Below are 72,089 nucleotides of genomic sequence, written 5' to 3'. Positions count from 1 at the left end.
ACGATTAATCGCCGACTAATCGCCACCTAGTCGCGATTTTTACAACACTGATAAAAACAGCCTGGTATTCCTACTGAAAATATTCACCCATTTTCTCTATCGTAATATTACTTGAAAACACAAGAATAAATTAATGTTTCCATAAGGAAAATTTGAAGATGTCAAAATAATATACAAGTTATTTTCAGGGATACTACTTCTTCTCGTTTCATCCAAGCACCTCCACTAACCTCCCTAGATTCTGTTTTAGATCTGAGAATAAAAAACTTCAAAAAGTATTACACCTGCGGTAGTCGAACCCACGACCTCATCAAGCTTAGAAGGCGCATCGAGCATGCATTAACCACTGAGCCATTTTTCAATTTACTTAATGCAATTGGAATGAACAATGTTATGAATATAAATAGATTGAACCTGCTATGATGTAGCAATCACCCTTTTGATAAAGCATTTGATTTCGTCCCATTCTTTCATAAAAACAGCCCGGTAAATATTCCTACTGAAAAATATTCACCTATTTTCTCTACCGTAATATTACTTGAAAACACAAGAATAAATTAATATTTCCATAAGGAAAATTTGAAGAAGCCAAAATAATATACAAGTTATTTTCAGGGATACTACCTCTTCTCGTTTCATCCGAGCACCTCCACTAACCTTCCTAGGTTCTGTTTTAGATCTGAGAATAAAAAACTTCAAAAAGTATTAATGGTGTTTTGTAACAATCAAAAAGCAATTCATATTTCCAAGAATCAATTATTCCATGAGCGAACAAAGCACATTAATGTTCAGTTGCAATTCATCGGGGATATCATTGCTGCAAAGGAAGTTAAAGTTGAATATGTGGATACCGCTGAGAATGCATTAGATGTGTTACCAAAAGTCCTACGTGGTCAAAGTTTATGTTATCTTTGCATATGATGAATGTTGGATTGTTCTATAAGTGTCCGGTCAAAGGTCAAACAGGCTAGCTCAAACCTGTTTATTATAATGCAGAACTCAATAAGGGGCATATAGTCGTTTGCCTAATAGGTGGTTTAGAAGTAGTTAACCTAGTAGGCAATGCTTTGGTTTAGGAATATAAGTAGTGGTTCATGAAGAGTTTTAGCTATCGTTTTTTTTTTTTTTTTTTTTGTTCTTCTCTCTATCTTTCAATTATAATTGTTGAGTTCCTAATAAACCCTAATCATTTGATTGCGAATTTTTTGTTCAATTGTATTTGATTGTTCTTTCGTGTTGGGAAATCTAAATTACTTTAAAACAAATATCTTCATCATCGTAGCACCCAACAAAAATCGGTATCAAAACAAACAAACAAAAATCGGAAATCACACAAATTGGCTAAGCACCCAACTTTTATTAATTCAATAAACTAACACAAAACTTGAACTTACAATCTAATACCCAAAACATGGTATTTATAAGCGAAGGTGTCACATTTAACTTATACTAGGATTGCTAATTAATTAATTAGGACATGCTGATTACAAATCATAATCACATTTAATAATTTGCCAATTAATAACATGATAATTACAACTATTAAATCATAATAATATTTAATAATATAGTTATATAGGGAAAGGTTATTGTGAAAAAAAAAGGTTAAAAGTATGAGAAAGGTGAGAAATATTGTGGAGATAACACGTGTCCTCAATCTAAATGAATTCAAAAGGGTAAACAAGCAATTTTATCATTAATTCAATTAATTCAAAACTTTCCATAACCGCCACCTTAATTATAGGAACATGATTTTTTTTAAAATATCTATAAAAAAACACTACGAATAACACTGCAACCATCATTCAGCACATATATGAAATAAGTATATAACACAATTCAATAAGTATATAACACCATTTTAAAGATCTCTATAAAAACACTACAAATAACACTGCAAACCACCATTCAACACATATGTAACACCATTCAATAATTATATAACACCATTCAATAAGTGTATAACACCATTCAATAAGTATATAACACCATTCAATAAGTATATAATACCATTCAGCACATATATAACACCATTCAATAAGTATATAACATCATTCAGCACATATATAACATTATTCAATAAAGTATATAACACCATTTATCACATATATAACGCCATTCAATAAAGTATATAACACCATTCAGCACATATATAACACCATTCAATAAAGTATATAACACCATTCAATAAGTATATAACACCATTCAATAAAGTATATAACATCATTCAATAATATATAACACCATATTACCCTATTATAACTCTGTATAACACTACACCCCACCGTTTCACTGTCGGCACCACCACTGCCGCCCGCCGTCGTGGGGAGGTGGTCGACGCCGCCTCTCTACAGTCTCTCTTCTCTTTCTCTCACTTGAACCCAACCACCCGACAGTATCGATGATGATGATAATGATGATGATGAAGGAATGATGAATCTGCTGAATTGATGATGATGATGATGATGATGATGATGATTCGAGATGTAAACTGATGATGATGATGATTTGAGATGTAAACTGATGATGATGTTGATTTGAGATGTATCGATGATGATGATATGATGATGATGATGATGATGATGATGATGATGATGATGATGATAATGATGATGATGATGAAGGAGTTATGAAGTTGTTGAATCGAATTAATAGATCTGGATGGAAAAAGGAAAGAGGATTCGAAATTCTAGGAACATGATTTACAGTTTCCTTTTTCAAAATGGATATAAATAGTTTATTACCCCTACATATTTCAAATCAGTCCAAAAAAATAAAACACATTTTACAATTTGATCCCTATTGTTCTCAACCATTAGATCAAAGATCTAATGGTGTAGATTCTTTCTTACCCTTCTCATAAAAACCCTTTTTTTACAGGAACCTCTACCTATTTATATATTCCTTAAAAGTCTCCTTGAGCCTTGCACACCAAGTCGGTCCCCTCCTAAATTCGGAATTCCCAACATCTTTCAATTGTATTCATTAAGTTCTTAATAAACCCTAATCATTTGTTTCTAAATTGTTTGTTTAATTGTATTTGGTGTCGTGAAATCTGAATTACTTTACAACAGATATCTTCATCATCGTACCTCTATTTTAGACGCTTGGTAGCTCATCACAAAGTGCTCATCAATGACATCACAAACTCATTGTTTAATGAACATGTAAGTAATAATTACAAATAATATTTGTGTTCAAAGTAACAAAAAAAACACATCTCCAATAAAATCTGGAACAGCCCACATTAAGCAAGTAGCTATTAAATAATGGCATCACCCTTGAGGTATGTGATTGTTGGAAATCAGATTGTTTTTCAGCGGAAGTAGAATGAACATTCGAATTCGTTGGCAAGTGTATGAAGATTAAGTACAAAAACAAAGTATGAAAGGAACAAACAAGAAGTAACAGTATGTTGGACAATTTGATAGAATGATGAAATTGTCTTGATACCGGAAAAGTTTGCCGGTAACTACATATATATACATATCATATTGGAGGTTGAATAATGGTGGTTGAACAATGGCGGGAATAACTGTTTATGAAACGGTGCCATAGTTACAACAAACCGTTTCAACTAATGTCACATCTAATCAAAATTATATACATTATAATATAAACATAATATTAATAAACTACTTAGATAAGTAAGTTTAATATCTAATACACTCCCCTAAACTTATTTAGGTCTTGGTGGATCTTTGGAGTACACTTTGACTAGCTTCATCCACTGCTTTCACTGCCTGTTTGAAATCGAATCGACGCCTCTTCTGAATTTACTTCATTCCATGCCAATCGTTTCCAGCAAACAAGGCATAGTGTTGGAGTGTCTCTTCTTCTTGAGCACTGCCTTCGCTTTTACTCCTTTCTCGGTCATTAACAGAGGGACCTTCATCACTTTTAATCATCTCCTTTTCCATCACATTTCCCTGAATAGTTTTGAACTTGTAGTAATATACTAGAACATCCAGATACATTGCATACATAATCCTCATTAACTCCCCATCATTATAATCGTATCCCATATCCTTAGCCACCACTGCCCAGAGATTGTTATTTGTCACATTCTTAAACCCTCCATCACGTTTCACAACCATGTATAAATCAAGTAAATCGATCTTCCTATTATCAACCGAATAGGGTGGAAGTGGTCGAGTAGATATTCCCAGTTTGATCTTTATGAACCATTCTAACATCTCTTCGCACTTGATCTCTAATTCATGCTTATACTTAAACATGAATTCCCCATCATCTAACATGTCTAACAGTGATTTGCAGTTATTGAAATCATGAAATTCCATGGCTTGAAGGATCATGACATTCCAATGAGGTTCAAGTGATGATAAGTGTAGGGTTTCGAAATATGAATTTAGATAATCTGCCTTATATTCTTCATTTGTGGAACTATGATTAATTACCTTTTGTTTTTCTTTCATTCCTATTTCTTCTTCCTTCGTTAATCCGGTGACTTCATTCATGGTGTTAGAAACAGGAGCACTAAACATCGGATATATCTTACACCTTTCGCCGGTTATCTTAACCGTATATCCTTGTAATACTAATTGATCCATACTTAAGACATTACGATCTAATACTGGTGTATAAAATACACTTTGAATACGTAACGAATCATTCCCAGACTTTACTTCTACAGCCCCTACACCCCGGATAAATATAAAGTTATCTTCCCCGGTTTTTGTTTCTAACCCAACCATGTGTTTAATTCGTTTAAACACGTTCAGATTTTCGGCAAAGTGATGATTAAATACTTTACTTACATACCATATATCACCCCATAATCCGCCTTCGGTACAGGTGATAATCAGTTCCTGTCGGAAATCATCTTCTGCTTCTTGTCGCTGAATACCGGTGTTTATGGCTTGTCGAATTAATTGAGTCGCTTCATCGCTTTCATTCACTTTGCATGAGATGATCCGGTGTCCGGATTCGTGATAGTAATAACACAGTTTAACGTGTGACTCCTTCCGTTGCTTTTCGATCTTTTCATCAGTGCAGTGATCACATGGCAGTATCGTTGATGTAGATTGCATAAAACCATCTTTCTTAACCATGGCTCTGATACCACTTTGTTGGAAATCAAATTGTTTTTAAGCGGAAGTAGAATGGACATTCGAATTCGTTGGCATAGTGTATGAAGAGTAAGTACAAAAACAGAGTATGAAAGGAACAACAAGAAGTAACACTATGTTGGACAATTTGATAGAATGATGAAATTGTCTTGATACCGGAAAAGTTTGCCGGTAACTACATATATATACATATCATATTGGCGGTTGAATAATGGTGGTTGAACAATGAAGAGAATAACCGTTTATGAAATGGTGCCATGGTTACAACAAACAGTTTCAACTAATGTCACACCTAATGAAATTATATACATTATAATATAAACATAACATTAATAAACTACTTAGATAATTAAGATTAATATCTAATAGTAATGAGTTAACTAATTGAAATAGGATAAAGCTTTTATTGCTGATTGTGGGAGAATTGGGGATGAGAAACGGAGTTACATATGAGGGATGAGACAAGCTACCTTGTTAGGTCATAACTGATGTGGCACTCTTAATGTGCTCAAGACAAGCTACCTTGTGAAAAGACTAAAATATATACAGGATGGAAATATGGAATTGCAGGTAGAATAATGTGAAGAATCTGTGTTTATTTCTTACATATTCATTTGCATGTAAAGAGAAATACACAATTTGTTATAATTCAAGAGGAGCAAGAGGAACTTAACTCAAAAATAATATTGAAGAATCTGTATTTAGGGTTCAAGTCCCACAGACAACAAGGAATAAAAGAAACATGCCATTCAAAAAAAAATGTTAAATTACGATAACACATTTTTTCGGTATGGGACGAGCTGTCTTCCGTGCTCCTTTTTTCAGTTAGCTTGAATTATCCTTCCACACCTGTAATCAAAATCTTGTTAAACAATGTAATATTCAGTGTCCATCAAGAAATACACTGTTGAATCGGGCAGTATCACCGCTAAACAAATGATTATTAGCTACAGAATATTATCTAAGGAAATTCGTCGGTAATTACCATAAAATAAATTAAAAAAAAAACCCTAAAAAAGTATTTTTTTTCTTTTTTTTTAATGTTTCATCGGATAAAGTATTGATCTGTATCCCACAAAATCCAAAAAACAAAAAACTTTTTTTTTTTTAATTTTCATCAACCCTTGTCCATATTTCCACTAACCATCATCCAAGGAATCTCATCGGTAACCAATTTACGGACGGATTTCATGAGTCCTTTGTCTGTCTGTCAGTGATACTCATTTGTTTAGCTCCTATTAAAAAACAAATAAGACTTTACCTCCATAACTGTGGCTGGAAGCTGGAACCCGATCGTCTTAGCCTTATCATACCTTTAGTCGATCCTGATCACCGGTAGATAGAGAGGCTCGGACTGCATTACCACCAGTCCGGGCCGAGGGACGCACCTGGAATGAGTTGGTTTCAGTAAGGCTAGGAACCTGAGTCTGTTTAGCACGAGAAACAGGAACCCGTCTTACACTAGTGGCAGTGTGGCTAGGAACCCGAGTCTCATTACCACTGGAGGCATGACTTGAAGGCGATGAGGCATTAGAACTCGAGCTTAAGAAATGGTCTTGATAGGAAGCAAAAGTAGACTTAAAGGTCTGGTTTAGGTTCATAGAAGCCTTTGAGGCATTTGAGCCAACACTATAGCTTTGTTTAATAGGAGCAATATTTGAACCAATGTTGTTGGTGTTGGTAGAAGGTGTAGGTAATGATTTAGACTTTAAGTTGTGGTTCACATTGTTATCAGCATTTGTAGAGTTCACCTCACAAGATTCTTCATTTTTCAAAAATGAGTTCATATCCTCTCTCATTTTATATCGTCTGGGACTTATCGTTTGTGTGATTACTTTCGAAAGCGCACGCTCATCTTCTCCAGGCTCAAACTTATGCATCAAATATTCTTTCATCGATACGCCTTTATCAATAGTTTTTGACTCGCCCTTCGCGTTCTCTTCCTCTTTAAGGCTTTTGTCAGATTTGTTTTCACTGGTCTCTGAAGTGGAAACACTGAGGCCTGAGAATCTTGAATTTCTTTGTGGAAATTCATGTGCTTTAGGAACATCTATTGTTGTTGATGTCTGGTTTTTGGTATCATCAGTGTCAGCAGCATCAACAGATGGATCTGATGGTGCATCTTCATCTTTGCTTTGCTTGGCGTTGAGTTTCTCTAAATGCTTCCCGGAAGTTGATACAAGGGACTGTTTGTTGTTGCCTGTTAGTTCAGATACATTGGATGGAACAAAAAAGAATCAGTGTTGTTTTTTTGTAAGAAGGACATTATGTACACATCATAGACTTTCCTTTTCAAAAATGGGTGGTTGTCAAAATTCATGACAAATGAGTCTTTCTTTCTTTGTTCTTTATTTTTTTCCATAAGCTTCAATTTGGTGCTATTCAAGACAATGAATTAATGAGAAATTTTCCATAAGCTTCAATTTGGTGCTATTCAAGACAATGAATTAATGATAAAAATTCGAAGTCCTTATTTGAGATGTTACTTCATTTCCTGTGAAAAATTAAAAGTTTGACATTTTTATTTTATATATAATTTTATTTGCTTTCACTATTTACACATCCCTATATCTTATTTTAAAAAACAGATAGAGAGAATGGATATGTGAATATTAATTCCTTTTTTATTTCCCTACTAATACTTATATCATCATCATCATCATCATCATCATCATCATCATCATCATCATCATCATCATCATCAGTAAATCCCACCAATAGCAAAGCTAAGGTAGGGTCTGAGAAGGGTAGATGTAGACAACCTTACCTCTACCCCGTAGGAATAGAGAGGCTGCTTCCAGTGAGACCCCCAGCTCGATTGTAGTTTTGTATCAAGCTTTGGACCTAAGACACATAACCATGGTTGCAAAAGTCGCTAGGCGCTCCCTAGTCGGATTCGGGAGTACTCGGGAGGTACTCGGCCTAGGCGGAGATTACTCGGGGAGTAATGGGCCTAGGTGAGTGGTACTCGGGCCTCGGCAGCCTACCTTGTAGCGAGTACTCGGGGAGTACTCGGAGCCTAGGCGGGACTTTTACAACCATGCACATAACACTCAAACAATCAGGACAGGACAGAGACTGATTGGTGCATGTACCCCGTGTCTTTCAGCAATCAACGTCACCACATGATGCATGATTAACCATCCGCCGCTTTAACGTTATTTTCACGAAATTAGTAAAATAACGTTAAAGTTAGTACCATTTCACTTTTGCCCACCGAGCGCCCACACATATATACATTATATGTGCACACCGCAAACGGGGCAAGACTAATACTTATATATAGTATTTAACAAAAAAAATCCTAATACATAAGTTTGTTTTATTTTATTCATCAATGTTTCAAACTACTTTATTCCAAACCTAGATTTATACAATATATAATAAAAGGTATTTGTGATCTTATATCAAAAAATACTTTGTTTACGAATAACGCGGTTCTGAATAAAATTTATATAATGTGCTAAACAGAAGTAAAGAAATTGTGTATTTAGTTTTTGTTTCCAATATTATATATTGTAAAAAAGATATATTAAAATTGTCATACGGGTTAGGACTTAGGTCTGTATCTCAAATGACGAGGATCCCAGAAATCAAGTTCAATATAAAAAGACTCATGTGTCATCATAATTTTAAAACCAACCACTTTTGTATAAAAACAAATCTAATGACTACATTACTTTGTGCGCAATGATGTTCGGCATCTTCTTCTTCTTCGCCCTTGTCCTTTGGACCAACACCGGATGAAGGAGGGGCTAGATCACACGGTGACTCGTTTTTCTCACTATGCTTCTTCCTTCTTAACGAAATTTTCAACTTCTTGGCAGTCTCTTTTACTTTTGCTAGCACTGACTTCTTGTTATGGCGGTTCCCATCGTCTTCTTGGTCATGATTCTTTTTCTTTATTTGTGAGGCAATGTGCGACCACTTTGACCCATCGCCTGAGATTACCAATTTCTTGTAGTTATTATATATTATTCGTAGAAAATGTGTAGGAAGTTGCGTAGGAAATGCGTTGAAAACGGGTTTCCTACGAGTTGTTTTCCTACATCAGGTGTTTGTCATAAATGCGTAAAAAACCAGTTTTATGACGCATTTCCTAGGAAAACTTGTGTAAGAAGTTTCAGATTTTCTAGTAGTGCAATACGTACACGTGAAATTATAACATGCATGATTAGCTTTTTACCCCATGCGTGATTTCTGATTTTGTACATGCGTGATTATGGTTTCCAATATGTGTGATTACGGTTTTTCAATATCCGTGATTAGGGTTTTTGAGTTTTATAACGTGCGTAATCTCATCTCGTACGCATTGTACGTTAAGGAATATTGTACATATAAAAGCAGGTAGAAAAAACATGAGAAAACGCTAACCCGACACATATATACATTACGCGAATTTATACTTAAATCGGAAAGGAACACAACGTTAACTTACTTTGCAAAAGTTGTTGAAAAGTCGGGGATGTTTGAGCTTTGGGACCTTTAAAATGCGACGAGTTTTGAACATTTCGACCGTTTGGGGTGTCAGAGGTTATCTGAATATCCTCTCCTTGAACCATCGTCACGAACTCACAAATATATCTGCATATAAATCTATCTTGTTCCTATTGACATAAAAAGGAAAGAGAAGTAAGAGATCATATTCATTGCTTTTTCATTGTTCAATATTAATTAAGCTAGCCCTTGATTTCAGGTTCACCGTGTCCTGCAACAACCATTCTACTTTTATGTAGCCATAACTATCTCAAGGATGCAAAAACAACATTGTTTACCGTAGATTTTTTTTTTTTTTTTCAGGCATCCTATACCATCGATTCTGAATTCTCAAAAATAAATTTAATTAATTATAATTGTAATATCATATTCCAATTAGATTAAACAAGTATTTTTAGAGCTCTTCTTATTTTATTTATTGGTAAAAAAAGTGTGTTATGTTACGTACAACTTAGGATGGGTTTTGCTTAATTGAGAAGTCATTTTCAATTAATAAAACTTCAAGGAATTACGTGTTATTACTATTTTATATGATGGGATAATGCTTAATTAATTGTCAATGGGCAAGTATAGTTTTTTAGTCCAATTTGATCTAACTAATTTAGTAGTTTGTTAACCAGGAACCTGACGCGTCATATATCCTAAACACTTTTAGTGACATGCTTCTTATGTAAAAAATTGTTGGATATTATGTCCGGTTCGATAAGTCAACGCTGCCGATCAGGTCTTGACCCGTAAGAGTTACACCTTGAGCAACGAACTAAAAATCCACTTAACATGTTTAACTGGTAATTACGAACGATACGCGGGTATTAACTGAGAGACGAGTACATGCACCGGGTGAGACGGATATACTCACCTACGCCACTTGTCGCGCATGCACCTTTGTTGCGCCATATGTCGCATATGCACCCACCTACCGCCACTTGTCGCGCACCAACACTTTGGCCAATTGCAACACATCCACTATGCTGTGTGCTACTTGGCATGCATGCATAAGGCTCCATATCTTTTAAATCAATTGGGTCTTGCATTTTAAAAAGATGATGAACAAAAGGGTTGTGGCATGAAGATAAAAAATGCTCTCAACAACACCACATACTCACCCGGCCACCGCCGCGGGCGCCGTCGCAGCCCCTGCCTCTGCCGTCCCGCCAGGGCCGGCCCATGGGCTATCTAACTCAAGCTAGGGCTTTAGGCCACATATATTATAGGGCCTCCAGCCAAAAAAATATATATAGCTTATATTGCATTTAGGCTTATAAACAAGGTATGGTTTTAGAAGCCAGCCCACTTCTCACTTGTATTTGGGCCACTAGTCAGGTATGACAATTCAATTGAGAATACAGAACGCTTAAACGACAGAAGGAAAGGGAACTGCGCGTGATTATGGGGATTGGGTAACGATAGAAGATTATTATCTAGGGCAATCAATCGGCAGCAAAGGAAGCGCGTGAAACTGGCAAAGCCAATCGAATCCATGGAAACAATCATAATTGATATGGAAGCTAGGTTTAGGCGCCGCACAAATGGAGATATGAGAAATTGTAGCGTCGATTTTAGGTATCCAATCTTCTAACGTCTTTTTTTTTTAACATCGAGTTTACCCTATATATGCAATAATTTGTTTGATTTATTCTTCTACAGTGGTTTGCAAGTTTGTTCTTGATTCTGAGTTGATTCTGAGTTCTGGCAAATTAACAATCAGATTTTGAAATCTAAAAATTACGAACGGTTGTTGGCGGGCGGCTGTTCTACTGTTCCTGAGTGGCAGATTGCTCACATATCAGCAAAGGCGCAAAATCTAACTTCTAAGGTACACTACTTGCCCTAAATCCTAATTTGAGATTACTATTGATTTTTTTTATAGTTGAATTCTTAGATTAGATTTTGTGTTAATTGTTGATAATTGTTAGATTTTTGAATCTATAATGTCCAATAGATATAGAAAGCATGAATCGGGTTATTCTAAGAGAAAAAAGAAACAAAAATTAGAAGCTGAGATGGAATCATTAAAAGGATCTTTATTAAAATAGAGTTAATTACACAAATGAGTCCTGTGGTTTATACATAATTTCGCCTTTGGGTACTAACTTATTTTTTTAACAAGTTTAAGTTCTATGGTTTCATTTTTGTAACACCTTTGGGTACTAACACCAAAATTAGTTAATTAATGACTAAAATACCCTTGCATTTTTTTAAGTTTATCAATGTAACACATTTGGGTACTAACACCTAGTTTTATTTAAGTTTAAATCAATTTTACAAAATCTATTTATTTTTTTTATTTTCATCTTTTTATTATATCTCTTAATTAACAAAAAGTCTATTTATTTTTTTTATTTTCATATTTTAATTAAATTTCTTATTTAACATAAAATCTACTTGTTACAGAAGTATTTTTTTTAAATAGATTTTTTAAATAAAATCTACTAGTTATATAGTTTTATGTAAATTAAATTTCTTACTAGTTTTAAATAATGTAAACCTTACTCGTTTTGAATTTTGGATATATATGATTGATAATAATAATAATAATAATAATAATAATAATAATAATAATAATAATAATAATAAATATCTTTCATGTAAAAAAAATTAAGTCATTTTTAACTCGTTTTTTGTTCATTTACATTTTACTATTTTAGAAAGATATTTAATTTACATAAAATCTACTAGTTGCACCAGTAAAATCTACTAGCTATATAGTTTTATGTAAATTAAAAATCTATTTTACAAAAAAAAAAAAAACGAGTTAAAAAAAGGCTTAATTTTTTTTAGTTTTATCTAAAATACCTAGCTATATAGTTTTATCTAAAATACCTAGCTATATAGTTTTATGTAAATTAAATAGTAAAATGTAAATGAACAAAACACGAGTTAAAAAAAGGCTTAAATTTTTTTACATGAAAAATATTTATTATTATCAATCATTTCAATCCAAAATTGAAAACAAAAATTTAATTTACATAAAACTATATAGCTAGTAGATTTTATTTAAAAAATCTATTTAAAAAAAATACTGGTGTAACAAGTAGATTTTATGTTAAATAAGAAATTTAATAAAAATATGAAAATAAAAAAATAAATAGAGTTTATGTTAATTAAGAGATATAATAAAATAATGAAAATAAAAAAATAAGTAGATTTTGTAAAATTGATTTAAACTTAAATAAAATTAGGTGTTAGTACCCAAATGTGTTACATTGATAAACTTAAAAAAATGCAAGGGTATTTTAGTCATTAATTAACTAATTTTGGTGTTAGTACCCAAAGGTGTTACAAAATTGAAACCATAGAACCTAAACCTGTTAAAAAAATAAGTTAGTACCCAAAGGCGAAATTATGTATAAACCACGTGACCCATTTGTGTAATTAACTCATTAAAATATGTAAGAACCGTGAAAGATAACAATAGTGATCAATCGTTAAAAGTGGATGACCTTAGTAGCGATGATCCTTTAAATGTTGATGAACATAATAGCGATGAACTTTTAAATGTGGATGAGCAAATAGGGATGAACCTTTGAATGTTGATGAAAATAATAGGGATGAACCTTTGAATGTTGATGAAAATAATAGGGATGAACCTTTGAATGCTAATGAAAATAATAGCGATGAACCTTTGAATGTAGACGAAACTATAAATTTAGATGATCCAACTGAATGGACTGTGATTAATGCTAATTTAAGAGATTGCTTGTAGAAAAGGGACCGGTAAAGATTTATGATTATGATTTTCCAAAAGATGAATATTCTAGAAACTTTAGCTCTTCTTTTTATATGCAAAAAAATGGCAAATGGGGAAAAATAAGAAAGAAAATGGTTGCTTTACTCAATAAAGGTAGATAGGTTATTTTGTTTTTGTTGCAAATTATTTTATGTGAATTCTTGTAAAAGTAAATTAGCAAAAGGAGGTAGTAAGGATTGGAGAAATATGAATGATAAACTAAAAAAACATGAATCAAGTAAAGAACATATTATGAATATGAGCAAATGGTTTGAGTTAGAAACAAGATTAGCAAAAAATAATACAATTGATAAAGAAACTCAAATTCTTATAAATAAAGATAAGGAACATTGGAAAGATGTACTTAAAAGAATTATTGGCGTTGTAAAAACTTTTAGCATGAACAATATACCTGCCACACCCCAACCAATGGCGGAAACATCGGGATGAGACGAAGTGTGAAGATTGCTCGAGACATCATAACGCTAATAATTGTGACAAGTATTTAAATAATCATTTCATTTCATTTCTAAAGAATCAAGTACAAGGTTTTGAAACAAAGTACTACAACATGAATAATAAAATGATACAATACAAATACAATTCTTTCTAAGTGTGTATCTAAGCACCCTACTAGATTCCATGCATCGTCAACATCCACCTGTAACATGTTAAAATAAAGTTCAATGCAAAAGCAAAGGCGAGTATACAAGTTTGATACGTACATAGCAAAAGATAAGTTTTGAACAATTCTTCATAGCAAGCATGTGATTCAAGATAAGCCTTTAAATATGGTATGTGTCTAACATATCAAACCAAGGAAACGCAATATGCTCATGACATAACCGAGATAAAGGGGCGGGTCGTTAATCCTATAGCGCTACATATGTCACGGTTTGGCTCGTACGAAGTTAATGATAAATTCAACACATAAGATAAATCCAAGTTTAAAGCATCAAGCCATCACGAATACAAGCATGTTATAGGAATGTTCATGTGTTTAAGCAAAATGTTCACGTGTAAGTTGATAGATAAACATGTTACACCCCAAAAGTGGTAAAAGTAAAAAGGGGGAAATACGAGTATACTCACAAAGTTTGCATATGTTTTCCGACTATCCAATGTGACAAAGTTGACGAGGTTGGAAGGTTGAATGCGTAAAGGTTTAAGTTCAAGCATGTTTAGAGTCGAGATTCGGAATGAAAGTGACATGAAAATATTATATCAAAATATTCATCTTCACACATAACACTTGTATGACACTTGGTAACCACAAGGGTTATAATGATTTCATGAGTTGAACACCCATAAGAATCATAACAAGGTTTAGGTCCTTAGATGATAACCTACTACTTTGACAAATGAATACGATTTCAACATAAATGATTCGAGTGTACATAGATAGTATTTAGGTTGTATAATATACACATATTATTAAGTCCAAATGTTCAAGTATTCAAGTAAGAGGTAGAAGATTACATCTTCATTTAGGTACCTCAAGTTGAGTCATGGGTGTCATGGATGGGGTAGGAAGACAAGGCTTCCATTTAGGTACCCCTTTGATGTTCACCACTACACTTGATGTAAAAACAACCAAGGAGGGTCATGAACTAAGGTCTTTACATGTATGTAAAGTAAACTAACCAATAGAAATCATCAAATCATGTGAGGATTGTATGTTTGGACAACCCAAGTTGTTCCATAATCACTCATGTATCAAAGACTATGTTTGACATGATTTGTGGGTTGAAACCCTAGACAAAACACCAAGTTTATGAGGTTTAATCCTCTGATTTCAAATGTCTCAACCTTGTTTTTAAGCTTAACCAACCATGGGATAAGTTGTAAGCATTAGGACATAGGCATGAGATGTGTTAGACACAAGTTGCATAGGTTTAAACAAGTTTTGAAGAACATAAAAATCAAACAGAAAGTTTATGGACTATTTCGGGGCATTTCCAGGTCTGATTTCTCCAAGGAGAAGTCTAGGAATCGAACCCCATGATTATCCAAGCAAGTAGGAAAAAGAATCAAGTGAATCGGATAAGAATTGAGTGAGTTATGCTCATTTTCGTGAAGGGGTGTCAATCTGCTCGAACCTTTGCTTTCAGCTACGGTTTGGAGGATGTTTTGAGAGTTTTTAGTGTTGCAAAAGTGGTAGGGAGGCTGGTTATAAGTGGTATTTATAGGGGGAAGGATTAGGGTTTCAATGGGTTGGGCTTTGGAAGTGTTTAGAAGGGGTTACACCTTAAAACTAGCCCACAAAACCCAACTATATGGGGCTGAATTTTGCTGAATTGGGGCTGCCATATTTCTTTATTTTTTTAATTTTTTAAAACATTATAATGAGTAATTTTGTTAATCAAGTTGTGTAATAATATGCAACAATGTTTCCCCTAACTTGTAACAAGGTGAAATATGAAATAAAACATGATTTAACTAGGTAAAAAGTGTAATGTACAAGTATGTAACATGTTTGTAAGTGACAAGTATATGTCACATATTAGATGATTAACCGTTGTATAAATAAGCATATTATTAGGGGTTTTTAGGTATCAACAATATAAGGACAAGCATGGACATGCATCGTGAATAAGTATAAGTATGAATTACAAATAAGGATTCGATGTACAATGAATTCGAACGTATGAACATGTATGAATATGTAGATGGTGAATTTAAAGAAATACGAATTTTATTTATGATCCAAGTCTCGGATTTTACAACGAAAAGAGGACTACAATAATACAAGATTTCCAAAAATAGCATTACAAGGCGAGCTTTCTAATTATGGAAAGTATGAAAAAGCAGGGCGTTACAGTCTCCCCTCCTTTAGGAAATTTCGTCCCGAAATTTATTCAAGAGGAAGACCTTGGAGAAAAAGCATTTTGGCTAAAAGAATCGAGACTTGGGAGTTTTGAAACGTTTAGAAAAGTATGAAATTTTGAAGAACGATAGGATAGGAATTTGTTTGACTAAAATGGGTTGAGGCGTTTAAGCATAGGTAAAACGGGTATGCGTGCGCATAGGTAAAGGAGTTTAAATAAGTTTGAATGTGAACGGGGTTCATATGAAAGAAAGGATAATGGAGAATAATAGGAGTATGGGGTGAACAACTGACACTAAATGAATGCAAGTATATGAATGATATAAGTATTAGATAGACGAAAGTAGCGTGTTAAAGATGAAGTCTCGGCATGGATAATCGGATATGATGCGTTTGTGAGTTGTTTAAAGCTTGTATTAGGTCCAAAAGATCTGTAAAACACTGAATTTCTCATGGCACGTTTTACGAAAGTTTGGTAACATGGTGAAAACACTTATATATAGGAAGTACCAGCGGCGTATCCACCATGTTTTGACCATGTTACGTCCGTTTCGTCTTCGGTGTCATGTTACGTTCCGTGTATTACCATACGCAGTAGCACACTCTATGGTTCTCATACGCCTATCACTATAATCCTGTGTGCACCCGTGATTATTTTGATCGTCGCATGATCCGCATAGCTTGTACTAGTTGTGTATGAATCGGGGTATACATAAAAAAAATTAGAATGTGTACGTACAAGAATGTAGTATATAAGCAAGTCCATGTTTAAGTATGTGTGGGACCCACGCAAGCGAATCCCTCGGGTTGCGCTCGCGTATAGGTACGAATGTATGAATCATGAGTAAGGATGAAAGTATGAGCATAAGTTTAAGTATGAATACGCATGTATGTATGAGCATAAACATAAAACGTGTAATTAGTATGTGTACAAGTAGAAGCGTAAAACGTATAAGTAGTATGCGTATAAGTACAAGCATAAGACGTATGAACATAGGTGTAGGTATGAAAAATAAATATTGCGTAAATAGTGTTTGTTGGGACACCACGGATCTAAGTGTATAAAACATTCAAAAGGTCGAGTATGTAAATACGAATGACATAAATGATGTTATCGCGAGGTATCGACCAAAATGTGTACGATGATATGCATGTATAGTTGTTAAATGAAACATTGAGTTTATCGAATCAAAATTAGGTTGACCTTGGTTGAAAGGGTAGAATATAGTTGTGTATGTAAGAGGATATAAAGTACTAATTGGTTAAGCACAATGTATTTTTGTAGTGATTGAAATGCTACTTTTGTTAAAAAAAATTCATGTAAGTCAAAGATTGTCGGTTCCCATGAAGACTTCTTGCCCGCGTGTTTTGTAAATTGGTGTAGGAAAAAGGTTTTCGTTAAAAAGTAAGTTCGTTTCATCAAATAAGAAATTATGAATTTAGGAGGTCCTTGTGAAAACTAGGATCTTTAGAAGGAAAATTTAGCAAAAGGACTTAGAAATAAAAATAAAATAACAATTGATTTGTTGGTGTTGGAAAGGGTATTTGGTAAAACAATCATATAACTTCTATAAGATCTTATAAGTATTCGGGAAAGGTTGGTTGGATTTTGATTAAAAGTAGAAGGTGGGCGTGTTTTAGTGATTAAGTCGAATATGAAGTTCATGGGCAAGAGTTTCACTGAACCGATTAAATTGATAGGTAGCATTTCGTAAGGTTTTGAAGTTCGAGCAATAAAACGTTTTAAGACATGATTATGAATTTCGCGTATATGAGTTGAGTGAAAATAGATTGTAGAATAAAAAGTACGTTTGATAAAACAATGTATTTCGAAATCTGTATGAGTGGGTATTTTTAAATAACATTAAACAATTTGGGTATAAAGTATGATCGAGTTTGCATAATAAGATATTTCGAAAGAGAAGTTTTGGTAACGGTTACCTAAGTAAGGGAATCACCCCTAACTCGTTGGTGAGGTCGTTTTAAGGAAAAGGGAGTGGAGCTAATCGTCAAGGTAAGGAAGTCACTCCCATCTCGATGATATTTCTCCACTTGTCGTTACAAGGAAAGCGAATTTAAATTAAATGAAATCATGCATACGTATAAATGTATGGAAAAGGTTCAATATGTTGTGTGTGTGAAAAGAGAAATCGAAAGTAAACTCGAGTTTGAAAGATCGTATCGTATAAAATGAATAATAGAAACGCATGTTTAACCAAAGTTTGGAGTGTTCCAAAACGGAACTTTGACTAACCAAAGTGGTCGAAAAGTCTTTTGAATTTGAGGAGCATGCTTTGGCCTAATAGGTAAAATACTCTCGCCGACAAGTCGGTTAACGGTATTTACCCTTCCGGTTACTACATGTTCCAAATCAATCGAAATTTCGAGACTTGGCGGGATTAAAAAATATCAAGGAGTGGAACTAGTCGACAAGGTGCGGGTTTCACCCCTAACTTGGCGATTTCGTATCCTAAGTGTGGTTGGTACTCGTCGGGTCAAAATTTAATTTCAACACTTGACGAGGGTCCACTAGAATTTGAAATTTGAACTTCTCCATCAAGGTGAGGATTTCACTCCTAACTTGATGGTGAATTTCGTGTAAAAAGAAAGGAAAGTGGATGAATTGAGGGTTGTTCACCAAATTATGGGTTTCACGCCTATTTTGGTGAACTCGTCTCGTTTGTGTAATATGTGTGTTGTCGGATTTAGAATAATCGAGTAGAACGCGTGAGGAAAAGTGTATATTAAAGATTAAACAAACAAGTATAACATGTCAAGAATATCACAATAAAAGTGAAATGATGAAACGAATATTAACGCATAAAAAGTATGTCAAGAACACACATAAAGGATAAAATGATGAAACAAGTATTAACACATAATAAAAACAAGTATAGCATGTTAAGTGTTAACACATAAGTGACACATATGCTTACAAGATCAAAAGAGAATAAATAAAAGCAAATAACATAGCATGCTAGTAATTTTCAAGTAAAACATACGAATAAAGCTCTAGAACTATAGACTAGGTTAAAGCATTCCTACTTTTCCTAATTCCCTATAGTTATGGCTCTGATACCAATCTGTCACACCCCAACCAATGGCGGAAACATCGGGATGAGACGAAGTGTGAAGATTGCTCGAGACATCATAACGCTAATAATTGTGACAAGTATTTAAATAATCATTTCATTTCATTTCTAAAGAATCAAGTACAAGGTTTTGAAACAAAGTACTACAACATGAATAATAAAATGATACAATACAAATACAATTCTTTCTAAGTGTGTATCTAAGCACCCTACTAGATTCCATGCATCGTCAACATCCACCTGTAACATGTTAAAATAAAGTTCAATGCAAAAGCAAAGGCGAGTATACAAGTTTGATACGTACATAGCAAAAGATAAGTTTTGAACAATTCCTCATAGCAAGCATGTGATTCAAGATAAGCCTTTAAATATGGTATGTGTCTAACATATCAAACCAAGGAAACGCAATATGCTCATGACATAACCGAGATAAAGGGGCGGGTCGTTAATCCTATAGCGCTACATATGTCACGGTTTGGCTCATACGAAGTTAATGATAAATTCAACACATAAGATAAATCCAAGTTTAAAGCATCAAGCCATCACGTATACAAGCATGTTATAGGAATGTCCATGTGTTTAAGCAAAATGTTCACGTGTAAGTTGATAGATAAACATGTTACACCCCAAAAGTGGTAAAAGTAAAAAGGGGGAAATACGAGTATACTCACAAAGTTTGCATATGTTTTCCGACTATCCAATGTGACAAAGTTGACGAGGTTGGAAGGTTGAATGCGTAAAGGTTTAAGTTCAAGCATGTTTAGAGTCGAGATTCGGAATGAAAGTGACATGAAAATATTATATCAAAATATTCATCTTCACACATAACACTTGTATGACACTTGGTAACCACAAGGGTTATAATGATTTCATGAGTTGAACACCCATAAGAATCATAACAAGGTTTAGGTCCTTAGATGATAACCTACTACTTTGACAAATGAATACGATTTCAACATAAATGATTCGAGTGTACATAGATAGTATTTAGGTTGTATAATATACACATATTATTAAGTCCAAATGTTCAAGTATTCAAGTAAGAGGTAGAAGATTACATCTTCATTTAGGTACCTCAAGTTGAGTCATGGGTGTCATGGATGGGGTAGGAAGACAAGGCTTCCATTTAGGTACCCCTTTGATGTTCACCACTACACTTGATGTAAAAACAACCAAGGAGGGTCATGAACTAAGGTCTTTACATGTATGTAAAGTAAACTAACCAATAGAAATCATCAAATCATGTGAGGATTGTATGTTTGGACAACCCAAGTTGTTCCATAATCACTCATGTATCAAAGACTATGTTTGACATGATTTGTGGGTTGAAACCCTAGACAAAACACCAAGTTTATGAGGTTTAATCCTCTGATTTCAAATGTCTCAACCTTGTTTTTAAGCTTAACCAACCATGGGATAAGTTGTAAGCATTAGGACATAGGCATGAGATGTGTTAGACACAAGTTGCATAGGTTTAAACAAGTTTTGAAGAACATAAAAATCAAACAGAAAGTTTATGGACTATTTCGGGGCATTTCCAGGTCTGATTTCTCCAAGGAGAAGTCTAGGAATCGAACCCCATGATTATCCAAGCAAGTAGGAAAAAGAATCAAGTGAATCGGATAAGAATTGAGTGAGTTATGCTCATTTTCGTGAAGGGGTGTCAATCTGCTCGAACCTTTGCTTTCAGCTACGGTTTGGAGGATGTTTTGAGAGTTTTTAGTGTTGCAAAAGTGGTAGGGAGGCTGGTTATAAGTGGTATTTATAGGGGGAAGGATTAGGGTTTCAATGGGTTGGGCTTTGGAAGTGTTTAGAAGGGGTTACACCTTGAAACTAGCCCACAAAACCCAACTATATGGGGCTGAATTTTGCTGAATTGGGGCTGCCATATTTCTTTATTTTTTTAATTTTTTAAAACATTATAATGAGTAATTTTGTTAATTAAGTTGTGTAATAATATGCAACAATGTTTCCCCTAACTTGTAACAAGGTGAAATATGAAATAAAACATGATTTAACTAGGTAAAAAGTGTAATGTACAAGTATGTAACATGTTTGTAAGTGACAAGTATATGTCACATATTAGAGGATTAACCGTTGTATAAATAAGCATATTATTAGGGGTTTTTAGGTATCAACAATATAAGGACAAGCATGGACATGCATCGTGAATAAGTATAAGTATGAATTACAAATAAGGATTCGATGTACAATGAATTCGAACGTATGAACATGTATGAATATGTAGATGGTGAATTTAAAGAAATACGAACTTTATTTATGATCCAAGTCTCGGATTTTACAACGAAAAGACGACTACAATAATACAAGATTTCCAAAAATAGCATTACAATGCGAGCTTTCTAATTATGGAAAGTAGGAAAAAGTAGTGCGTTACAATACCATTTCGTGGAGATAACGAAAAACTTTATAAAAAAAACAATGGTAATTTTTTAGCTATTGTTCAAATAATTGCAGAATTTGATCTCGTAATGAAAGAACAAGTTAGACGAATAAAGAACAAAGAAATCTACAATCATTATCTTGGTCATAATATGCAAAACGAACTAATTAGTTTATTAGCATGTGAAGTTAAAAATAAAATTGTTAACAAAGTTAAGGAAGCTAAATACTTTTCAGTTATACTTGATTGCACACCCGATACTAGTCATAAAGAACAAATGTCAATTATTTTACAATGCTTAGATATCTCATCAACACCGATTGAAGTTAAAGAATATTTTTTTGAATTTATAATAGTAGATGATACAACTGGTAAAGGTCTATTTGATGCTATGGTTGAAGAAATTAGTAATATAGGACTTGACATAAATAATATTAGAGGACAAGGCTATGACAATGGTTCAAATATGAAAGGAAAGCATCAAGGTGTTCAAAAAAGATTGTTAGATATTAATCCTAGAGCCTTTTATACACCATGTGGTTGTCATAGTTTAAATTTAGTTCTTTGTGATATGGCTAATTCGTGTACAAAAGCTCGTGAGTTTTTTGGAATTATACAACGTACTTATACAATTTTTGCTTCATCAACCAAAAGGTGGAAAATACTACAAGATTGTTTACCAAAATTAACTTTAAAACCTTTATCACAAACACGTTGGGAAAGTAGGGTAGAAAGTGTTAAGGCAATTAGATATCAAGCGCCACAAATAAAAAAGGCACTTATGAAATTATATAGTGATGATGATGCAAAAGTTCTAAGTGAGGCTAAATCGTTGGCAGATTTTGAATTCAATAAGTTTGAATTTTTATTAGGAATGGTTATTTGGTATGAAATTTTGTGTGCTATTAATCGTGTTAGCAAGAGCTTACAGGAAAAAGATATGTGTATTGATAGTGCTATAAAAAAATTAGATGGCCTTTTGTGTTATTTTGAAAATTATAGAGAAAATGGAGTCGAAAATGCTATTATTGATGCAAAAGAAATCGCTTTAGAGATGGATGTAGAACCTATGTTTCGTGAAAAACGTGTCATCCATAGAAATAGACGATTTGATGAAAATGTTGCTAATGAAACTAGTAAAACTCCTATTGAATTATTTAAAACCGATTACTTTTTATATATAGTAGATCAAGCTATTTCTTCAATTAAGACTAGATTTGATCAATTTAAAATGTTTGAAAGTATTTTTGGTTTTCTATTTAGTATATAAAAGCTGAAATTATTGGATGATAATACTTTAAAACAACATTGTATTAATCTTGAAAGTTCTTTAAAACATGATACTAGTATAGATATTGATGGTTTAGATTTATTTGAAGAACTAAAAGTTCTACGACATATAATACATTTAGAATGTGACACTCCTATTAATATACTAAACTATATTAACACTTTTAACTCTTTTTAAAATGCTTATATTGCTTATAGGATTATGTTAACTATTCCCGTGACTGTTGCTTCCGCCGAAAGAAGCTTTTCTAAATTAAAATTGTTAAAAAATTATTTAAGATCTACAATGTCACAAGAAAGATTGAATGGATTAGCTACTTTGTCAATTGAAAACGATTTGTTAGAAGAAACTGATTATGAAAATTTTATTAAAAAGTTTGCATCTGTTAAAGCTAAAAAAGTAAACTTAATCTAAACATATCTTTATACATACAACAAATATATAAGAGTACAAAAAAAATAAAATTTTTAACTCCGCCAACTATAAACTTTTTAGTTTATTTTGCCGATCCCAAGCCCGGATAAAGGAGGAGGGTTTTTATCAAATACAAATAGTCTTTTATCAAGGCATTAGGTTTGTGAATTGGGTACAACAGGTATGTTTTTCATTCTTATCTGTACAACCAGTTTTTTTATTTTTAAGGCCTCAATTTTGTACTTCGCTTAAGGCCACCAAAATGGTTGAGCCGGCCCTGCGTCCCGCCTCTGCCCTGCTGCCGCCGCTGTTTGCTGCGGTTGGCCGCCGCTTGGCGCCACATCATTCGTCGCATTTTGTTGGTTCGTTTACTAGCACTTGTCCGTTGAACCTCGGTGTCTCGACCGGTTAGTCATTAACCGAGGTATATCTTTCTCATCGGTAGTTAAATATATTTCACTGTGCTCGTATTTGCATGTAACCGGATCCTGTCAGGTTCGTTTTGTTGATCATTAGTTTATATTTCTGTTGTGTTTTATTAATTAACTCGTTTAGTTAATTAACTATTATTTATTGAACCGGTTTTGATAAATAAAAATTTTGACCGGTCACCACGGAAACCCAACAATGGTATCAGAGCCTTGGTTACAACATACGAGTCGGTACCGGTCCTTTTAACCGGAATTAGAACACAAACTTTATTTATTTAAAGTTTATGCTCTAAGTTTTTTTTAAGGGCACTCTTATTTTGGTCAATATTTTATTTGTTTTGCTTGACCAAAAATATTGCCCGATTTATTTTGTGATTGTTGTGCGATGTGTAAATCCAGCCCGACCTTAATTTTGTAGTTGTATATTTTATTCGGTTTTGTAATTATTATTTTTGGCCACCCAGATGGTTCAAAGTTATAATAGATTAGTTTATGTTTTGGCCCGTCTTGTGATTCAAAGTTGTAATAGATAGGCTTTTTGTCTTTATTGTATTTACTTGTTAAATATTGTTGATACGAAGACCAGAAGCACAACCGAATGCCAACAGGAGTCTTGGAGTTAGTGGGAGTTGCTCAAGAGAACAAGATGCACTCAAGTCCATTCTTGTGGTTGTTTGTGTGTTGTGACCCCGTGACCCGTTTGATCTTGCTATTAGGCTCTAGCAAGATCGAACAACTTTGGCCATATGGATTTACATATTTATCTTTCTATTGTGGTTGCTTTTATCTTATAAATTGTTATAACGTAACCAACTTAAATACCAACATGTTTTTAAAAGGAGTTTTAAAATATTAAAACAATCACATTAAAACAAGTTCTAAGTTGTTTTTATAACTTGTTAAAGTTTTTGTTATAAAACAAAGGTTGTTTTTGAAACAAATAATAACCATTTAATTTTTGCAAATTAAACTAGTTTTTATTTCCCAAAACTATTAACTTAAGAGTTTTCTATTAACTTAAAATTGGTTATTCCAAATCGCGACAAACTTAGTTTTATAGGTTATTTAAAACTAATTGTCCCGAGAGGTGAAAGGGTTTTTTGGTTATGTCGCAAATTTAATATCTAAATTAAAACCGACTATAACGACCCTATTTGGTAAAAAAATAAAATCAATAGTCTATGTCATCATACTACTAGTAACACTTGGGGCATAATGCGAACCATCAGTGTTGGAGCCACAGCACAACACTTGGTGTCTAGTTTATCCTTCCAAGGTGCAAGGGCTTCGTCGACACATCCGACCCTTCCACGTGTGACCGTTTTAGTACGACTATTACTTTTCTTCTCGTGTTACGTGCCACAGCTGTCTCGAGAACAAAAGTGGCATAGATGAGGCCAAACTGTTGCTCTGTCTCTTAAAATCGGTACTCCGAAAAACTTTCTTTCATCATCTGATTTGTCTGAATCAATTGCAAATTTAGTTAGCAGACCACATTCCTCATCTTCAATAATTCTTTGCCCAAGAAAACCAACTGATCTAAAAATATTAAAGTGGAAGTCATGCTCAAAAACCCAAGTATTGACTTTGATCAGATCAGATGGTAGTGTTGAAAAGATTAAAATTGATAGTGCATATAATCTGAATGCATACGGTCTCCAAGATTTGTTGGACCTTCAACTTGAGAGGGATGATGAAGAAGACATGTTCTCAATGGACTTTTAACTACAATTCAAAGGACAAATCAGGGAGATGTTAATGAGAAATAAAAATCAGTAATAAAGAAGGGTTTTCGTATCATCTGTTGTATAGGGAGATTGTTGGATCAGCAGTTATTACATTGTTTGCAGTAGCATATTTAACCAGATCACAACATGTAGCAAAGGACATGTTGCTGCGTAACAAATTCTTGAGTGAGGTTTGATGTGTGTTGTTTAGGCAGGTGATCGTATGTTCTTAGTTAATGTTTGTTAAAGTTAAGTTGTATTCAAATTTTATTAAGTTTGTTAGACATCTTTTATATGTACTTATGTTTATAACAATTTACATTATCAATTGGTGGATACTCTCTTTTTTGAATAAGAGAATGGAAATAATCATATGTAATTGATGAATATTATTAAGTTTGTTAAATATCTTTTATATTTACTTATAGTTGTCTTTTAGCTATAATAGATAATACAATTTCGTACAATATCTATACATGTATCTATATGTTCTATCAATATGTGTTATGCATGGTTTTCTAAGAAACGACCCGTGTTTGCGCACGGGTCTTACCGCTAGTCTATTATCTATATTAAAACAAAACACTTTGGTGCCACTTGGCATTATTTTAATCCTCTAATTGCCACCTGGCAACTTAATAATCCTCACAGTTGTGCTTTGAGCGGCAATATCATCACACAAAAACCCTAGAGGCGATATCTTCTACCTCCTCCAGATTTCAATCTCCCTCTTCCGGATCAGTGAACAATCGACGGTAATCTCAGTGGTTTATTTATCCTCTGCCTCTCTCTCTCTCTCTCTCTCTCTCTCTCTCTGAAGATCATCGGCGACTAACCTCAATCGAAGCTTAGGGTTTGAAATTTAGTTTCTTCAACGTGAGTTTATCTTACATTTCATTTCCTCATTATAACTTTGGTTGTTCGATTTTGTCTTCAACCTTCGTTTAGGGTTTGATTTCATATGATTTAGAGTTCAATTTCATATGATTTCATCCCAGAGTTGATTTACCCCAATTTTGAGTTTCTATCAAAATTGATTCACTGATTTCATCTATTTCAACAGGACTGGTTCAAATATGAGAATCTAAATCGACTATGGGCAAGCTTCAGTACTCATAGAAGTATTTTGATGATATAATTGATCACAAGTTGTAGGTTTTCATTTTTTTTCTTTATTAATATTAGTTCGATAGTTGTTTTTTGTTTGTAATCCATCTGTTTAGTTATTAATATTTTGAATAATTTGTGATAATTACTTCTGATTTGTGATTTGTAGGCATGTTTTTCTTACTCATGAAGTTGTGAAGCTTTTTCCAAAGAATTGACTTATACCCGAGGTATATTGTTGATTTTGATATGTTATAAGGGTTTGGTATATTTATATCCTTTTAGTTAATCACTTTCTTAGTGCCAAATCTGGTGTCAAAATGAGTGGATTATTGAGTTAATTTCTTTTGTTTGGTATGTGATTCTTTCATGTATGTATTGTATTATGTCCATTTTACTTTGAGGTTTTTTTGATGTTCAAGTATCTAGAATGCAACCATTCTGTAATTTAAATATAAGCATGTGTGTGTTTTAAAGGCTAAATATATATGTGGGTCTTTATTTGAATCTAAGTTGTGGCATAAAACATGGCATATCTAAGTGAAGATAGTTTAAAACCCTTTCTTTCAATTTGTAGGTATAACAGTATAAGCTTAAACGTTACTGATTAATGGATTTTGAAAGCAAGATTTTTGGAAAAGGTAAGTTGTGAAGTTCTGAAATTTTCTTTTGCCTCAGTATTGTGCATTGATTAAAAAAATGTGCTTTGATATAACATTTATGCTACTGTTATTTATGTAGTTTACTCAAAGCATATAATCTTGCATGGGTCTATACATGCTAATAGATGCGGATAAATTTTTCATAGATGATTAATGTGCCAAAACGATTTTACAAAAGTTGTATATTTCGGTAAATTTAATTAAACCCTTTGTATAAATTGATTTAAGAGGTTTCATGCACTAAACATACATCTGAGCGTAAATGCCATATATATAGGCAGAAAATTACAAACAGAAATCTTACTGGGATTTACCTTCTTTCTCCTATCACCATGTGAGTTCAAGGTGTGTACACTTAAATCTTTTAAACTGTTTATTCTCATATTTTGTTATTAAAATAGTATTATGATGTTATTAACAATAAATTTTAGTCAAATTATACAGTGGATTCAATGTGCTTTATTGAGTCTTTTCAACTATGTTTACTCATTTGACAAGCCCTATGACCAGGCTTTTGGGGGTGGGGTAATGTTCTTTCTAAACTTTTTTTGCTGATGTTTTGGTGATAAACGCGTGGGTTAGGTAACACCGTGACCCTATGTTTTCAAAAGCGCAAAAAGCGCGCGCCTAGGCGCCCGGGCGCAGCGTAACGCACGTACAGCGCCTGGTGGTAGCCTAGGCGTAAAAACGGGTTTAAAAAAAACGGTTCTGAGGCGCAAAAAGCGCGCGCCTAGGCGCAAAAACGTGGTTGAGGCACAGGGAAGAAAGGTGAAACATAACAAATGACCATATTAAAAACGAAACCGAGTGCGTGCAAAAACTGGGTTTCCGGAGCTGCATTTGTGTGTCCGCAGGTCGCGCGGGCACGCACGAGTTCAACTAAATTCAAGCTCAGAACTATAAGCTACATGATCTTAAATGGCATGTATAATAGTTTTTCTTTAATTTTATATGTGAAATCTTATTTATTTTCAAAGCATAACATATTTTTTATATTTTTTTCTCTATGTGCGCTTTTCTTAAAAAAGCCCACGCTTTTTTTGCGCCTTGCGCCTAGGCTCCAGGCAAAACCGATGCGCCTCGCCTGCGCCTTGCGTCTTTGACAACATAGCCGTGACCTTTTTGTCATTTTTTAGATTTTCTATATAATTAATCAATGTGATTAGAGGCTAAAACTGGTGGAGTAAGTAATGGATCAGAATGCAAAAAACAAGAATGGGCATGCTACTATCCCTCCATGTTGCTTGAAAGCCCAGGTTTTGCTGAACTGGAAGCCAATTGTCATGGTACAGTTGTTTCAAGATGGTTCATTGAGCATCGGGATTCATCTGGTCATTATTTTTTTCACCTCTTTGCGTACTTTTGTTATGTTAATATCTTAATTTTGTTTTTAAAGAAAACTAGCGAACTTGAAGTTATTTAAGTTTTTGATTATCAATATATTCATAGATGATTTGCTCTTAAATTGACTTTATGTTTGTCTGGCTTTGCTATTGAGTTCATTAAATTTCATGTTGATCTTAAATAGGTTTCATCAATTTGAATTGAAATGTGTAATATATGGTCAATCTGAAGTGAAATTTGTTTGATTTTTAAGTTCCCAAATACTTATTTCTGTGTTTTCATGGGTTTTCAGTTCTTTGCAATCTATAATAATTTTTTTTTTACTTTTTTGGCAATGTACGGACGATATCCTCGATTACTTGTATATAGTTATGTACCGCTTCCATGTGTTTGACAATTTTTAAATTTTATTTTTTTATCTAAACAAGTTGGGTTGGGTAACGGGTCAAAACGTGTTGGTTTGACATGAATTCGGATGTAAAAGTTTGTAATATTATGGCTTTCTGAGAGATGAAGCCAAAGGTCTAAATTGGTATACACTTTATAAAACACAGATGGGTTGACATGATCGTCTGTTCTTTGATTGCGAGTATCTCATTAGATTTAAACAGCTAGCAAGACTTAGTTATGCCCCTGATACTTGCCAGTTTATTATCATTTTCTTTGAATCTAATAATCTGATTAGAAAGTCCATATGGAGTATCATTCGAACACTTGCTGTCAAGGCTGATGTTTATGTCATATGACAGGAAATAGATATTACAAGTTTTCAAGACAAAGCTAGATCTGTGGATGACAATTTTTTTTGTTAATGGATGCCGCTTGGAGCCGAACTGATGAGGAATGAAAATATAGTAAGGTGTAATACCATCATCTAACAAATGGGTAGTTATATTTTATGATAGATAGTAAGCCGTTTTCTCTTCTTTTTGTGACCTGACTTTTACAAGTGTACTGTATACATTAAGGCGTTAAAAAGAGTTAGTTTGTGTTATTAATGCTCATAATTTTTAAGGAGTTTTACAGGATATATAGATAGTTAAAAAAAGTTTATAACTATTATTAATATTATTCTTGGAATTTTACTAAGTGGGTCATTTTGGATTAAATAAAAGGCAGTAGGTTCCTTAAACAAATCCAGGTTGTGAGGTTGTTTGGTAATTTTTTTTAATATACAATCTAATAGAGATCAGTTTGGGTCTGTACAAAAGGGTCAAATATGTTACTATTATGCACTTAAAAGCTAGAAAATTTATTTATATATAGATTTTTGCCCTGTTTCTAATTTTTTCCCAACTTAGTTTAGAGATTCATGAGTATATTAAATCAAATAATATTCATAGTTACGAGTTGTGGAGTCCTGTCTAATACTACATATTAATAGTCATAAAATATATGTGTTTCTTGATGTGAAATGCATTATGTATTTCATTTCTTTGTGTTTGTAGGCCTTTACCCTGGAACGGGATGCAGAAGTCTTAGAATCGAAGCGGAAGAATGAAGAACTGAAATAGGTGAAAGCATATCTTATTTTATGAATCAGTATTTTTGGCATACGTCTATTGTTTGTTTGCTATAATGAAGTTCTGTTTTTTAACTTCACATGCATTGTTTCTATATTGACATGTAAACGAAGTCCAAAGCTTTCAGTTCACTATTTCCTATAGGAAAGTGATGCTTAAAAAGAACAATCACTGTAGGTGTATGTGACAACCCGTAATTCTCGAGGTGAAAACCTTTAGTTCGCATTATAAATCAATTTATAGACTTATCTTATTCGACGAATTTATTCTATAGTTATTAAGTAAAGAATTTGCAATTACGATATGTATTTATTTTTTACAACTTTCTATTTCAGTTTTTCATGTGAAGTGTAGCCGGAAGGATACCAACAAAAGTGGAGCTGGATAAGAGAGGAGTGCAATGGGAAATGTGTTGTGCCCTTGCTTCGGATACCTACCAGAATTAGTGGACCATGTATTGGTTTCATGCAAACTCGCGAAATCGATTTGGTGGGGAACTGGAGTGTGGCTTGGGTTGAACAATCTTTCAGCATGTTCAACTATCTAAGAAGTGATCAAATCTGTGATGGATGAACATTATCTAAGAGGCAAAGGAAGGCTACACTGTGTGTTGTCTTGGCTGTACTGTGGAAGATTGTCAATGCCTCATTAAGTTCGTCTTATCTGTGGAATACATGTAAGTTGCTGAGACTAACAAAAAACATGAGGTTAACAGTTGGAAGTTCAGCATCAGACGCTGAAGAAATAAAACAATTTGCAAAATGGCTTTTGGATATAGGTGAGGGAAATGTTGGTGGTCCAAATGATGGAGAAGCATCAATTGAAATACCAAGCGATCTTCTGATCACTGATACATCGGACCCCATTTCAACTTTAATTGATTTTATCGAGAGTTAAAACCAGACAAGGAGTTAAACTTCTGATTTTGGACAATGACGGCAAACCTACTAATAAAACGACAAATGTAGTTTACAAAGAAGTATTTCGTGACTTGTGATCTCCATGTACTCATTCATCGTTCGATCATTCATTCCATGTAACTGTTCTCTAAAATGATCAATAACATTTTTTTGAAGTCATTTAATGTTTATTTTTTGTTGTTTTTTAATCAATTTTGTTAATGTAATACAAAACATGTATGCTCATACACACACTTAAATATTAACCTAAAATTCTACATAAATAAACATTACGTTGACTTATAATTCGCTATCCATTATCTTCCATAAACACAATATTACACAAATTTGCATCATCATGTATCTCGAGATATTAAATTATTTGTCTCATTGTAGTTTACTAATTTATTATTACTTGAACGGTATTTAATTCAAACGATTAGTTCAATAAATTAAACTTATTCATTTGTGTTTTAGTCCACCCGCGAACCTCGCGGGTTCTTAAACTAGTATCTCTAATAAAGCAAACCATTGGGGGGACACATGTCACCCAATGGCTTCACCACATATGATTTCTCTCTCTTCTAGAATTTTGACACGTGGATAGCTTAGGAGAGGAGATCTTGAATATGGTGTATTTGGGAAGTTTCATAATCAGTTTCCTAAAATACAGAATCTTACACCACAATCCTCATTCTAACCCTAATACTCCATATCCCTCTCTCTCTTTGGCGAACACGGCGACGAACTGTATCCAAGATTTTCGATCAACATTCATCGGATTTCAAGACTCTATAATTGACGGTATTCTTCACATCTACAAATCGGATACATATAGAACACAGGTACGTGGGTATATTTGATTATAGCTAACTCTTCTTCGCCTCTACACTCGCCGTTGTTGATTCTTCATTTTGGATTCTCACGTCGCCGGTTAGATTTCAGATTACTGATGTTTTTTGTCTATTAGTTATGATTTTTGTCTATTTAGGTCTGATTTTCATCAACTTCGTTTAGGCAGTGTTTCAGAGAGCTCTGCAGTCAACTGGCCTCTATTAGGTACAAGATCTCTGTTTTAAAATTGCTGATGAATTAATCTGATTGATTTGTTTATGTATCAGGTGCAGATATTAATCGTCAAGCTGGTGAAGTTCAGGTATGTTTATTACCAGATTTCGTAATGGATGCATAGTTTTGTTTAATTAGGTTTTGTGTTTAGGACCATTAATTTATTTGTTCAAAGATTTTCTTGGTACAAGTTGATCAGATGTATGGTAGAGTTGTATCTTATTCGACGAATAAGCATTTCGGGACAATTTGTTTTTAAGAAACCAATATATTTTGCAAAAGATTTGAAGAAAATGTTTCAATTTAGAAACGGGTTGTTAAACATGGTGTTTTATTTGCATTAATCAAACATAAAAGTCGGTTTCTTGGAACAGAAATGTCAAGTAGGGTGTTTTAAAATGTTAATTAGTCGTTTGTGTCATACGGTTTCCTCTTTGGAAGCGAGCAAGTGAAATATTGATTACTGTTTATATTACCATATAGATATTTTGATGAATTAATCAAAATTATCAAGAGCATCATGAACCTTTGCTGAGTTTGCATATCTGTGATCATATAAAGAATTTTTGGAGTCATTAGAATAATGCAAAATAATTAAAAAAAAATACTAAATTTGTTCCACTATATAATTAGGAAGAACTCTTGAGTTGCACTTTAGTGTAGTGCAACTTGCTTGAGTGTATATATATCGAATGAATCGTTCCTTTATGAGGGTGGTATATACAGATTCAAACATGTTAAATAATAATTATTGGTTATTCAGCAAATTGTCCTTGGCAAGCATATAGTCGAAGTAAGTTCCATGCCGGTCTCGAGTGTTTCACAAAAATACATGTTCGGCCGAGTGTTGAGTGATCTCCCGTGAGGTATGTGAACTTGTGTATAAATGGAATTTTAAAGAGGCATGTTATGCCCAAATAAGTAATTTTTCTTATAAAATGTTCTAAATAAATCATGACGAATAGGATTGTAAATAAAATAAAAATAAAACCCAATAAAGATCTTGGATTTCCGACACTCAAGATTTTAAAAATATCCAAAAAAAAAACAAATGATTTTAAAAAGAATGTTATAAAATGAATTGTTTAGAAAATACTTTGAAAGACAAACGACTTTAAAAAGAACAATTTAAAAAAAAAAACAAAGGATTTAAAAGGGAACAATTTTAAAAACGATAGATGGTTTAAACAAAATGTTAAAAACAAATTATTTTTTAAAACGACTTTTATAAAAACAAACGGTTAATAAAAATACATACTTATTTGTATATTTAAAACGTATTTTGTTAAATAATAATCGTGAAATTAATGAAATAAAAAAAAAAACTTAAGTAATTGCATTAATAATCTCTTAAATATTAAAAAAAAACTTTGTAATTATCAAAAGCAACCCCTAAGGTATATAATGACTTACTTACCCTTACACTTAACTGCAAAAAAGTAACAAAGTTAGTGTTAGAGGTCAAAACCGTTATAAAATGCAACCTTTGGATCTGATATGTTAGAATATTTCTTTTTGGGCTGAAATGATTAAACTGGCTAAAATACAAAAGCCAAAACTGTAATTTACTCTATAAAATATTGTGCCTAATTAAAACCGAAATAAGTAAATAAAAGGCCGGCTATAAATTAATCGGTGGCTAGATGTGAAGTTGTTTTTATGCTGATTTTAAATTTATATTTATATAAACTAAGAATTCAAAGCACTTTTGTATGACTATATGATTATTGTTTATGTTATCCTAATTGGATGCCATTATCTTTCTTTTATGAGATAAAATACGTTTGTGAGTTTATTCATTATCCAATCTGAAAAGGACCTATATTTTATTAATCCACTTGTCTTGTTATAACCAGTGCATTTTATAATCGCAAGTTGTCCTAAAACAAATATAGGTTAAAAAAAAAAAAAAGAAGATAAGATAAAGTCATACAAATTATATAAAAGAATTATTGTAGCAAAAAAAAAAAAAAAAAAAATTAGGGCTACAAATATAGGTTATAATTAGAGCACTGACGAATCGAGTGTTTAGCGAACAGTTCGTGAATTGTTTGGCCAGAAGTTCGACTATGTTAGTTTTGATTAGCTTAACGAACGAATACGAACAAAAAATTTCGTCCGGTTAGCTTAGCTAACAAACACGAACAAAGGTCTCGTTCATTCGACTGCTTGCGTGAACATTTGGTAATATGTTTGGTTACGTTCGTGTTAGTTTAATTATATTAAAAAAATAATAAATAATAAACATTTTACCTAAACATATTGAAAACTTGAAACCCTATTTTTCTAAGTTAGCTAAAATTTGGAAATTTAAGACATTTTTTTAGGAAAATTATGTCTAAGTTATTAAACTTTGAAGGGTAAATTACTTTTTGAGTCCCTGTGTTTTAGAGGTTTTAACCACTTGAGTCCAAAGTCAAAATGTTTAACGCCATGAGTCTCTACATCCACTTTTCTTTACCATTTGAGTCCAAATATTTAACACTATTAAAATTTTTGGTTAAGTATTGTTAAATAACCAAAATACCCTTATAGTTAAAAAATAAAAAATTATTATTAGATTCTTTTCTCTCTCTCTCTGTTTTATATATATATCTCTCCCCCTTATCTCTTTCTCTCTCTCTCTCTCTCTAAACATTCTGCACCGATGCGAGTGTAGTTTAATATATTTTTAATATATAATTAAACCCTTTTTACACCTTTAGCCAAGTTTTAAATTTATAAAACACGATATTCACTAACACTAAACACACATATGGGCAAGTGCACCCATCGTGGACGTAGTATAGTGTTGGTAAGATACCGAGGTCGTCCAAGGACACAAGAGCTTTTAATACCGATTTATCCTCAACGTCTAATCAAATCAAAAAGTGAGAAAAATGTTTTTGAACTAAGAAAATAAAAACTAACTAAATGCTGAAAAATAAAATAAAAATAAAAACAGATAGACAAGATGAATCACTTGGATCCGACTCGTGTATTAGTATAACCTTTGATTATTTTCGCATTTTTGCACTTGTTTAAGAGATTATCTAAGTTATTGTAGTAGGCCCCTCTTTTGAAGGCGACGTTACCCTCAACCCAGTAGTTTGAGTCAGCAAGGATACAATCCTAAAGGGTTGGATTATTGGAAGATAACGAATTAAGTTATTAATGCAAATTATGGTAGGCCCCGCTTTTGGCGGTGACGTTACCCTCGGCTAAGTAGTCTGAGTCAGCAGGGATACAGTCCTAAATAGCCGGGTTATAGTATTAATAGTAGTTAACTTATGAGGGGGTCAAAGAGTTTGGATCCCCGCCATCCAATACCTATGGGCATTGAAGGAGATCCTACTAAATTTGACCCAGGTCCCTTGCAGGACCTCTAAACGCTGAACAAGGGCAAGACACCGTTCCCTTAACCCCCGACCAGGTAGCCAACATACCTCCATATAGACCGTGGAGATATGAATGGTGAAAATCTTTTATTTTATATAGACAGTAAAATAATGCCAAGACACCATGGACAAACGATAAGAAAAGATCACCTTCAAATAAGCAACTAGTTATTAAAGTCATTAATACAAAACCAAATAAAAAGTGCAAAAGATTAAAAATAAAAAGTATTATACTAAACACTTGTCTTCACCAAGTGATGTAAGAGACTTAGGCAAACATGGCCTTGATTGTCAAGAACTCTTACTATCAATCTTGGGTCCCGAGACGACTCACACACTCTACGATGGACAATGGATGATGGTGGTGGATGATGGTGTTATGATGGTGGTGGGTGGTGAATGAAGTGTGAGAGAGGTGGTGTGCCAAGGGATGAGTTGAAATGGCTTCAAGCACTCCTATTTATAGGCTGAACAGAAGCCTGGGCACGGCCCCGTGTCCGCTGGACACGGCCCCGTGCCCGTCTGACACTCTCTCTCTTCATTAATTGTAATTCGCAATTACAATAAATGCACCTGCAGCACTCTGACCACGCCCCCGTGTCAGCTGGACACGGCCCCGTGGTGGGCAATAGAAGCTTCTACCACTTTGTCTTTTGTGCCAGGGCTGACCATCCTGGACACTGCCCCGTGCTCGCTGAGCACGGCCCTGTGTTGAGCTAGACACGCCCCGTGTCCGCTGGACACAGCCCCGTGCTCAGCTTTCTTCTTGTTTTTTCTTTGGGAGATGCTGTCGAGGAGTCGGGCATGCCACGTTTCTTCCTTTTCTTTGTATTTATGTTGGATTTGGCTGCATTTTTGCTTCTTTTGTTCATTTAAGCTCTTTTAACCCTGAAAATACAAAAGGAAGACAAAAGCACACTTTTTCCAACATTAGTACTTAAAAAGGGTTGGTTTTATGCCTCATTTGATGTAATTTATATGTTGCATTTTACACACATCAAATACCCCCACACTTGAATCTTTGCTTGTCCTCAAGCAAAACTCTTTAATATGTGGCTTACACTCCCAAATGGAATGGGTAGAAGAGAAGGTTTTGGGCTTGTCTTGAGTGTCGGGAATCCAAGATCTTTATTGGGTTTTATTTTTATACTATTTACAATCCTATTCGTTATGATTTATTTAGAACGTTTCATAAGAGAAATTACTTATTTGGGCATAACATGCCTTTTTAAAATTTCATTTATATACAAGTTCACATACCTCACGGGGGATCACTCAACACTCGGCCGAAGGTGTATTTTTAGTGAATCACTCGAGAGCGGCATGGAACTTATTCCTACCATAAGCTTGCCAAGCAATCAATCCTCCTCCTTTTTAACTTTATACCATTGTAAATATCAAAAGGACTTTTTGGGTGAAGGGTTAGGCTTGGGCTAAAGGTGGGTGGTTGGGTTAGTGGTTAGTAAAAGGGCGAAAAGCGTAAAAAGCGTCGGTTTTCGTAAAACACTTTGTTTTTTTCTTTTTTCTTCTTTTTTTTTTCTTCACTTTTTTTTTATTCTAATGAAGCATTTTTCAAACAAGGTTTCTTTTGATGAGCTTGTTTGTTTATTGCTAACTTCATATCTTTTTTTTTCTTTTTTTTTGTGTCATAAGAAAACCGAGCTTTGTTACTAAAATAAAGGGTTTAAAATGAAAAAGGTTTTGTTGGGTAAAGGGTGTTTGTTTTGGGGAAAGAAACGAAAAGGTTTAGGCTAAAAGGGGTTAACTAGGGGGATTTTTGGGTAGGTGGTAAAAAAAAAAGGAAAATTAATGGTGTAGAAATAAAAAGGGGTTAGTCCTAATGCCTCCATCATTTACTTACTCGGGTTTAAGTTGGTAAGGACCGGGAATGTATCGTCGTGGCAAGTTCTAGAGTCGTAAGAACCAAGCGGCTATTCACACAAGAAATGAAAAATGAGCATTTAGTTTAAAGATGTATATTTGTATGCTCAATAAAGGCTCAAAACTCACTTTTGTGGGAATGGGTTTTTATGTGATCAAGTATATATAATCAAATTTTAACTAAGATTGTCATGCCGTTTCATAATCTTCTTATTTGGTTCTTTTTATCACGACGCTATCGGTTGTAAATTTATAAAAATATAACCTTTTTAGAACTTGTTATTCCCAAATTAAACCAAGACAAGTAAAAAAATGCAAAGTTTTTTAAAAAATTTGGGGTGATTAGCGGTTCAAATAGAGTTTTGTGTAAGGCTTGTTATTAGGACATGCAAAATTCAAGGTTTTAGCATCCCCCCCACACTTAAATTACACATTGTCCTCAATGTGTTCCAAAAATAAGTTTTTCGGTTGATTAGAATGTGTAAAAGTGGGTTAAAAACAAGATTTTATATTACTGGGTAGCTGAACACGGGGTGGTGTTGGCTGAGCACGGCCCCATGTCTAGACTGCCAGTACCAAAAGTAAACAGAAGGCTGGGCACGGGGGCGTGTTCAGTGAGCACGGCCCCGTGTCCAGATACCTGAACTGGGCATCTGCAGAGTTTTGGGCACGGGGGCGTGTTGGGTTGAGCACGACCCCGTGCTGAACTTGCTTTAATGAAGAAAAATTGTCGAGAGGCTCTGTTTTTGTGCATGGGGTGTTGGTTCAAGCTTCCCTTAGCATCCTTCACCATCCCAAGTGTGTTTTATTCCTGAAAATTAAAACTAAACTAGAAAGCATAAAAGTTAAACTAATCTAAAACTAAGGATAGTTCCGCGGAATGCCTCCGTGGTGCGCCACGTTTATAAGGGTCCTTGGCTAGACCCTCCTTATCGGGTGGTTCTGGCTCATCTTCAATTAGGGGGTCATTATTGCCAAAGGGATATTTCATTGAGCGTTATGCTCCTTTTGAATGCCCCTAATTGAAGAGGTAGATTGTTGTACTTCCGGTTTTTCAAAGCTTCATGAGTTTTTACAAAAGGTCGTCCCAACACTAGAGGAGCGTCATCAAGGATGACAAAGTCGGTTGGGATTACCATTTGATTTGTTTGAACCAAGATATCCTCAACTACACCGATTGATTTTATTATTTTCCGATCGGATAGAAAAATGGGTATTTGAAGTGGAGCAAAATCACTAATACTTAGCTTTTCAAAAATGTAGTTAGGCATTATGTTAACACAAAGATCTTTATCAATGGTGATATTACTAATAAATGAATTTTGAAAGAAACATGGAACCGGTGTAATGTTAATTTCAAAAGGATCTTCTTTTATTAGCGAAGTTTGATCATTAGTTAACTTAACACTTACTATTTCTTTGATTTTAGCACTAGTGTTTAACTCTTTTAAAAACTTGGCATGAGGGGTTATTAAACAATGATTTTCGAAAGTAGGTGACAAGAGATTAATTTCTTCACAATTAGACTCTTCTTGAATTTTAACATTATCGGACTCACTTTTTTCATTGTTTAACTCATGTGTCGGTTTTTCACTTTCTTGTTCTTCCATTTTTACATTTTCAACTATCTCTACGTTATTATTACAATTTAATTCTTCTCTTGCGCGGGACTCATCTTCCCTTGCGCGAGATTCTCTCATGTAACGTTCGATAGTTTTAATGTGTTCTAATATCCTATTGGTCACTTCGGTGAGAGAAAAAGAATTTGGATCCTCAAAGCTTGAATCCGGTTGTTCGACCCTTGGCTCCTCATAGTACTCATATGAAGTAGATGGTTCACACCATTGTTCTTCATTGTAAGTATATGATGGATAAGGGTCGAAACTTTTTTCTTCATAGTACTCATATGAGGTGGGTTGTTCACGCCATGGTTCCTCATAATAAGAGTATGAAGGTGGTGGCTCATATCTTGAATCTTCAAAGTATGAGTATGAAGGCTCATACCTTGGTTCATCAAAATATGAGTATGAGGGAGGAGGTTCATACCTTGGGTCTTCATAGGATGTATATGAAGTTGATGGCTCGTACCTGGGCTCCTCATAGTAGGTGTATGAATTGGATGGTTGATATGAGTTATTATATTGAACCGAGCGTGTGTTACGAGAATTAGTGCAATAATTACCCCTATAATCATCCTCATCATAGGTGTAGTTGTAACCTCCTGAGTATTGATCCATAAGAATCACTCAGCAGACCACAACTGAGTCTCGGGACCAGAAAACAAAAATAAAGACGGAAACAGAGGCTGGACACGGCCCCGTGTCCGGTGAACACGGCCCCGTGGTCAGGGTCTGTATCTGGGCGTTTTAATTAAAGTTACTGGTCACGTTGAGCACGGGGGCGTGTTCAGTGAGCACGACCCCGTGGTCAGACTCTGTATCTGGGTATCTAACTAAAAATATGCAGCACAGGGGCGTGTTCAGCGAGCACGGCCCCGTGTTCAGGCTACTGTAAATGCAAACTAAACTAAAATGCTGAAAAATGTGCGCGCGTTTTGAAAAGCTTTTGAAAAACTGATTAGGCCGTCGATTTTAAGCTTTCTTAAAATCCTTGTGTCCCCGGCAACGGCGCCAAAAACTTGATGCGTGTGTAGTGTAATATATTTTTAATATATAATTAAGCCCTTTTTACACCTTTAGCCAAGTTTTAAATTTATAAAACACGATATTCACTAACACTAAACACACATATGGGCAAGTGCACCCATCGTGGACGTAGTATAGTGTTGGTAAGATACCGAGGTCGTCCAAGGACACAAGAGCTTTTAATACCGGTTTATCCTCAACGTCTAATCAAATCAAAAAGTGAGAAAAATGTTTTTAAACTAAGAAAATAAAAACTAACTAAATGCTGAAAAATAAAATAAAAATAAAAACAGATAGACAAGATGAAACACTTGGATCCGACTCGTGTATTAGTATAACCTTTGATTATTTTCGCACTTTTGCACTTGTTTAAGAGATTATCTTAGTTATTGTAGTAGGCCCCTCTTTTGAAGGCGACGTTACCCTCAACCCAGTAGTTTGAGTCAGCAAGGATACAATCCTAAAGGGTTGGATTATTGGAAGATAATGAATTAAGTTATTAATGCAAATTATGGTAGGCCCCGCTTTTGGCGGTGACGTTACCCTCGGCTAAGTAGTCTGAGTCAGCAGGGATACAGTCCTAAATAGCCGGGTTATAGTATTAATAGTAGTTAACTTATGAGGGGGTCAAAGAGTTTGGATCCCCGCCATCCAATACCTATGGGCATTGAAGGAGATCCTACTAAATTTGACCCAGGTCCCTTGCAGGACCTCTAAACGCTGAACAAGGGCAAGACCCTTACCAAACCGTTCCCTTAACCCCCGACCAGGTAGCCAACATACCTCCATATAGACCGTGGAGATATGAATGGTGAAAATCTTTTATTTTATATAGACAGTAAAATAATGCCAAGACACCACGGACAAACGATAAGGAAAGATCACCTTCAACATAAGCAACTAGTTATTAAAGTCATTAATACAAAACCAAATAAAAAGTGCAAAAGATTAAAAATAAAAAGTATTATACTAAACACTTGTCTTCACCAAGTGATGTAAGAGACTTAGGCAAACATGGCCTTGATTGTCAAGAACTCTTACTATCAATCTTGGATCCCGAGACGACTCACACACTCTACGATGGACAACGGATGATGGTGGTGGATGATGGTGTTATGGTGGTGGTGGGTGGTGAATGAAGTGTGAGAGAGGTGGTGTGCCAAGGGATGAGTTGAAATGGCTCCAAGCACTCCTATTTATAGGCTGAACAGAAGCCTGGGCACGGCCCCGTGTCCGCTGGACACGGCCCCGTGCCCGTCTGACACTCTCTCTCTTCATTAATTGTAATTCGCAATTACAATAAATGCACCTGCAGCACTCTGACCACGCCCCTGTGTCAGCTGGGCACGGCCCCGTGGTGGGCAATAGAAGCTTCTACCACTTTGTCTTTTGTGCCAGGGCTGACCATCCTGGACACTGCCCCGTGCTCGCTGAGCACGGCCCCGTGTTGAGCTGGACACGCCCCGTGTCCGCTGGACACAGCCCCATGCTCAGCTGGGCACAGCCCCATGCTCAGCTTTCTTCTTGTTTTTTCTTTGGGAGATGCTGTCGAGGAGTCGGGCATGCCACGTTTCTTCCTTTTCTTTGTATTTATGTTGGGTTTGGCTGCATTTTTGCTTCTTTTGTTCATTTAAGCTCTTTTAACCCTGAAAATACAAAAGGAAGACAAAAGCACACTTTTTCCAACATTAGTACTTAAAAAGGGTTGGTTTTATGCCTCATTTGATGTAATTTATATGTTGCATTTTACACACATCAGCACCCTTCATCTCTCTCTCATCTTTTTTTTCTCTCTCTATACCACCTGCATCCCCTCACCACCATCAACAGCCACCACCACACTACCATCATCACCACCACCACATCACCCACCACCGTCTTACCACCGCTATTGAAAACCCTCCACCATTGTCTCACCTCCACCATCAACACCACACCACCCACCACTGTCTCACCTCCACCATTGTCGCACCCCCAAAATCCACACGCGGAGTATCACCGCTTGGAGGTGTGACATGACCAGGATCGAGCCACCAATCATATTGAACATCTCAATTGAGTAAATAAAACCAACTACAATATAATTGGTGACTAAAAGCTAGTTAACCAAGTTCAAAATAAACAGCGGAAGCTTAATACGTGATACCAAAATATAAGTTCATAGTCCATAAGTTTAAAATCCAAAACGTAGATTTACTAAGTTCATAAGGATTAAGTGTTTATTACGGAACATGACAGTCCGTATCCCAGAACAACCTCCTCCTCGTGCAAGCTTCATAAGCATCTAGCGACCTGTAAGGCATGTAACAACGAGTCAACAACAAAGTTGAGTGAGTTCACGATTGGTTGATTAGTTTTAAGTTGTTTCTGAAAACGTGGTTTGTCTTTCGTTGGCGTAATTGTCGTGGGGGTTACCCCGTAGTTGAAAGTATGTTTAACCAGTTCATTCCTTATTACCCAAACCATATTCATGATTAGTGGGGGCTTCCCCATGTGAACCACTAGACTGTACCATATCGACTACTACGCAAATAAGTTGTGCCCTACATCAGTGTCTATCATCACTGACGGTTTGCCATAGTCCATTAGTACACGCCCGTCCGACTGGCACGGTGTGAGGTTTGTTAAACCTAATAGCGCTATTAACTAATGACCCGCTCGCCATTGGCCTCGGCGATTAAGTCGATATAAAATGAGGGACTTATGATAGAGATTTGTCTAGTAAGTTTTAAGGTTGTTGTCCTACCCAAGGAGGACGAACGTACGTAGTTCTATCCAAGGAGAATACGCAGGATTAATATTGGCATCCTACCTATGGAGGATGGCCGTACATATCCTACCCAAGGAGGATATGTAGATTCCGTTTTTAATTTCTTTAACCCATTCCCAACCACCGGGAATCCCATGACTTAGAAAGTGTGTGAACTCACCTCGGTTTGCTCGGTTAGATTCTCAAATATAGCTAGCAGTCAAAGTCAGTCAATCACGTCCTAGTAGGATTACCACTTAGTTTATTAGTGACTTCAAATAAGCACAAAGTTCCTACACGCGTCTATCACATAACATGCATCACTTTAACGGTTTATGCCCATATAAGCCTCCCATCTATTCCCGTTCATAAGCAAGCATACGATATTGCACATAACACTTTTATTGACAAATAACATGTTAGATTATTCTCAGATAACCTACCCGACATTTAGACACGCAAATCACCACTTATGTCGTTTCAGCTTTTATATTCAAAACTGGGCTGTTTTCGGGGACTTTAATAAAATAGTTACTTGTTCCAACAATTCCCAACTTTTTATAGAGGGTCTTAAACGATACAAATATTATTGTGTAAAAATATTGGGGTCCAGTTCATTACCAATATTTTATAGAAATTCATTTACCGGACTGCAATCAGATTTGTCACTTTCTGATTGCAGTTTACGGAATAATTCACTAAAAATTTATCGTAAGTCCGATTGACGAAATTCCAGTTGGAGGATCACGGCGACAAATGTGACCATCTACAGTAAAAATCCCGTGAGCTAATTCTACTCAGGTTTCAAGTTATGACTCCGAATACAACACACTTTTTCTGCAGTAAAAACACAGCTTGAGCTGCTGCCGAAAAACAGTCCTTTAAAAATAGTAAACGACCTCGAAAAATTACGATTCCAGTGCCATTTGTTCGGTTTTTCAAAAATACATAATTTAGGCTTCAGAAAATCCGTTTTTTGATTTATAAAGATCCAGTTACAGCCTATTGAAGTTGGCTGAAAATACCAATCAGCATGCTTTTTAGAGTGTATATGTTACTAAAACGCGTCAACGATTGTTCTAACAACGGTTTTATTGAGAAATCAATGATCAAACAACATGCATGCTTATACCAACTCAATCCAACCAGATTTTATGTAAGTTTATGCCCATTTTCTAGTTCATTCTCTTTTATGTCCTTGTGTTACATATTAACTAAAACCTTTCGAATAATCAACGTAGAAGTGATTCATGAGTTAAATCGAAGACTTACAACTAGCACAAGGGCTAGGGATGAACTTATGAACAAAGGATGATGATGAAGATGAGATGTAAAGCAAAGTATGAAGTTCATTCAAGACCTCCAAGCTTCAACCTTCAAGGATAACCTTCTAGCACTTAGAGCAAGCTTGAAAGTGGAGCAATGGTGGTGACAAGGTGGTGGTGGTGGCAGATGTAGGGAGAGCCGAGAGAGAGAGAGAGAGGGAGAGCGAGAGAGAGATTGTGAGGGTGGTGGTGGAGTGAACTTGTGGAGTGAGAAGATATGTAATGATATAAGGATTTCTTGGAAATCAATTATGTCATAATAGTAATCATCACACCATGTTTTGGCCAATCCAACAAGCAAGTAATCTTATAAAATATTGAAATAAAATCTTGAGTGGGATATGGTGATGATGATGGCCGAAAATAGGCTAGGGGGAAGGGATCTAGATGTAACTTGTGGGATATGGAATGATCTTGGGAATCTATGGCCATAATTACAATCATTTCACAATATCTTGGCAAGTGCAACAAATAAAGAGGCCCAATCAAAATTAGAGATAATATTCCATGGGATATGGTGATGATGAGGGTGGGTCCCCTATGGGGCTGTAAATATTGAGAGAGGGGTTTAATTGTAACATTTTGATGGTAAGTGGTAAATACTAATTCAAATCCAAGTATATGGTTACATATGTTAGTTAGTGGATATTTTAGTGGGTGTTATGGTGAACGGGGATCATAACTAGCCAAGAAATAATTAACAATGTTTCTTGCAATATTTTGGTGTCCCGGGCAATGTCCGGTTGTTAGGTTAAGTACTGTTCCGTTAAGGTGTTAAATTTCACCGTATAGTGTCTTTTATGTATCTTTTTGTAACACATTTAATTCTCAACACATAGAAAAGCATACAGGATCATTTAGTCAATTTTCTGCACAATCAATAAGCACAATTTAATATTAATCAATCGTACGGATACACGTAATTATGAGGGTTGTCACAACCATCAACACCACACTACCCACCACCACTACACTTCCACCGTCACTACCTGCAATACAGCAGCGATCTGGCACACCACCAGAAGACCTAATCAACCGTCTAGATCTCGCATGGAGCCACAATCCTCTAAAAACACTCAAACTCGTCTGCAACCTCAGATCCTTTCGTGGCACTAAGTAATTCCATTACAAGAAGGGATGAAGGGATTCGACCTGTTGAATTGTAGGTGTTTGCAGAGAGATGAACGGATTCGATCTGTTGAAATATTAAATTCTGGTAAAATCTGTTGGATTTGTGTTTATAGTTTTAGGTTTGTTTTATATAGGTAAACGTTGGTCCGGTTATAATTATGAACAAGTTATTTTCTTCAACTCTAACTCAAATGCACTTGCCAAAACCCTAACAGCCTCAATTTCCCCAAATTACAATAAAACGTTTCATATTATTCCTCTAATTAACAATACAAATGAAGAACAAACCCTAGATGATCACTCATTAGCTCCCGTTCAAGTTCCACAACCGCATTCGCTTACGCTGTCGCCTCCACCATCGCCTCCGCCTCCGGCGGTGCAGCGGATGGGGCTGGTGGATGAGAATGGGGTGATGAGGAATGATTTTGAGGTAGGGGAGTTTGATCTGGATGTGTTGGAGAAGTGGAACAACGAGACGGATGCGATGGATGTTGACGATGGAGTTAGGGTTAGGGTTGGGGTGAGACGGTGGTGGTAGGTGTGTATTTTATTATATATTATATTAAGAGTTTATACCTTAAAGACTTGTTTTCTTGTACACATGTTCATATCCTTGTACTTTGTGTGTAAATGACCAAATTACCCTCATAGTTAACAGACTTGGTGGATAGTGTTAGAAATTTGGACTCAAATGGTTAAGAAAAGTGGCTGTAGGGACTCAGGGCATTAAACGTTTTGATTTTGAACTCAAATGCTTAAAATCTCTAAAACATAGGGACTCAAAAAGTAATTTACCCAACTTTGAATAATTATGTCTAAGTAATTCTGGATAATTATGTCAAAGTTAGTAAAAGATTTATCGTTTGGTGATTGTAGTAAAATCCCTGTGTTTTGATTTGTCATTTGATGGTTGTATTTAACTACTTATGTCAAATGTTTAAGGTTAATAATGTTTTTTGTTTTATATTTTCAAGTTAAATGTTCGTTTACGTTCATTTTTATTTGTTTGCGTTCGTTTGTGTTCGAGACCACTATTCACGAACTGTTCGTGAACAACTGAATTTCCTTAACGAACGAACACGAACAAAAACTTATGTTCAGTATGCGTTTGCGAACATGTTATTTTCCTTAACGAACGAACACGAACATGGTTATATTGTTCGTTCGGTTCGATCATAGCCCTAAGAAAGATAGTGTAGCACATGATCCACCATCATAGGTGGCAATCCATAACCCATCTCATATCCATTGTACCCATTAGGGGAGTGGGGGTGCCCTGTGATGAAGCGTGGTTCGTGGGTGACCACGTGTGGAACTTCCCCGTCGATCCTTGTGGCCACGCGAGCTGGTGTCCACGCGTGAAATTTTGAATGTTATCGTTGAGGAGGGGACCGTTGGGGGGTGTTTAAAAATAAAAAAAAATGTAAACACTATATATATATACCATCCACCTTAACCTTTAAACCCACAAAAAATACCTTAACCTTTCAACCCACAAAAATACCGTCTCTACACTCTACATTCTAAACCGAAAAATGAAAAGTTCAAGCAAATGCGGTTCGGCTTCGAAGAAAAAACCCACACGGACAAAGATTCGAGCTAGTCTTGGCAAGTCGGCTAGATTTCACTTGCATGACGAAGCCGACCCAATCCCACCATTTCAAACCTAACCCTTTCCCCACCAACCCTTTCAAAACAAACTGTTTCACAACTAACTGTATCAAAACCAATCGTATCAAAATAAACCTTTTATTCCATCATTTCAAACCCAATCGTTTCAACACCAACCGTTTAATCAAATGTTTAGTTTTTTTTTTTTTACTTTGCAATGTTTAGGGGTTTTTTTTTACTTTGTAATTTAGGGTTTTTTAATGTAATATTTATTTAAATGAAATTGTTATTGTTAATTTATTATTTAAAAAAAAATCCATCACTAGTGATGGTCACCACCACTAAAATCAATCACTTTTAATAGAATAAAATTCGATAAAGTAACGAAAGCTGGAAGTGTGATGAATGATGAAAAGTGAAGCACCCAACCCCCCGTATTTCTTACATATACAAAAGGAACTTAGGGGAATAGTGCCACACAACTATGTGACACTTCCCTATTTGACCACACATTTTATTATTTTATATTTGTTTTAAAATTACGGTTTCGTCCTTAATTTAAAATAGATTTACGTTTTCGCCCCCACTTCAAAATAAAATTACGTTTTTTTGTCCCTCGCTCAAAATTACGATTTTGCCCTCGGTTCAAAATTATGATTTTATCCCCGTATTACAATTTTGGCCCCAGTTCAAAATAAATTTTTGCTTTTGCCCCAAACTAAAAATGACGATTTCGCATTTTCACCCCTTTCAAAAATTATGATTTCGTCTTAAGTTTAAAATTATGTTTTTGTCCGGTTCAAAATAAAAGTATGCTTTTGCCCCCAATTCAAATTACGATTTTGCCCTCATTTCAAAATTTTGATTTTGCCCGATTTCAAATAAAAAATATAGTTTTGTTCCCAGCTTAAAATTACTATTTTATCCTTAGTGCATAGTTATATTACGATTTTGTCTCTGGTTCAAATTTATAGTATTGCCATCACTTTAACTTTTGGCAAATTACGATTTTACCCAAGTCAACAAATACAACTTTGCCCTCAGTTCAAATTACAGTATTGCTATCGTTTTACTTTTTTTAGCAAAACTATAACAGTGTATTTTTATTGGTTGACTGGATTTAATTTTTTTCCATGTCAAGGAGCTGCCTAACACTCGCTCATTAATCCTGACAAACTACAGTTTTGCCCTGAGCTCAGAACTACGGTCTTGTCATCGTTTTAGTTTTTTTTTTCTAACAAAACTATAATAGTATTTTTTTAATTGATTAAAAATTATTCGGCTATCGCCCCACAGCGCGAGCGGAGCATCAACTTATTCTTACAACAAAATCAAATAGATGACGAAAAAATCTAAGATACACAGCTGGCATCTAGATGTACTTTCCCTTCTTCCACTATGCTCTTTTTACCAAATCCTGCACAACATCTACGTCACCTGATCTTTACCCATCACAATCTTTCTCAAATTCCTTCACCTTAAACCAAACAATTATTATCAAGCCAAGCTGTTTCGTACTTTCATTCATCCAAACCAGTTAACTTTATGGCAGAAGAAGTTAGAATCAACACCTACCACGTCATCGCCGGAGACGACTACGGCCGAGCCACGGAGTGGGAGGCCGGGTTACCAAACGCCGACGATTTACCGCCGCTGTCACAGTTCCTAATATCCCCGGAGCTGGCGTCGGCGTTCAATATCACGCCGGAGCCTCACCGGAGTATGACTGACGTCACTCGCGCTTCTCACAAAACACTCTCAACCTTAATAAAACATCCGAAACAACACCATATGTTGGAAAAACTTAATGATTTTATATCTTCTAGTGATGAAAGAGGTGAAGAGATGGTTGTTGAAGGTGATCATACTGATGAAACTGTTGATCTGATTCTAGAGAGTTCGGATTCGAGGAAATTAAGGAGGGTGTGTAGCGGTGGTGGTGGTGGTGGAGAGGAAGCTGACTCGGGTTTACGAGGTGAACAATCATCAGACAGAGGATCAAAACGAATTCGGTTGGTGTGGACACCGCAGTTGCATAAGCGGTTTGTTGAGGTTGTTAGGCATTTAGGGGTGAAGAACGCGGTACCTAAAACGATTATGCAGTTGATGAATGTTGAAGGGTTGACTAGAGAGAATGTTGCTAGTCATCTTCAGAAGTATAGGATTTATTTAAAAAGGATGCCGGGGTTATCGATTGTTAGTCCGGATCCGGATCCTGTTCCTATGACATACGCACCACCACAGATGGTGCGTATGCCTTACGCACCACCAGGGATGATGCCTAATTCGGCAGCTGGTGGTGTTGATGGTGGTGTCCGTGGGTATTGTCACGGATTCGGGTATCATTCACATCCGTATAATATGATGATGCAACCAAAAGACTGGTCTGGAAACGGTTTCAGTTCGGTTTCAAGTTATCGAAAGCGTATGGCTGCTAATGATAAATAGGTATTTAGTGTCTAGGTTTAAGTATCATAATAGCTACAGATCAAACCTGGCCTTGATTTGTTTTCTTTTGAACAGTTGTACATATTGTGTTGAGTATTTAATTTATTTTTAATCACTATAGATGTTATAGATTGTTTGAGTTTGTGTTGAATTGTGGAATTTCTAATGGTAAGTTTTGAGAAAATTGATGTGTTAGGTGGAAGACTTGCATTCAAGTTATTGAAGAGAAGGGAGGTGTTGTTCAAGTGAAAAGTCTCTTGTTGCATTGAAGGAGAAGATAGTGACTTGTTGCCCCATGATTGCCAAGGCTTCTTGTTCTTAGGTATAGTCCTTACCCTATATATGTACATCAATGTTGCTTTCTATGGTTTTACTTCTATTCAATTTGAAACTTTATGTATCTTAAAAGAGTCTTATTGTCATTTTCAATATCTTTAATGAATCCTTTGTTGATGAAGCTTATATTATTAAGTTTTGAGTAGAAGTAGCTATATGGTGGGGTTGGATAGTGTAGGTTAAGTAACTTGCATGATGTTTCTGAACTTGGCATCATAACCCCCCCCCCCCCCCCCTAAGGCACAACTCGAGTGGGGAGCATCATTAGACGGCAACGGAGGGTATAAGAAAGAAAATCTCCTGAAACAGAGAAAAAGATGTTCTTTATACTTCTTCAAGAAAGTATGAATCTTTGTACTTCAAGGGGGGGGGGGGGGGGTCCTTACTTTCTCGAGCGCAACCATTCACTAGCCTTAACTAAGCAATAAAAATGTTAGAACAAATTTACGCTACGCAAACTGTTGAATGCTCAGCATGTAGCCTAAAAACGTGAACCTTTACACGGAACAAGGGAAGACACTAGAGAAGCAAACTTTGATGATTGTCGTTAAGTGATGTAAAAACTTTAAATAACCCAGGTAGCTAAGGTAGCTAAGATAATTAAGGTATCCTATCCTTAGAAACATGTTGTTTGTGTTACAGGTATTGTTTGAGCATACAAGCAAATGCAAAAAAAAAAAGAAAAAAGAAATTGATTTCAGATTTGTTGAATTTAACTAATCTAAACTAAATTGCAGTTGGAATCGATTACGAAGACAAGAAACAAGCAATCACTTATGGTCCATGTATGTTTACTAAGTCGCAAAACTTAATTGGAGAAAACAATGTATTATTGGCTACATAGACATACATAACTTATCTTGATCATACGATTGATCTAGAGCATGATCCATGTATTTACACACCATCTGATCCATAACTAAACTAACTAACTAAAGTGTACCGGGCACGATCGGATGGCGTAGTATAAACAATTTGAATCAATTGCACTAAGGCCATGTGTAGTCATAAAGCCCTTTTAGGGGCGTTATGCGACATGTGGCATGCCACGTCACCCCGGGGCTTTATGGGGCGTTATGCAATTTGAGGCAGTAGTCATAAAGCCCCTGTGTAATCATTACTCATTTTTTAATTTTTATTTTTTTAATTCATTTGTAACTTTTTTAAAAATAAAATTCATTTCATTAAATAAAAAAAAGTACAATAAAATTAAAAAAAACCATGAAACTAGAAAAAAAACATTAAACTAGCATAAAAAAAATTACACAATCAAAGATTATATTTTTTTTCAATCCGCTCCTTTTGTGCCAACGCCATTTTCAAAGCTTTTCCCGTTAAGTGGTCATGCGGTTTGGAGTAGAACTCAAAGTCGTGAGCCCATTGTCGATCCCGCATAATCTCCGTAACTTCGCGGTTCTCCTCCAAACGTTTGTTACCGAGTTCGTGTATGTCTTGAAGCCGCTTGTTTATCTCCGAAAATGCGTTACTCATATCCGTTCCCATAGACATCGACGACGACTCGGGTTTTTTCGCCCGGCTTTTTCTTCCGGGCGGTCTTGGTAGCTCCTCCACCGGCTCGTCATCCGGAATGTCCTCGTTCAAGCCGATGTTTCGAGCGTCGGAGGTTGGCGTTTCGGGTTCACCCGACTCGTTTGTTTTGGACCTCTTTGATGGCCGTGTATTTCCCGAACGACCACTTGGAGTAGATACGACGGCCCATTTGGGGCTATGGCGAAGGATTTGCCAACACTTCATGTACGGGAAATGGCCATTAGCCTGCGTATACTCGACCAATGCCTCTTGCGTAATGTCTTCATTGCTACTTCCACTTTTCCATCCGGAATACAAGCGTTGGTACACGGTTTGAAAGTTTGTGCACTTCTTGTTTATATCGGTCCACTTCCCCGATATAGAGTCCGGTAGGCGGTATTCCTCTCCTCTACCCATGAGCTCGAAAAAGAGTTCTCGTATTCGGTTCCAAAATACGGTTTTACTTTGATTGTTTGCTACAAACAAAACAATATAAAATGTTAGTTCAAAATTTAAAAAATAAAAACTGAAAATAATAAAAAACAGAAAATAATAAAAAACAGAAAAAAAACACAAAACAGAAAATAAAAAAACAAAACAGAAAATAAAAAACAAAAAACTGAAAATAAAAAAAAACACAAAATAAATAAAAAACAGAAAATAAAAAACAGAAAAAAAATTTAAAAACAGAAAAAAAATTTAAAAACAGAAAAAAAATAAACATACATATGACCGGGTCCTCCGAAACATCGATGAAAGCGCGGGTTAACGCATACTCCTCTTCGGGCTCCCACGTTATCACATTTTTTTTTCGCTCGGGTGTTGGTTTCCACTTTCTTTTTATGTGCCCGTTTTGCTTTTCCTTTTCCTTTTTGCGTCTCCGGTTGCGTATCCGGTACCTCGGGTTGCGTCTCCGGAACAACATCGGGTTCGTGTAGTGGGGAGCCGAAAGCTTGAGCCCACCCAAACGCTTGAGACGACCCCATCCCATCCGTGTTTTGATTTGGGTTCCACCCGTAGAGATTAGGGTCCCATGATAGCGGTTGGTTCAAAAGATTCATGAACCCGGGACTTTGTTGATTGTAATCGAGAAAACCGGAGCCGAAAGGGTTGGGTCTAGTGGGAACCGGCGCCACGGGGCGAGTAGGATTACCACTTTGGTTTGGGTCCGCACTAGATCGGGGAGGAATGAAGCCCCGGTTGAATGGATTCATTGTATAAAATATCAAGAATTCTAAAAAAATATGGAAGATATGAGAATGTTTGAGTGTGTGTGGTAAAAAAATAAGAGAGGAGAATGATTTAAAGGAAAGGTTTAAAAATAAAATGAATTTTTTTTTTAATTAAAATGACCGTTGGTAAACGGTCAAAAATTCAAATTCCATCTTCTTCAAGCCGCGATGATTATAGCGCTTCAAAAAAATTTTGGGTCATAGCGCCCAGGGGGTGGTGTTTCCGGCGCCATAATGGCGCTATAAGGGGCTATACCGCCCCACTACGTTCAACCTAAGGTGAATACAATCACATGCATATGATTAATACCGCTTTAAATTTTTATACATAATTATCATTCACGTAAGTATGATTGCAATTTATTAACATTTTTAAATTTTTGATATAGATATCTTTTTTTTTTTTTTTTGAAAATTTTTTGATATAGATATCTGATTGGTTAATAGGCATAACCTAAATTTATTTGATTGACTAAATTAGGGTGTGGATGTGGATGGATTATGTATATTTCTACGAATGTTTTTTTCCCTAATTACACCAACTCTATTGGAATTAACAATTACATACAACCCATCTATCAGTTAACACAATTAAACAACAAACACAAAAATAAGAGTTAACTGCTATTTTCGTCCATGTGGTTTGTCCAATTATGCCAGTTCAGGGCAAATTTCAAATTTGTACCATTTTCGTCCCCCGCATTCTTGAAACATGACAGTTCCATCGAAAAAACTAAGGTTGAATCGAATAATTGAACAAACCACAGGTAGGAAAATGACAGTTAACTCATGCTTTTTTGGACGGGACTGCCATGTTTCAAGAACGTCAAGGACGGAAATGGTACAAATTTGAAATTTGGTCTGAACTGTCATAATTAAACAAAACAAAGGGACGAAAATAACAGTTAACTCATATGAATTCAACGGCCAAAAATAATTCCAAGTGACAAATACAAATACGTGACGAAAAAGGTAACATCCAAAATGGTCTGAATCCTAGTGGAATCTTTTATATCAATTCGAACAACTGGCTTCCCAAAAAGTTAACATCCAAAAATGGTTAGCTTATAATGGTTCAAATGGTGCATATTTTCATTCTCATTTACCCTTGTATCTTTGGAGTTTTGTGTCTATTTCCAGCGTCTTGCTAGTTTTAGCTATTTTAATGAAATTTCCTACCTTTCAAAAAAGTTTGATATTTATTTTTTGAATGGCGGCTATTTTATTAAAAACACATTACATAATAATGTCCCTAACATTAAAGTCTCTCCATCTCACCCAATCAAACCTGTCAAACAGAGCTCAATACATCAGCCACGTATACGACTCTTCCTTGATCTCCTCCACAACGCTAGGAACTCTAAATGGGACACCATCAAGAAAAGTTTGATATTTAACTTTCTTGTTGTCTTTCCTTTTTTTTGTTGGACCGATTGCAACCCACCAAAAGAGCCCAATTGGTTCTTACTTCTAGTAATAATTTAATTTAACTATAGTTGAGTTGATTTTTTCCGTTCTAAAGAAAATTAAATACTTTGGGACCAATAGGTGTATAGGTATTATGCCTAATGGAAATGCATATGATCAGATGATTCTGATGATTCTGCTGGTGGCACGATTATACTACAGTAATTTGTCAGTAATCCAAATTTTTCGTTAAAAAAAAGGTTAGAAAAACTTTGTTTGATTGATGACGCCTTTATATTTTTCTTTCGTTCCTGCAACAATTAAATTTATGTATGTATATCAACCATTTCAATTTTAATTTTAATTCACACAGAAGATTAATCAACCTACTCACATTGCCAAAAAAATATTAACGTTCTATATTTTTCTATTTCCATAATCATTTAATTTTACTCATTAGGGATGATGAAACACTGGTTAACACCGAAGGTTAACTAGCTGGGTCGTTTATTATGTGGGTTCAGTCTCCTTCTCTACTCGCTTAAGACTGAGGTCCTGCAAAACAGCAACACCGTTAGCTCGTTAAGAGGGGAGTATGGGGGGTTTCCCTCTTAACCAGGCTCCGACGTGAGAATACGTACTGCTCCGAGGAAGAAATAGTGTGTGTTATAGGTGAAAAGTGAGGAGAACATAACGGATAACCTGAATGATGAAGGGTCCTATTTATAGCCGGAGGGTGAAGGAGGGAGGAGCAACCTTGCCAGCTGCTACCGGGTGCCAGCTGTCCGACCAAGTGGAATATCCTCTTGGTCTCCTCTGTTGTGGTCAGGATAGTGGTACACGTGGCGTGCCGTCGTTGGTCCATGTAGAAAGACTGGTACTGCAGCTGTCGGTCTGCCCCCTAGGTAGTATTGCAGGTTCACATGGCGTCCGGACATTGGTGACACGTATTGTCCTTCTTGTCTGGAGGAGCATCTTTGGTGCCACCTTGACGTCTTCTAGAAGCTTCTGGATTTAATTGCTGATGTAGGCACCATGTTGGACGGAAAAAGTGGTGCGGTCCCTGCCATGTGTGCATGGAATTGGGACCATACCTCTTCAAGTTCCCCCAGACCAGTGTGCCTTCTAGTTGAGTTGATCGTCTAGGAGGGATTCTGGACTTATAAGGGTAGTGGTTTTTTTATGTTTGCCTTTACACAACGATGGCCTTACGAAGTTGAGCCAAGATGTTGCATGGCGCATGGTGGCTGCTTATGCAAAGTTGAGCCAAAAGGGTATACGGCGCATGTTGGCTGCCTTGCAAAGTTGAGCCAAAATGGTGCACGGCGCATGGTGGTAACCCTGCAAAGTTGAGCCAAAAGGGTGTACGGCGCATGGTGGCCGCCTTGCAAAGTTGAGCCAAAAGGGTGCACGGCGCATGGTGGTAACCCTGCAAAGTTGAGCCAAAAGGACGCACGACGCATGGTGGCGATCTTGCAAAGTTGATCCAAAAGTACGCACGGCGCATGATGGCAACCTTGCAAAGTTGAGCCAAAAGGACGCACGGCGCATGATGGCAACCTTGCAAAGTTAAGCCAAAATGGCGCATGGCGCATGATGGCAACCTTCCAAAGTTGAGCCAAAAGGACGCACGGCGCATGGTGGTGGCCTTTCTTTTTGGCGGTTCCTTCTGAAGGAAGTTTCTTTTCTTGGGGTGAAGACAACTGACATGACTGACGTGCCGTCTGATGTTTCTATCTTTTCGGAGATGAACAGTCGCCTTTTCAGAGCCGTCAGTTGCTTTTTCGCCTCGTGTCAGACGTGCGCCGCCCACGCTCCCGAAAAACAAGGCGACGGTTTATCTCTCTTCTGACGTGTCCTCTCCCCATTGGTTGTCCGTCTGTCTTCCTGATGATCCACTACCCATCGCATTTAATGCGATGGGTATAAATAGTTGGCGGTTTCCACTCTTTCTTCACTTTTTCAAAATTCAAAGTCTCTTTTCCTCTCATCTTCTTCTCCATATCTCTCCTTTTTTATCTCCAAGTTCTTCCTTCTGTAATCATGTCTACTGGAGTGAATCTTTCCACTAAGAAGAGAAAGTACAAACCTAGGAATCCTCCTGGTCCTGATCGGGCAGCGATAAACTGGAAGGAAGAGGAGTTTCAGAATCTTGTTAGGGATATGGGTTTTCGATCGGAGTGGGGTGCCCAGTTTCCCACCCCTAATTCTACCGCTTTGGATGCTCCACCGGGGTATGTAGCGTTGTATGTTGCTTACTTCCGGGAGGGTAACTTTCGTCTCCCTATGACGAAGTTCACCGGAGAGGTTTTGACAAACTATGTCTTACATATTTCGCAGATAAACGCCCTAGGGTTACCCCGGATTACTCACTTTGAGTTCATATGTAGGGCCAATCGTATTGAACCAACTTTCGAAATGTTTAACGTGTTTTATTTCGTGAGTTATACTGGTGGTTTCTACTCCTTCAATTCTCGAACCAGTGGAGTTAATCCTTGCAGTGCTAACCCACCAAAGAGTCTGCATGACGGGAAACAGAAATTCTTCTACATTCACCGTGGGGTCATTCCCATTGAAATGCATTACCGTGAAGAGAGTGAAGGGGTCCCTTGTGTGGATGTGTCCATAGATTTTGCTGAGCAAGAGTGGTACAAAGTATTGACTCGGAAGGTTACTTCTATCACTGAATTTGAAGAGAGGGTACTGGTGGCGGCCGGGATGAGTATGTTGTGGGCGCCTCAGAACTAGGGGTGTCCCTGTCTATGGCTACCAAGTGAAAGGTATTGTTGTTGCTAATTTAGTGTTATGTTCTTTTCTGATTTGTCATGTGTTTCCTCATGTTGTTGTATTTTACAGTGGGATATAGTCTGATGAACGTTCTTGACCCTAAAGCCGGTAGTGCTATGGTTGTTGCATATTTGCCTGAAGGGAAGCCTGTGTGGTTAAATCAGATAAGAGATCGTTTCTTGCACCCGACCAGTGAGAGCCTTGCCACTTATGCTAACACCATTTTAGGTGAAGATGGTGGGGACGATCTTGACGATGTACTTAGTCCTACTCGAGAGGAGGTTATCGTCCTTTCGAGTGAGGGTTCTGATAGATCACGTTAAGGTCGAATCCCTCGTTCCCCGCGTGCAGGTCCATCACAAGGGGCTGTAAACGAGCCTGTCAATGAGCCTGCTGGCGACGATGTTGATGTTCCTGCTGATACTGCTAAGCAGCTTGAAACCAGGAAGAAGAAAAAGGTGGAGAAGTCTGAGAGGAAGAAGAAGGTCGAGGAACCTGTAACTGGAGCACCTCGTAAGCAACCTTCTAACTTCTCCTTCCTGGACTATGTTGTCGTTTCTGACACGCTCTCTGGTTTAGACGCAGGAGATAAGCGTGCTGAACGTGATCCAGATGATGATTCTACGTTGACATAAATAGTGAAAAGGAAGAAAGCTTTGGAAGACAAGAAGAAAGAACTTGACAAGCAGGATACTGATGCACTTGCGGAGAAAAAATCTAGGTCTCAGAAGGAGACTACTGCTGCACCTTCTGATTCCGAGGTTGACCTGGGTGTCTTTAGTGCGAAACCTCGTAACCTCCTTGAGAAGATATATAAGTCAGCTTCTGGTTCCCGAGGTACAGTTTTTCTGTTTGTATACATCTTTTCCTTTGCCTTTCTTTCTTGCTTTTGACTATCGTGTTTGCCTTGTAACAGGTGTTAAACCAGGTAAGAGTGCTCCTAAGGTCGATATTTCCAATACTACTCCTCCTACCTCTCCACCTTCTAGAATCTTTGGTCTATCTCCTCCGCATGCTGATCCAGGAAAAAGGAAAGAAGATGATGTAGAGGTTGAGCAAGTTGGGGAGGGAGGTGCTGGTGCTGGTGATGGTGGCGATGGTGGTCGTGGTGGAGGTGTTGATGTTGAGGTGGAATCAAGCGAGACTACTCCCCACCACACCATTTACACCAAAGTTGTCCGAGGCTCTGGAGAGGGTGGTGCTTCTGGGAACTCCCCATAGTCCAGAATTTGAACATGTTCAGGGTGGGTCCTGGGATACCCACAATCCTGCCTGCGTTGATCTCCCACATGCCCCCCGATGGAACTTGACTCAGGGCTCTCGGATGACCGATCTTGGTAACTGTCGTGAGTTCTTTTCCTTGTCCCTCCCCCTGCTGAAAGATTGTTTCAGAAGAGACGCAATCGGATGGATCTCTTGGATGATCATATCCATGCTGGGGTCAACCTTTTTGCTACCTCCCAAGAGATTGCCCGGGAATGGCAGTTGATGGGGGAGGATACGTTGTAATTTGAGGACACGAAGAAGGCGTTTGCTGAAGAGAGAGAAAAAATCAATGCTGAGAAAAAAGGTTTGGCGTGGAGGGTTGCTGACGCGAACGAGAAACTTGCTAAGGAAAAATAGTTTAACACTAACAAGCAGAAGGAATGGGAGGTTGCTTGTGAACGAACCAACAAGGAGATGCAGACTCAGCGCGATACTATTGTTAGATTGTCAGGAGAGAAAACTAAGATCAGTGATGAGGCTGAGAAAGAACGTGATGCGCACCAAAAGAGAGAAGGTGAATATCTCCAAAGGATTGCTCAGTTGCAACAGCTTGTTACCGAAAAATCTGCGGAAGTGCGAGCTTCAGAGATTATAGCGGTGGAAGCTAATGCCGACAGCAAGTGGTTGCTTGCTCGCAGCGTTCCGTTGGTATGTTCCTTTGCGTCCCTTGTATACCTTGCTTTAGTTTTTGCTTTGTATGCTCATTCTATTTCTTCCAGATGGTTGATCGCATCGTGAGGTCTGAGGAGTTAGCTACGTATATGTATGAACTTGGTGAAGCTACGTATAATCATGGTCGTAAAGACGGTTATGCCGAAGGAAGAGATGGTTGTTGAAGGGGATCATACTGATGAAACTGTTGATCTGATTCTAGAGAGTTTGGATTCCAGGAAATTAAGGAGGGTGTTTAGCCATGGTGGTTGTGGAGAGGAAGCCGACTCGGGTTTACGAGGTGAACAATCATCAGACAGAGCATCGAAACGAATTCGGTTGGTGTGGACACCGCAGTTGCATAAGCGGTTTGTTGAGGTTGTTAGGCATTTAGGCGTAAAGAACGCGGTACCTAAAACAATTATGCAGTTGATGAATGTTGAAGGGTTGACTAGAGAGAATGTTGCTAGTCATCTTCAGAAGTATAGGATTTATTTAAAAAGGATGCTGGGGTTATCGATTGTTAGTCCAGTTCCGGATCCTATTCCTTTGACATACGGACTAGAGATGGTGCGTATGCCGTACGCACCACCAGGGATGTTGCCTAATTCGGCTGTTGTGGTGGTGGTGTCTGTGGGTATTGTAACGAATTCGGGTATCATTCACATCCGTATAATATGATGATGCAACCAAAAGACTGGTCTGGAAACGGTTTCGGTTCGGTTTCAAGTTATCAAAAGCTAATGACTGCTAATGATAAATAGGTATTTAGTGTCTGTTGTACAAGTGAAAAGTCTCTTGTTTACCCCATATATATCCATCAATGTTGCTTTCTATGGTTTTACTTCTATTCAATTTGAAACTTTATGTATCTTAAAAGAATCTTATTGTCATTTTCAATATCTTTAATGAATCCTTTGGTGATGAAGCTTTAATTATTAAGTTTTGAGTAGAAGTAGCTATATGGTGGGGTTGGATAGTGTAGGTTATGTAACTTGCATGATGTTTCTGAACTTGGCATCATAACCAACCCCCCCCCCCATTTGTCTAAGGCACAACTCGAGTGGGGAGCATCATTAGACGGCAATGGAGGGTATAAGAAAGAAAATCTCCTGAAATATTCAAGAAAGTATGAATCTTTCTACTTCAAAACAGGGGGGCTTACTTTCTCGAGCGTAAACCATTCACTAGCCTTAACTAACAATAAAAATGTTAGAACAAATTTATGCTACGCAAACTGTTGAATGCTCAGCAAGCAGCCTAAAAACGTAAACCTTTACATGGAACAAGGGAAGACACTAGAGAAAAGCAAACTTGATGATTGTCGTTAAGTGATGTAAAAAACTTTAAATAAACCAGATAGCTAAGATAATTAAGGTATCCAATCCTTAGAAACATGTTGTTTGTGTTACAGGTATTGTTTGAGCATAAAAGCAAATGCAAAAAAAATTGATTTCAGATTTATTGAATTTAACTAATCTAAACAAAATTGCAGTTGGAATCGGTTACGAAGACAAGAAACAAGCAATCACTTATGGTCCCATGTATGTTTACTTAGTCGCAATACTTAATTGGAAATAACAATGTATTATTGGCTACATAGACATACATAACTTATCTTGATCATAGCACTGATCTAGAGCATAATCCATGTATTTACCCATCATCTGATTCATAACTAAACTAGCTAGGGTGTAGTGGGTATGATCAGATGGCGTACTATAAATAACCTGAATCAATTGCACTAAGGTGAATACAATCACATACGTATGATTAATACCGTTTTAAATTTTTAAACATAATTATCATTCACGTAACTATGATTGCAACTTATTAACATTTGATTGGTTAATAGGCATAACCAAAATTTATTGATTGACTAACTTAGGGTATGGATGGATTATGTAAATCGCTACATGTTTTTTCCCTAATTACACCAACTCTATTGGAATTAACAATTGCATACTATACTACAACCCATCTATCAGTTAACACAATTAAACAACAAACACAAAAATAAATATGAATTCAACGGCCAAAAATCAATGCAAATTCAAGTGGCAAATACAAATACGTGAATCAAAGTAAAACAAAAGGTAACATCCAAAATAGTATGATTCCTAGTGGAATCTTTTATTTCAATTCGAACAACTGACTTCCTAAAAAGTTAACATCCAAAAATGACTAGCTTATAATGGTTCAAATGGTGTGTATTTTCATTCTAATTTCCCCTTCTATCTTTGGAGTTTTGTGTCTATTTCTAGCGCCTTGCTAGTTTTAGCCATTCTAATGAAATTTCCTGCCTTTCAAAAAAGTTTGATATTTATTTTTTGAATGTCGGCTATTTTATTCAAAACGCATAAAATAAAATATAGGTGTTGATGCAACAAATAGTAGACCGATGGTAGTAGCTAGGCTGGTTAGGCAAAAGGGTTGGAGGGTTCCGGTTTGCCTAACGTAGGTCGTGGGGTCTCCCCAAATTTACAAGACGTGGAGAGAGGTTCACTAGTTAGATTTTGTTGTTTGCTCAAGGTCCTCAACTGAAGTGTGTTCAGCTTCGGATGTGAGAGCAGTAGAAATGTGTATGTTGAATGTGAAGAATGGAGACTTGCATGGAACAAGTACTCGAGAAGAAGGACCAGAGATCCCAATGGAATCAGAGCTGATCGGAATGTCCTTCAGCACTAAATGAAGTGTCATTTTATAGGAGAAGATATCGCCCAAAGAGGAAACCATGGACTAGTGAACCATGCTTGCAGTGGAGGACTTACCCTTTTAGGGGTTGAAGCGTTTGGACCTGCGGATAAAAGACTACACTCTGTGCATTCGTTCTACTTTTACGACTGGGAGAGTTGTTCAAGTAATCAGTGATATGACTGATTACTGTGCACGTGATGCCTTAGCTAAGTTCCCAGGTTTTGAATCTTTGAACATTTTTACCCTTCAAGCTATTATGTATTTTTGGTCATTTTATTTGGATTTGGGCTACCCCCGTCATCAGCCCCCCAAGTCAGAGGTTTTTGGGTGTAAGCACAAATGCTTCTGACTTTTTGTACATGTGTTTTATTTTGCTTGAAGGCTTCAAGGCTTCGAAGCTTGAAAGGTTGAAAACGGTTGAGTTTTTTGATTTTTGAATTTTGACAAGACAGTTGATATGACTTGTGGCAGTTTTCTTTGTGTCAGGCGGCGGTTTTAATACCCTTGTGCAATTATAACATTTCCTTTTCATTAATTTACATTAATATTTTAAAAGAGAACCATCATTTGCACCTTTCCTCTCAAGTTTTCTTTCCTTTTCTCCATTCCAGGTTAGTTCCGATTTCTTATTTTCTGGTTATTTTCTTATAGCATGGGTGCTCGTAAGGATTTAGCGAAATCGTTTTCTCGATTAACTCAAGAGTAGGTAGAAAATTTCTATATGGAATGGGGGATTGGGATGAAGTTAAAAACGGTTGCACCGGCTTGTGATGTTTCAATCGATAAGTGTCCCCCTGGTTCCATTGCTCTCTATTGTCGTTATTTTGAGTTTTCGAACATTCGTCATCCCTTTTTGAACTTTGTTTTGAACGTTTTAGAGTATTATCGCGTATCCTTTGGCCAGATTCACCCTCAGGGTCTGGCTAGGGTTTTGCAGTTTGAAGTTTTATGTCGGGCTTCCGGGTATGATCCCACTCTTTTATCTTTTCGTCGCTTTTTCCGGTTGGCCAAGAACGGTGACTGGTTTACATTCGAAACATCTCAGGTTGATACTTGTTTAATTTCATCTATGGTTCTAGTCTTGGTGTTTGGAAAGACCGATTTTTCTGGGTTTCCGATGAAATTGTCCCTTTTAAGCTTGTTTGGAGGCATCCGGATGCCGTTTTAAATGAACCTGAACCCTCTGCTTCTGAGATAGATACTTGTTTCCTTGATACCCTTAGGGAATGCCCTTCAAGGCTTTCTCCCTTTCCCGAGCACTTATTGGTGTTGTTGGGTCTCAGTATGTTATGTGACAAACGTGATCGAGATCCGGTGCTTATGAGAGATGGGCAGGGTATGCATTTGTCTTGTTGTGCTATTATGTTCTTATTTTTTGTTTGCTTATATATTTTATTTTTGTTTATTTTGTAGTGATGTCTGCACTTGATTTTATCAAAAGTGATGATACTTCCGATGTTGCTTTTGGGGATGTTGCGGCTACCCCGGGTGAAGATGCAGTTGTTAGGGGATCCGAGCATAGGTTCGAAGGTTCTGGCTATGTGAATGTTCCTAATGTTAGAGGTTTCACTAAGGCTCCGGGTTCCAAGGTCTCTGTTCGTCGTTCGAACCGTCGCTTGAAAGGTGCTGATCAACCTTCTGGCTCGGAGGCTATTGATGTTAGTGATGATATTGAGGTATCTGCAGAACAGGTTCTTGAGGTTGATGTGGGAAAGGGTAAGGAAAAAGAGTTGGTTGTTTCTGGGAAAAAGAAGAAATTGGTTAAGAAAGGTTCCACTCCTACCATCCAGGGTTCATCGGGCAAGAGCGTTGAAAGCTTCGAGGGTCCTGAAGCTGAAGGGGTTTATGTTCCCAACTGAGATGTGAAGGCTGGGGATAGCTTCAAGGATTCGGCTGTTTGTGCTGAGGTATTAGCCCACTTTGCTCCTCATGGTGTTCGGAGTGCCATTTCTGAAATGGAAGCTGATCACTTTATTTCAAGATTGATGCTAAGCTCCTGCAACCTTTCAGCCCTGTTAGCTGAAGGTGTTACCCGTTTTACAAAGGGTATGCAGGAGTATGAGGAAGCTTCCAAGAAGAAAGATAAGATGAAAGCCTCTATAGCTGCCATGAAGAAGGAGGTTGAAGGGTTCTCCAAGATAGAGGAAGCTTGGGTGAAGAAGGTGGAGAGTTGACAAGGAGACACAAGATTGAGATGAACGATCTCAAGAAAAGTTTTGAAGCTGAACGATTGAAGATGAAGGCTGACAGGGAAGCCTTGGATGTTCAGAAGAAGGCCATCGAAGAAGAGAAGGAACGTTTGAAGGCTTTGGTTGCTCAAGCCACTGGTGATAACCAGTGGCTGATTGATCAAGGTTTTCATCAAGTTGTTACCTACCTCCTTCACTCCAAGGAATTCAATTCTGCTCTTGGAGAAGTCTACACCAAACTGCTAAACTTGGGGAAGCATCAAGGCCTGATTGCTGGTTACAAACTTCATGAATCTGGTCAGCCTTTGGAGAAGTCTCCTTTGTATCGCCCTGAAGCTTCTGAGGTTTTTAAAGGTTCTGTTCACCAAATGGAAAGATTGACTTACCCGTATGTGAGTCAGGTGGCAGCTTGTTTTGGCAAGCCCCTTTCTGTTTTACAGGAGCTGAAGCCGGATAGTCTTAATGAAAAAGTTTGTGCTGAAGTGCTTGATTCCCTTTCGAGGAAGCGTTCTCGTTCGGGGGATAATGAGGAGACCCTTTCGGGAGAACCTGATGCTTCCTCGAAGGTTCAGCAGTTGGTGACGATGGTGGTTCGAAAGCTAAGAAGTCGAAGAAGGCCAAGAAGGCTAAAGGTAATTGTTCTGGGGCTTCTAAGCCTCCTTCTGATGTTTGAACAATATTCGTAGCTTTCTTAGCACCCTTAAACAATTTGATGGTTTGTATGTTACTTTGAACAATTTTAGGTTTTGCAGAAACCCTTAAGGTTTCTGCTTTGTGGTTGTGGTTGGCCTTAGTGGCCGTTTGAACAATATCTATGTTTTCAAACCGTTATGGTTTGTTTTAACTTATTTGAATATTTGGGAGCTTTTAAAGCTTCTAATGCTTTTAACTTTGACAACCTGCCTTGTGTTGTGGTTTTTTAGACGTAGTTGTATTTTTGTAAAGCAGCTTTGTGGTATGTTTGTAGCTTGAAGCCTTCGAGGCTTCTGGTTGCTACTTTATTTTTTGTTACTTGAAGCCTTGGTTTATATTTCTGAGTTTGGGTTGTATGCAATCTTTTACTATTGCATTGTTGTGTTGCCCCTTCAATTATTCTTTATGTTTAGGACATTGTCTTTGTTTGGTTTGTGTTGTCTTTATGTTTTTTATACCTTAAAGGGTTCAGTGTTGCAGTCACTTAGCCTTTGTATTTTTAACAAGAAGACATAGCACCTATCCTATTTATTACTTTCCTAAGTTTGATTTCAGTTCGTAAGCCTGTTTTTGATAAGTTTTCTAAGGATTAAGGAACATTTGGTGTAGGCTGTTTAGACCCGTCTATGAGACAACTTTGTTTTTGATAATTTTATAAGTCTCATGGAGTTGTATTAATTTAGGAACTCACCCCTTATATAGGTTCATTCAACCCCTAAACCTATTGAGCGATATGGCCTGGGAGCTCATCCCCTTACATGGCCCTTGCCATGGAGTTTTTTGCTAGGTTCTCAACCTGATTTTAGGATAGAAAGACAAATTTGATAAAACATAATCATTCATTCAAGTGATATTGTTTTACATAAAGTGAGCATGAGACAACTCTTGAAATACAACTTTTGAAATACAAACCAAACTTTCTTGATCAGACATGGAACCATTTAAGGGTCTTACCATTCCAATGCCTGGGAAGCTTTTTACCTTCTGCGTCGGCTAGTTTATATGATCCACCCTTATGTGCTTCAAGCATTGTATATGGCCCTTCCCACTTTGGGCCGAGTTTTCCTTGGTTCTCTTTTTTATGAGCCTCATTGTTTCTAAGAACAAGGTCTCCTGGCTTAAAGTGTTCATGCTTGACTCTTTTGTTGTAATAAGCTTCCATCTTTTGTTTGTACTTGGCTTCTTGAATTGCAGCTTGGTCTCGTGTTTCCTCTAGGAGTTGTAAGTTCAACATGGTCTCTTTGTTGTTTGCTTCGGGATCCATGTTGAGTGTTCTTTGAGTTACAACTCCTACTTCAGCTGGAATCACGACTTCGGATTCAAACACCAAGCTATAAGGTGTTCTTTTGTGGCTTGTTTTTTCCGTTGTTCTTATAGCCCATAGAACGTTTGGCAATTCTTCAAGCTAATTGCTTTCATGCCTTCCCAATCGGGTTTTGATTCCTTCAACTATGCTTTGATTCATCCTTTCAACTTGGCCGTTAGATTGTGGGTACACAACTGAGCTGAAAACCTGAGCTATTCTGAATTCTTTGCACCAAGTGCTACAAGGCTTCTCAGCGAATTGCTTTCCATTATCGGTGACCAGCACTCCCGGCAACCCATAATGACAAATGATGTTTTCCCAAACGAAGTCGATGACCTGTTTGCCCGTGATTTTTTTGAGTGGTTTGACTACAGGCCACTTGGTGAAGTAGTCTATGGCCACCAATAAAAACTTCACTCCACCTTTAGCTGGTGGGAATGGGCCGACAATGTCCATTCCCCATTTATAAAATGGCCAGGCTGAAGATATCGGGACAAGGTCATGCTTGGGGCTCTTTGGGACCGGTGCATGAATTTGACAAGAATCACATTTTCTCTGTTGTTCGGTGGTGTCTCGGTGCATGGAAGGCCAAAAATACCCAAGATTCATAAGCTTAGCAACCACCGTTCTTGCTCCAAAATGAGCTCCGCGTATCCCTTCATGAACCTCTTTGACCAAGTACTGGCTTTGTTCATGACCGACACATCTCACTAAGGGTGCAAGGTAACCTTTTTTGTAGAGGATTTCACCTTGCAACACATACTGCCTAGATTTGATTTTAACCCTTTCAGCCTCTGTTTGATCAGCAGGTAACTCACCGTTTTTAAGGAAATTTTTAATAGGAGTCATCCAATTGGGGCTTTCTTCGGTGATTACATCTTGAACCTCCAATTCTTCAATCGAAGGAGTTTTCAACACCTCCACTAATACCTTTTTGGTAAGGTGGGCAAAGGTGAGAGAAGCAAGTTTACTCAAAGCATCTGCTTTCTTGTTTTGAGACCTTGGGATTTGCTTGATGGTACATGTTTGGAATGTGTTCATCAGCTCTTTAGATTTTTCTTTATATCTCTTCATGTTGGGCTCCTTTGCAACATAACTGTCATTCACTTGACTTGACACCAGCAACGAGTCTGTGAAGACTTGAAGCTTTTGAACCTTCATTTCCTTGGCTAATCTCAAGCCAGCTATCAACACTTCGTATTCAGCTTCATTATTGGTGGTCTGAAATTCAAATCGAAGAGCATATGTAAATTCTAACCCTTCAGGGTTGATCAGAATGAGCCCAGCCCCTAACCCTTCAACGCTTGAAGCCCCATCGGTAAAAAGCTTCCAGGCTTCAAGGTCAGAGGGTTCAGAGGTAGTTGTGTTAACTTCCGTGATGGCTTGCTTTGGGACTTCCACAATGAAATCAGCCAAGACTTAGGCTTTGATGGCTTTTCTTGGAACATAGGTGATTTTGTGTTCACCTAGTTCCACAACCCATTTGGCTAATCGCCCTGAATTTTCCGGTTTTTCAAGAACACTCTTAATGGGCTGGTCGGTGACCACTTGTATAGGGTGTGCTTGGAAATACCTTTGAAGCCTTCTAGCCGTTTGTACTAGGGCTAGAGCAAGTTTTTCCAAAGGAGGATACTTGATCTCTGCCAGTTTTAGAGTTTTGCTGAAGAAATAAACGGGTACCTAAACTTTGTCTTGTTCGATGGTTAGAACCGCACTTATAGCTTCTTCATCAACCGAAAGGTATACAGAGATCAGCTTTCCTATTTCTGGGGCTGCGATATCTGGAAGTGAAGCTAAGTATTGGTTCATCTGGTTGAAGGCTTCCTCAGCCTATTCAGTCCACTTGAAATCTTTTTTGTCAGAGCACCCATTGAGCGTTTTAAAGAAAGGCAAAGATTTTTCAGCCAATTTTGAGGTAAAACGCTTCAGGGCTGCAAGCTTCCCATTCAGGCTTTCTAGCTCCTTTTTGCTTCATGGTGGTTTGGTTTCAAGAACGGCCTTGACCTTGTTTGGGTTGGTCTTTATGCTTTGTTTTCCCACAATATGCCCCAGGAATTTACCTTCTTCAAATCCAAACGAACATTTTTCGGGGTTGAGTTTCATATTGACCTTCCTTAGGTTCTTGAAGGTTTCTTGGATGTCATCAAGCATTTGGTATTCTTTTTTGCTTTTGATTACCAAATCGTCGACATATGCTTCCATGTTTCTACCAATTTGACTAGAAAAAGCCTTGTCAACTAGGCGTTGGTAGGTTGCACCCGCATTTTTAAGGCCAAAAGGCATCTTTTGGTAGTATAAGATACCTTTATCCGTGTGGAAAGCGGTCTTCACTTCATCTTCTTTTTTCATAAGGATTTGATGGTAACCCTTGTAAGCATTAAGAAAACACTTGAAAGGGTAACCAGTGAGTGAGTTAACCTTGAGATCAATTTCTGGCAACGGGTAACAATCTTTGGGACAAGCCTTGTTCAAGTCCTTGAAGTCGATGCACATTCTCCAAGAATTGTCAGGCTTTCGAACCATGACCGGGTTTGCAACCCAAGATTGATACTTAACTTTCCGTAGAATTCCAGCTGATACAAGCTTTTCAACCTCTTGGCATGCTGCCAAGCTTCTTTCGGGTGCTAGACTTCGCTTCTTTTGGACAACAGGCTTGACATCGGGTGGTATCCATAGCTCGTGTTCAGCAATAATTCGAGGGATACCCGTCATGTCTTACGGGCACCAAGCAAAGACATCGCTATAGTGTAATAGCAGCTTTTTAAGGTACGGGAGTGTTTCTTGTGAAAGGCTTGGATTAACCCTTATCCTTTATTCAAGATATTTGGGGTTTATGATTAGCCCTTACTTGTCTTCTTCACGTTTTGAACTTTCCCCTTCAACCATGTAGGCTTCTTGAGTTGGTTGAAGGGTTGAAATCCCTCTCTCGGTAGGGAACTTGACTGTGCCATGACCAACAGAAATGGCCATAAAAAATGCACACTACCTCGGCCTTCCTATGATGACATCATAGTTGGAAGGTATATTGATAACTACAAAAGTGAGAGGTTGGACTCTCTCCATTTTTCCTTCACTGAAACGGACATCAAGGGTCAGTTGCCCTAAAGGCTTGAGGGGTATGTCAGCAATACCTTTTATGGAGGTTCCGGAGGGTTGAAGCTTCGAACGTTCCTCATTGCTTAAACGGTTGAAGAACTTCTCAAACATAATTTCAGTGGCTGCACCAGTGTCTATGTATGCTCTGCTTGTCTTTAGCGTGCCCACAGTTGCTTCAACCACAAGAGGGTTTGAGAGTGGGTACTTTTCTGTTGGAGGGAAGCAGACACACTGAAGCTCCCAAGCTTCCAACCGCTGTCGTTTGCAGGGAACCTTTCCATCAAAATCCACCATGTTAACTTCCTTGCTCTTGCCTTCGGCTATCTTGTCCCTTACCCCCTTCACTAAGTGGGCAAGCTCCCTGGAGGCCTGGACTTGACGGCCTCTTCAATCCTCTTTTTGAGTTGAAAGCAATCGTTAGTATGGTGACCCTTCTCTTCTTGAAATTCGCAAAACTGGGTGGAATTCTCATTCCTTTTGCTTTTAGGGAGAGGTCTGGGAGGTCGGAAGCTTTGTTTCACTTCCTCTGTAGCAAGTATCTCTTGGGGGGTTTTGGTAAGGGGTGTGAAGTTCATGGCCTTCTCCCTGCTTGAAGGGTTCCGGCCTTCAGACCTTCGTTGCTCTGAACCCCTTTGGCGTCTGTCGTAAGAATGGAAGTTTTCCTTTTTCCTAGCTGGACTGTTGCCTCGCCAGCTAGATCCCCTTTTTCTTTGCTCTTTTATGTCTACAGCCTCCTCCCCTCTAATGTGGGCTTTGGCCCTTTCGAGAGCTTCTTCCAAGGTCTTGGGTAGGGACTTGTTGAAATCCCTTGTAAGGTATTTGGAGGTGATGGCATTCATGAAACCGGCTACTCTCATCTTTTCATCCGCCCCCACATACGTTAGACCTTCCTTTTTATACCTTTCTATGAACTCTCGAAGGCTTTCATCATCCCTTTGTTTTATCTGGAAAATCACTGTGGCATCTTTAATGTACCGCCTTTGCTGGGAGAAGTTGGCTAGGAATCCTTTGCTAAGGTCATCGAAGCTTCGAACGCTTCTGGTAGGTAAATCATTGAACCAGATTCTTGCTGAACCAACAAGGGTTTGCACGAACATGAGATAGCATTCAGCATTAGACCATTTCTCGATCCTAGCAGCACCAGTAAAGATCTGGAGATGATCCTCTGGATCTTCAGTCCCATCATATGTTTTGATATGGGATGGCATCTTGATCTTTGTTTGGAAATCATAATCGGCGATTAGCTGTGAGAAGCATGAAAGGTTGCTTGGTTTATATGGTTTGGCCAAATCCTCTTCCACCCTTACACCTGTGTTGTTGATGTTATTGTTGTTCCCTTGGATGGCTAGCACTTGATAAATAAAATGTAGCCATGGGAAGCTTGACATCATCTGAGGCATAAGGTTGAAGCCTTGAAGGCTTCCAGGTGCAACTGGGCAGTTTACCCCTAAAGGAGTGCTCATGACGGCACTTCGTGCCAAGGGAAGCACAGACAAAGCTTGTTCCCACATAGTTGTCGCTGAGGGGGGGGGGGGGGGGGGAAGGCTCGCTACTGGAGATTGTAGGAGCTGGTCCAAAGTTAGCTCGTGCCCCAAGGGAGCACCGGTTGCAACTGGTTGGGAGGAAAAGAGAGGAAACGTTGTCGAATCTGGCCTCGTGTACAGATATGGGTTAGGATTTGGAGGAGGATTGCTGGGACCAGCCTCGTTCCTAGACACGGTTGGCTGAGAACTTGTAAAAGGAAGAGCGGGAGGTCCAGGAGATAGTCATGGTTCTGGCTCGTCGTAATCCAGACGGATCCTTATGCCCTTGTCTCTTTCCCTACTCACATATTGGTTAAGAAGAGACCTTAACTCGAGAAAGTTGTTGGAAACCCCTTCAGGAGTAAGGTCAACACGTGAGGGGTGTTAGAAGCACCAACATTGGGAGATGGTACTCCGGAACAAGATGGTGTCGGCGTTTGGAAAGTGAGAAACTCGGGGTATGATGCTCCAGTTGGAGTGCTTCCCGGTGTTAAGATGGAAGTTGGTATAGCCACATGAGTTTGGCTAATGTTGAGGGTAGAGATACGTGGGATTTGGTTTACCTCTCCCGGAGACTCACCTTCCGACATGCTGACTTTTGAGCAAAGATGGAGCTACACTACTAGGTCTTTTGGAGAAAATTAGTGGCGTAGCCCCACGGTGGGCGCCAACTTGTTGATGCAACAAATACTAGACCGATGGTAGTAGCTAGGCTGGTTAGGCAAAAGGGTTTGAGGGTTCCGGTTTACCTAACGCAGGTCGTGGGGTCCCCCCACGTTTGCAAGACGTGGAGAGAGGTTCACTAGTTAGATTTTGTTGTTTGCTCAAGGTCCTCAACTAAAGTGTGTTCAGCTTCGGATGTGAGAGCAGTAGAAATGTGTGTGTTGAATGTGAAGAATGGAGACTTGCATGGAACAAGTACTCGAGAAGAAGGACCAGAGATCCCAATGGAATCAGAGCTGATTGGAATGTCCTTCAGCACTGAATGAAGTGTCATTTTTAGGAGAAGATATCGCCCAAAGAGGAAACCATGGACTAGTGAACCATGCTTGCAGTAGAGGACTTACCCTTTTAGGGGTTGAAGCGTTTGGACCTGCGGATAAAAGACTACACTCTGTGCATTCGTTCTACTTTTACGGCTAGGAGAGTTGTTCAAGTAATCAGTGATATGACTGATTACTGTGCACATGCTGCCTTAGCTAAGTTCCCGGGTTTTGAACCTTTGAACCTTTTTACCCTTCAAGCTATCATGTATTTTTGGTCATTTTATTTGGATTTGGGCTACCCCCGTCATCAATAGGGGTCAACAAGAAGCTGGAAATCCTAACAAAAGGAAAAAACACATTACATAATAATGTCCCTAACATTAAAGTCTCTCCATCTCACCCAATCAAGCCCATTGAACGGAGCTCGATACTTCAGCCACGTATACGACTCTTCCTTGATCTCCTCCACCACGTAGGAACTCTAAATGGGACACCATCAAAAAAGTTTGATATTCAACTTTCTTGGTGTCTTTCCTTTCTTTGTTGGTCCGATTGCAACCCACCAAAAGAGCCCAATTGGTTCTTACTTCTAGTAATAATTTCATTTAACTATACTTGAGTTGATTTTTGCCGTTCTAAAGAAAATTAAATACTTGCACATGGTTTTATAGCCTAGTGACATCTTGTAAGTGTGATAAGACTTTGGAATCAATAGGTTTTGGGTTCGACTCTCACAAGGGGGGATTCTCATAGTTATTGGGTTTCCTCCTGAATTGGTGTATATGTGATCGGTTGATTCTGCTGGTGGCACGATAATACTCCAGTGGTCTGTCGTTCAAAAAGAGTTAGAAATGCTTTGGTTGATTGATGACGCCTTTATATTTTTCTTCCGTTCCTGCAACAATTAAATTTATGTATGTATATCAACCATGGTAGAGGATCCTGTACATTAATCTACTATTGTGAGAAGGGTGGGAAATAATGTGGTGATGACAAGTGTCCTATATCTAAACTAATTCAAAAGGGTGAATTAGTAATTTATTTCTTTCAATTAGTTGATTAAAAGATAATTGCCCAAAATAACTGTCACCCTTTATTATAGGAATTCGAATTTAAA

General features: G+C 37.1%; 5 protein-coding genes and 1 long non-coding RNA gene across 10 annotated transcripts; 3 read left to right on the top strand and 3 right to left on the bottom strand.

The window, feature by feature from the left end:
* The first annotated feature begins 21,728 nt into the window (after nt 1-21,728).
* LOC118492070 (zinc finger MYM-type protein 1-like) lies at nt 21,729-22,910 on the top strand. Its single transcript, XM_035989835.1, has one exon. The coding sequence runs from the start codon at nt 21,729-21,731 to the stop codon at nt 22,908-22,910; it is 1,182 nt and encodes a 393-aa protein (XP_035845728.1).
* A 3,254-nt stretch (nt 22,911-26,164) lies between these two features.
* LOC110940068 lies at nt 26,165-31,207 on the top strand. 5 transcript variants are annotated; one of them, XR_002592791.2, is made up of 8 exons: nt 26,165-26,379; nt 26,567-26,654; nt 26,780-26,840; nt 27,188-27,251; nt 28,439-28,603; nt 29,366-29,475; nt 30,065-30,130; nt 30,475-31,207. It is a non-coding gene; the product is annotated as an uncharacterized LOC110940068 (long non-coding RNA). The 5 variants fall into 5 exon arrangements; XR_004894173.1 differs by having other exon boundaries at nt 27,550-28,603; XR_004894169.1 differs by having other exon boundaries at nt 28,439-29,475.
* Nucleotides 31,208-48,198: 16,991 nt separating this feature from the next.
* LOC110940067 (transcription factor PCL1) lies at nt 48,199-49,735 on the top strand. The gene is made up of 2 exons (XM_022181625.2): nt 48,199-49,273; nt 49,470-49,735. The coding sequence occupies exon 1, from the start codon at nt 48,371-48,373 to the stop codon at nt 49,271-49,273; it is 903 nt and encodes a 300-aa protein (XP_022037317.1). The 5' UTR covers nt 48,199-48,370; the 3' UTR covers nt 49,470-49,735.
* Nucleotides 49,736-50,878: 1,143 nt separating this feature from the next.
* LOC110940066 (glutathione S-transferase T3-like) lies at nt 50,879-52,130 on the bottom strand. Its single transcript, XM_022181624.2, has 2 exons — nt 51,866-52,130; nt 50,879-51,615 (listed from the first exon to the last, which is right to left on the bottom strand). Exons 1-2 carry the CDS (start codon nt 52,128-52,130, stop codon nt 50,879-50,881), a joined length of 1,002 nt encoding a protein of 333 aa, XP_022037316.1.
* A 13,336-nt stretch (nt 52,131-65,466) lies between these two features.
* On the bottom strand, nt 65,467-68,079 carry LOC110942735 (uncharacterized protein K02A2.6-like). The gene is made up of 4 exons (XM_022184500.1): nt 67,888-68,079; nt 67,546-67,734; nt 67,054-67,197; nt 65,467-66,588 (listed from the first exon to the last, which is right to left on the bottom strand). Exons 1-4 carry the CDS (start codon nt 68,077-68,079, stop codon nt 65,467-65,469), a joined length of 1,647 nt encoding a protein of 548 aa, XP_022040192.1.
* A 728-nt stretch (nt 68,080-68,807) lies between these two features.
* LOC110942734 lies at nt 68,808-69,974 on the bottom strand. The gene has a single exon (XM_022184499.1). The coding sequence runs from the start codon at nt 69,972-69,974 to the stop codon at nt 68,808-68,810; it is 1,167 nt and encodes a 388-aa protein (XP_022040191.1).
* Nucleotides 69,975-72,089: the final 2,115 nt, after the last annotated feature.

The sequence above is a fragment of the Helianthus annuus genome, chromosome 5, assembly GCF_002127325.2.
Source record: "Helianthus annuus cultivar XRQ/B chromosome 5, HanXRQr2.0-SUNRISE, whole genome shotgun sequence".
NCBI lineage: Eukaryota > Viridiplantae > Streptophyta > Magnoliopsida > Asterales > Asteraceae > Helianthus > Helianthus annuus.
The sequence above is the reverse complement of the archived record's forward strand: the minus strand, read 5'-3'. Positions and strand labels throughout refer to the sequence as shown.

Excerpts from the sequence above, each read along its gene's own strand:
- LOC118492070 (XM_035989835.1), top strand. The coding sequence starts at position 21,729 with ATGAAAGAACAAGTTAGACGAATAAAGAACAAAGAAATCTACAATCAT.
- LOC110940067 (XM_022181625.2), top strand. The coding sequence starts at position 48,371 with ATGGCAGAAGAAGTTAGAATCAACACCTACCACGTCATCGCCGGAGAC.
- LOC110940066 (XM_022181624.2), bottom strand. The coding sequence starts at position 52,130 with ATGGGATGGGGTCGTCTCAAGCGTTTGGGTGGGCTCAAGCTTTCGGCT. Across the intron at positions 51,616-51,865 it reads TTCGGAGGACCCGGTCATAT|CAAACAATCAAAGTAAAACC; the intron begins GTATGTTTATTT and ends TTTTGTTTGTAG.
- LOC110942735 (XM_022184500.1), bottom strand. The coding sequence starts at position 68,079 with ATGACGGGTATCCCTCGAATTATTGCTGAACACGAGCTATGGATACCA. Across the intron at positions 67,735-67,887 it reads GGGTTGCAAACCCGGTCATG|GGTTACCATCAAATCCTTAT; the intron begins GTTCGAAAGCCT and ends AATGCTTACAAG. Across the intron at positions 67,198-67,545 it reads AAGCATATGTCGACGATTTG|GCTGAGGAAGCCTTCAACCA; the intron begins GTAATCAAAAGC and ends TGGACTGAATAG.
- LOC110942734 (XM_022184499.1), bottom strand. The coding sequence starts at position 69,974 with ATGTGGGAACAAGCTTTGTCTGTGCTTCCCTTGGCACGAAGTGCCGTC.